At 37.3% G+C, this 61365-nt stretch overlaps 3 protein-coding genes across 3 annotated transcripts; 1 reads left to right on the top strand and 2 right to left on the bottom strand.

Annotated features, from left to right (window-relative positions):
• Positions 1–32265: 32265 nt before the first annotated feature.
• LOC114361402 (uncharacterized) lies at positions 32266–33195 on the bottom strand. Its single transcript, XM_028316402.1, has 2 exons — positions 32925–33195; positions 32266–32685 (listed from the first exon to the last, which is right to left on the bottom strand). The coding sequence occupies exons 1-2, from the start codon at positions 33085–33087 to the stop codon at positions 32282–32284; spliced, it is 567 nt and encodes a 188-aa protein (XP_028172203.1). The 5' UTR covers positions 33088–33195; the 3' UTR covers positions 32266–32281.
• Positions 33196–33759: 564 nt separating this feature from the next.
• Positions 33760–40955, top strand: LOC114361399 (Protein phosphatase PP2A regulatory subunit A). Its single transcript, XM_028316400.1, has 6 exons — positions 33760–34138; positions 34691–34925; positions 36011–36197; positions 37497–37651; positions 38241–38358; positions 39345–40955. Exons 1-6 carry the CDS (start codon positions 33913–33915, stop codon positions 40194–40196), a joined length of 1773 nt encoding a protein of 590 aa, XP_028172201.1. The 5' UTR covers positions 33760–33912; the 3' UTR covers positions 40197–40955.
• Positions 40956–43560: 2605 nt separating this feature from the next.
• Positions 43561–56035, bottom strand: Vha55 (V-type proton ATPase subunit Vha55). Its single transcript, XM_028316396.1, has 11 exons — positions 55859–56035; positions 54370–54488; positions 53237–53366; positions 52446–52577; positions 51004–51128; positions 48954–49184; positions 48241–48343; positions 47112–47266; positions 46120–46257; positions 44855–44983; positions 43561–44217 (listed from the first exon to the last, which is right to left on the bottom strand). The coding sequence occupies exons 1-11, from the start codon at positions 55941–55943 to the stop codon at positions 44080–44082; spliced, it is 1485 nt and encodes a 494-aa protein (XP_028172197.1). The 5' UTR covers positions 55944–56035; the 3' UTR covers positions 43561–44079.
• Between the last annotated feature and the right edge of the window lie 5330 nt (positions 56036–61365).

Genomic DNA, 61365 nt, shown 5'->3' with positions numbered 1-61365 from the left:
GGATGTCAAAAGTAATATGAAACAAAAAGTAATCATGGCACCACAGGCTGCAAAAGCGATCATACCAATTGCTTTTGCATGGATTTAACCGAAGTAAAAACTACAAAATGGAATTTCTCATAAGTACCAACCCTGGAAAGAGGTGCGATTGTAATATATAGCAATATCGGTATTTCTGCAACGAGCTGAAACGGCATCTAACTGTGCACTATAAATGCACTGCGAAGATACATGTGGCTATCTAAAACTGTTCAACTAAACAGATTTAAAGAAATATCTTACAAAAACAAGCCAATGTTTTAATCGTTCAATTAAGATGTGGAGCTTATTTTTTGCTTTTTCAACGTATTTTATTTGTTTAGTAATTATAAATGGGAGCAATTGATAATAAATCATCAATTTGCCATAGTCACGAACCACTAGTGTTTATAGACAATTCTTTTTCAATTGTATCAGCTGCTTTTTAGTGGTGATTCAGAGAGAGACTAGATACTGCGACCTATGTCATCTTAGATACTCTAAATTGGCACCTTTAAATTTGCTAGAACAGGTATTCCCAACTCTCGTTCCAATCGCTGCAACTCCTGTGTAGCCAGGATCTACAGCTTGACCGCCAATAAAAACCCAACCAGTGAAGGTCAAGTTTGTCCCGGGGGAAAGTTGTACTGTCATTGGACTCGCAACGAAATTAATCAGAAGAACGTAGGAGGAGTTCGAAGTTAAGGTTCGACTTCCCTCCGTTGCAAAGCGAATGACAGGTGACAAAAAAAGGTTTAGTAACCACGGACAATAAACATTAATTAAGGGGGCCTATCTTATGAGCAGGTATCAAGTCCTTGAGAGAATGTGCGTTTTTTTATGGGACAGGAGGCAAATGATCACCTGTTTTATCTTACTTTTACACCTTGTATAGGTCCACCACTCCAAGCTACAACTAACCTCATCAAACTATATTTCTTGAGTTTCTTGCGCTGCTTCTTCTCAGCACTGGCCCATTTATTGTCCTGAAGCAGTAGTAGGGTTAATACTGGGACGTGTTAAAGTGCTTTTTAAAAGCCTACACGCACAAATAGAGTTTTATATCACAAGTTCAAATCTTTTTTACGATTTTTGCTAGCAAACTTTAACGACCTTCCTGTTACACCCAAGTCTAGCAAGTTATCCATTACATTATGCAAGTGCTTACTTAATAGACCATTGTAGTCCGATGATTCATTAGAGGCATTGTAGACGCGTCCCACGGAACTGGTGTCTTTTTCTTGTTTGCTATTAACAGGCCACCGACACCGGTTCTGTAAAAAAATCATTAAGACGTTTGATTAGTTAAGACTGCTCGACAATGCTAGGAAAAATCTTTCCTAGGTACCTATTTGCATATCACTTGAATAAATTACAATCTAATGAAAACTTATTCAATGATTTACTTACATTGAATTTTGAAGATTTGGGTACATAAAACAAGTAGGTAATCATTAAGACGTTTAATAGTTGAGACTGCTCGACAATGCTAGGAACAATCTTTCCTAGGCATTTTTGCATAATATCTCTTGAATAAATTACAATCTAAAGAAAACTCATTCAATGATTTACATTGAATGTTGAAGATTTGGGTATAAAACAAGTAATTAATTGGTTTAAGCATCACATAAATACTTGAAAATTGGGAAAATTAACTATTGTATCAAAGTTTATGACATATTTAAGTAAAACAGAAAAAAAACATGTCACCCTTTTCTGTAGTTGCGGGTAGAGAAATGGTAAGCCTTACCACTCTACTACTAGTTCCATTCTACTCATTTCTTACAGTTATTTGATATGATAGATGTACCTAGTTTAAATAGACAGAGTACATGATTAATATTTGCAAGATTTTGCCCTATTTTATGACCGACAACTTAATCACTAGTGCTTTCAACATTTCCTCCAGCAAGTGACATTTAACTAAATTCTGTTGAGCCTATATTTTAACTGGCTAGCCTTGACTTCAACTGTGGTTTATTTTTGCGTGTACTGGTGCAGTTTACTGTGACTCCGTATTTGGTGAACATAAAATGTGCAATCATTGCAGGTATAGGTTTTGGTACCTGTGCAAAACTGGTGGACAAATACATTCATAGCACAGTAGTGCGTGCTCACTACTGTACCAAAATCTTATAGGTATGTACCTCGCACAGCTAAATAGCATGTTGGCATATCTTCAGTTTCACCATATAATAATCTTCATTCTTCTTCTAAACGTAGAACAGAATCCCTCTGCCGCTTAAACACCAGAAACTTGAATTAAACAGGTTTTCTCCATGACTCAGAGCGTTTTGTCTAATCATTCATTAATTTCGATTTATTTAGATTGTTAAAAACTTATTTTTGAGGCAGGCATTGGCACACAGCTGATGCTATGCGGTGTGATGAAATCTAGACATTACTTATCTATTTTACCATTGGAATTTTACAACCATAGATTAATTTTCTGGACAATGAGTTAGGGTAATTGCGCCGGTTTTCCGTCCAGCTCCTGTTTTCGTCCATTTGACCGACTTGCCGCAAACAAATACGGAAAATTAGAATACAAACCTAACTTTCCGTGCAAGTTTGGACTTGTTACAATCTATAATATCTAAGTAACAGTTCTGCCTGCATGAAAATGTAATTTGACAAGTAATAACTCCAAAAAAATCTACGGAAGTTGCTGCTGCACACAGGTGAATGGAAAACGTCGTCAAGTTAGAAAAAAAAGTGCAGGTCGGGAATTTTCATGGTATGTTTAATTACTGTTTTAGCTACTTTACGTAATGTTTTTGGTACGTATGTCTAATTATTAGCATAATAAACACTATTTTAAGGGTTTATTAAAGTTTTTGTATAGAAATCTTAGATAATTAAGTGGACTAATACTAGCATAACAATTTTGCAAGATTTTGGTTTTCGTCCACGTGGACGGAAACCCTGACACCTAGTTAATATTTTTAATAATCATTTTACTTCAATGGACCTACAAAATACAATGTTTTTTCTTCCAATATGATCTTTATTGCTATTACATTAAACATTTTAGTTTACGTCCACTTTTTAACAGTGATAAACCCATAAAAACCGTTAAAAAGATGTGGACGAAAACAAAAAACAGCTTTAAACGTTGTTGTGTTTTCGTCCATGACGTCATGAGCAAGCACTGGGGTGGACGAAAACCAAAATTAGCTATTCCTGTAGATTAGTTTTCGTCCATTTGTCCTTCGACCTATTGCAATGTTTTCCTAAATTTAGGTAAGAAAGTTATTTACATCTTTTTGATATCATTTGAAAGCTAACAAAATTACCTTTCAAATGATATACCACAATCCATAGTTACTGTATTGTAGAATTGGTTTTAAGTTAATAATTCAACAGCACCCTTTTTTCTACACAGTGGTCGAAAACTAGCGTAAACTAGGACGAAAACTGATATTTTTGGACGAAAACTAGTGAAATCGACTCTTTTGCATAAAATATTTTTTATAAAAAAACCCGTGGTATTTACTTATTGTCATATAATATTAACGTAAAGTAGACTATATAAGGACTAAAATGACATATGATACATATGAGTAAGGGTATTCTAAGATATTAATTTCGCATCACAAAGTTGGCAACTCCGATAATTGGACGAAAACTAGCGCACTTACCCTACCTGTTACCTGGGATGGAAAATTATCTGATTTTAATGCTAGGTATGTGTGGCATTACAGAGTACCTAACTATGCTTAAATGTTGCTATGTTTTCAATTAAAGCAGACCAATAATTCACAATTTGGTTTCATTTATTTACAAAAAATAGCGAGCTACAAATAAAACAGTTAACCACAGTCAATCTACAACGCAAAAATGCTAAGAATTCTGTACCATTCACGAACATGTCATGATGCAATACTTCGAATATGCAAATATTACTCTGACTCAAGCGATTAGCATGTCTGCGTGGGTGTCACCTCTTGCTTTAATTAAATCTAATAACAACCTTAATTCTTTAACCATAAGGCTGTTGTAACAGAGTTATCACAGATTATGCAAATTTCTTTGTATTTTTAAGAAATATGACCAGCAAAGGCAACAGGTTTCGTGCTTGTGAATGATACGTGTTAAGGTTAAAAAACGTTTTGTCAATTTATGTTAATTAGTTAGTAATTTTAAGGGTCAATTTTGTCTTCTTATATTGTGTGGGTTCATAAAAAATGGGGTCACACCACAACCCTGTGTGATAGGTCTGATTTTCTATACGCGTCTCACATGGGTCATGTTTATCAGATGATTGTTGTAGGTACTTAGATGTTTCTCAGAATTGGAAACTGAGATTTTACCAGTCTGTCGCTATTTAACAACAATATTAACAGCATTGTTGTATTTCGGCAGTTGGAGCCTGAAGTTAAGACGGGCAGTTCCTCTGTGGTTGAAAATTCTGGTTGAAGTACTCTTTGCTCTCTTTCTCCTTCTAGGCCTGATCAATTGTTTCCATATGAGATGCGAACCAAGTAGTCCAGTCATTTAAGCTTAAATTAGGTAAGAATCTCGGAATTAGAGATACCCAGCTGTAAGTCTGTAAATACTTGTATATTGACACCCTAAAAGTTGTCTCAAAACCTACATATGGTAGGGTGTAAGCAACTATTAAATTTTAAGGCCAAAGGTCACAAAAATCGGTTTTTTGCGCTTTTTTTGGAAATATCTCATTTCCTATGGGTTTTTTGCTATTTGTATTTATTATCAATATTGTAGAATACTAAATTCTCTACAAATTTTGTTTTAAAAATTTTTTATACGGTGAACCGTTTTCGAGATAGAGGGCGGAGAACGCGCGGTCACTGCATCACTTCAGGTCAACTTAAGCGGTTTAGGTTTTTCATACAAAAGGATTTTTCCGCTAATTCCCGTGGGAATTTCGGTAATTACTTGTTGTAAATAAGCTTTAAGTTTACTAAGGTACCTACATGCCAAATTTCAAGCGTCTAACTTCCGTTAAGCGTTTAGATTTTTCATACAAAAGGTTTTTCCCGCTAATTCCTGTTCCCGTGGGAATTCCTAAGTATACTATAACCTGCCCAGGTGTATGAAGAATAATTGTACCAAGTTTCGTTAAAATCCGTCGAGTAGTTTTTGTTTCTATAAGGAACATACAGACGGACAGACAGACAGACAAAAATTTTACTGATTGCATTTTTGGCATCAGTATCGATCACTAATCACCCCCTGATAGTTATTTTGAAAATATATTTCATGTATAGAATTCTGTCCGTCTGTATGTTCCTTATAGAAACAAAAACTACTCGACGGATTTTAACGAAACTTGGTACAATTATTCTTCATACACCTGGGCAGGTTATAGTATACTTAGGAATTCCCACGGGAACAGGAATTAGCGGGAAAATCCTTTTGTATGAAAAATCTAAACGCTTAACGGAAGTTAGACGCTTGAAATTTGGCATGTAGGTACCTTAGTAAACTCAAAGCTTAGTTACAACAAGGAATTCCCAAAATTCCCACAGGAATTAGCGGGAAAATCCTTTTGTATGAAAAATCTAAACCGCTTAAGTAGACCTGAAGTGATGCAGTGACCGCGCGCTCTCCGCCCTCTATCTCGAAAACGGTTCACCGTATAAAAAAAGTTTTTAAACAAAATTTGTAGAGAATTTAGTATTCTACAATATTGATAATAAATACAAATAGCAAAAAACCCATAGGAAATGAGATATTTCTAAAAAAAGCGCAAAAAACCGATTTTTGTGACCGTTGACCTTGAAATTTAAAAGTTGCTTACACCCTACCATATGTAGGTTTTGAGACAACTTTTAGGGTGTCAATATACACGTATTTACAGACTTACAGCTGGGTATCTCGAATTCCGAGGTGAACTTACTATAATGACTGGACTAAAGCGTTTTTCCGATGTGTCTTAAAAATACACTCAATTTAGTTATTTATTTTATTTTATTTTATTTTATTTGTTTAACAATGTTTCAACAGCATTAAATTGTTATATTCAGTAGGAATTTTAAAACCTAAGTAATTCTGTATTCCACTTTGAAATACAGACAATCTCGAATGGTGTTTCTTTTTGCATTATTTGAAATGCAATGCACATTTGCTTTACAAACCGAACAAAGCACCAGCATTCTCGTATCTTTTTACCACGATAAATAAAATGGTAAGAATACCACATAACTAAATAAAGAGTAAAAAACCTTTATAGACCTTATCTCCGCAGGCTTGCGCTCATAAAGACATGCAAATGCCCAGAGAGAAGCCTTAGGACGCGGCTACATTGACAATAAATGGTCATCATCATTTCAGCCACAGGACGTCCACTGCTGAACATTGGCCTCCCCCAATGATTTCGACATCGCCCGGTTGGTAGCGGACTGCATTCAGCGCCTTCCTGCTACTTCTATGAGGTCGTCGGTTAAGTACGAGTATCTAAAAGGCAGAAAACAAAGAGAAATTTCTTAGAGAGTTATATTAGCTAGAGGTATACCCATTAAGGGACGTGTTGACGAGAGAGAGGGAAGAATAAATTGTGTAAGTCGTTCCAAGTTACTATAAACATCAGATGCCTCTAGAAGTTTAGATAATGCAATAAATTAATTACTATTCATTAAAAACATCAATTTGATAAGGTGGCATATGATGTATAGGAACTCTACAGAAACATTAATGTAGACGCGCCCTTAGCATTTGCAATCGTGCGAAAGAAAACAATTACTATAAAAGTAATTCTTTTGGCATAATTAAGTCGGTTTAAATAGTAATAAACTGAATAAATGCTTGAATTGAAACGTTTTATTCGCGCTAATAGACTTCCACGGGTTGTAGAGATCCAAAGATTGGGTTTATTTTAAATCAACTTTGTAAAACTCTATCTGGGTCATTCCACAAAAATATGTCAACTCTTAGTCCGCGCCACATTTCACATGAAATATTTGTTAATATTTTATTCCAAAATTGTTAAATAACAGCTTGCAATGTGCTTTATTCATCACCCATTTATATTTTTTGAAACTATTTTTAAAACATCTTCAATTACTATTGAACGACCCAAAACGTCATTCCCTAGGCATGTCCGTACTCCAAAAGTTTGTGTTTTGGGACCCACATTTATAAAAACATCAACTTTATCCTTTGTTTTAATTAACGAATAATCTATTTAAATGTATATTACATCAAATTCTATTAATATTTTGCTGTTTTAATAAACAATAATTTAATTTTCTTTAGTTGAAAAAGAGTCTACAGCTTTTAGCGTCATTCCCTCGCCACGCACTGATTTTATAATTTTGCGCTTTAATATGTATTTAGAGTGCATGACATTTAGTTGAGTTTAAAGTACGATACGAAGTTATCCTCAGACCATACTGGCTTTGCGGTAGCCGTTTTTTGAATTAGTGTAAACGTGCCAGTTGTTGGGGAAACATGTGTTAATCCAGTCACTTCGTCAGTCCCTAGTTGAGTAGCTTTATTGATTACAATAGGAAATTGTATATAATTTAATAGTATTTACGTGTGGTTTTTTGGCTATTTTCGGCACATCGTATTAAGCATCTTATAATATAAAGTTAATCTGCATTTGTGTTAAGTTTTACTCCAAATCATCAGTCCCTAGAGCGTCAGGCCCTAGCTTTAAACGGCACTTGGGACTAAATTACTAGTTAGGGAATGATATTTTTTATATAGTAATAATAACAAAACAACTACATTATGTATATTAACTTCTCTGTAAATGTTAAGGTTATAAGTTTTATACTTTATTAGAAGTCATATAGGAGTAATGTAGTATGAAAAAATTGAAAATTATAATTTCTCCTAAAATAAAGCATAAAATGACTGGCCCTTTTAGACATAACATAATTAATTAATAACCTATAATTTACACTAATAAAGTATTCAAAAGCATCTTAAAAAAGTTACGGACAAAATGACGTCGAAAATATACAGATTTTTATGGAATGACCCATCTCTAAATGTTACAATAACAATAAGTACGCAACATCGCACGATTTGAAAAAAATATGGTAAAATGGTTAATATGTGAACCAGTAGGACGCTAATTTTGATAGGGAAAAGGTAGAGTTCTTTGTTGTTGAAATATCTACTATCAACGTCAACATTATACCTATTCCTTCATAGTCTCTATTGCACGCACGCACGACACTCTTTAATTTACTAGAGGCAAATGGATGATTTGGTTTACACTCCCCTCACTGGCCAGACGGGGTGGAGAGTCCTCAATTCAGACTTCAATAAATTACTTATAAATTCTCAACGAGTCAAAACGAGAAACTTTTTTCTAGGTCGACAATGACATTCTAGTCTAGGTCAATTACAGGATTTGGACTAAACAATATACGCGTCAGGTCAGACTGTCGTAAGGTCGAGAGTCCCTCGTTTTTCTTCTGTATTCTCATGCAAAACGCGTATTTACCCTGCCCCCGGTACAGTTCTATGAACCCTGGACATTTTGTCTTCGCCTCACGTCTCAGAGCCATATTATCACGCCTCGGCGGATGCCGGGTTAACTGTTTTGCTGACGTTTTTGTAAAATGAACTCTATTTATGTCGCAACTGGGTTGGTTATTGGGGTCATATTTGCTGTTTTTGGAGGGCTTGAGATATGGCAAGTGTTGTAGGGCAGGTGTAAGTTTGATGATTAGATAAAAGTCTCTTGTCTTCGTTAAACATGATCATAGTTAAATAATCTTTTTGGTTGAAGAAAAATACTCGTTTTGTATCGAAATCGCGGTTTTTATCAAATGTCGCATGGAATTTCGTGAGTTTCGTGACCATATTGTTAAAATTTAACATACCTAATGACAAAAATTCCTAATCAACCAACAGTCAGTAATGTTCAGTATTTTTAATCCACTTCATATCAACTCTCAAACAACCAATGAATGCGCTTCAAGTTAGGTAGGTCGTAAAATTATAAAATCTTTTTTAACCATCAATTAAGTAAACACAGACATCACGAGAGCTTGCTAACGGCATCTGCGACCATTAAAACTTAATCAACATAATCTATTCAGTTTCGCGTCATAAAGCTCGACCCACTGATTCTGACGTATTCGCTAATATGCGGCCATACAGTTACGTACAAAAAGGTAATAATATCCCATAGTAACCATTACCTAATGCAATTGCATCGACTATTAGAGTTTTTCACGCAACCAGAGCAAATCACTCGCAGGTTTCGCCGTTACGCTCGCACATCTGCGAAAATTGGCCTGTGGGAGAGAGACAGTCGTGGAACCAATCAGGCGGTTAATGACTGATAAACAATAGGGATGGGTTTACTGGAGCGCGGCAAAGATTAGCTCTAGGGCTTTTACAGTTACTTTTGTTCCTGTATAGGTATAGGCTAGATAGACTTTCTCGATCCGAAAGTTCTGGGTTTTACTCCTAAGTGGGGCACACAGGTTATCCCTTTGAGCTGGTCTGCCCGGATGGGCCATGTCTATTATCATTGGCTCCTAAATCAAACAATAGGTTTGGTGACATCAAGGTCACACGATAGGTGGACAAATAATGTATATTTTAAAAGATGTATCTCAAAGATATGCACATCAATGTGTAACCTACCTTAACACCGATCTTTCAGAACTTGTAATCTCAACAAAAATGTAGGTTGTCTGATGAGCTAAAGCAATCTTGGATTGCATACCAATAAAAACGACTTGTGACATAAATGAATCATTATTTAAAATCCAATTAATTATTATGATAACAGAGAAATGAGGTTCAACTTAACACCTGTTTAAATTTTTTATCAACCTCGTTATTGCTTTGTAGAGTAAGTAATGATTTAATTTCGTTTTCTCCCAAATTGACTTATTACGCCTGTGAAAGTCTATAATAACAAAAAAGAGCCAGAAGAAACTTTTTAATAAATCAATCATTGATTGATTGATGATATAGACAAAAAAATCTAATTCAAAGAATTGTTAATAACTCGTGAATGATATGTTTACAAGTTTACAATACTAATTAATTTGACAAGCTATTTGATTTGAAACTTGGGTTAAACCTCTCGTAGAAAATCAGAAGAGTTAATTAAAAACATGTCAACCGAATTGAAAACCTCCTTCCTTTTTGAAGTCGGTTAAAAAGAATAGCATGCTAGACACAATAGAAATGTCTCCAATCTCCCAAAAATTTTCTTTAGAAAAAGATATTTTTCAGCAACATTGCATCTGTTACAATAGAAGTTTATGGCATCACTCGGCTTCTATGGAATCGTGAAATCTGAGAGCCTCTGGTATTGTCTAAATAATGCAGTGACTATTAAAAATATTGAGAGCAAATTGCGTAGTACCGGGCTGGCAACTGCTCTATGCTGCTTGCTTCTGGATACAATAATATAGGAATAGATACTTTACTTCACAAACAAGGAAACGCAGTAAATATATACATTATACAGCAGCAAAGCTGAGTTCAGTGAACTGAGATAAGGACTTTCCCTGCGGAAAGCGAACAGATCGATTTGTCAGGGTGACGTCACGCTGTGCGTGCACAGACTTTGGAGACAAAGCTACGTGTTTGTAGTAAACTTAAGTGTAAAGTGAAAAGTGCTTAACTTTTTTGAGATCAGACATACTTTTAGGCGACTTTCTGACTCTGACATAGGAAGCTTTATCGCTCTTCTACTGAAAATATTTTCTTGGAAAAAGGTTGACTCAACTTTCAGTATCAGTCATATGTGCATCTTTTTCTTAAAGTCAAATGAAGCTTGCTATGTCTTTATCCTATTTCATTGTGTCCTACTTAAATAGGAGTCTGATTCTTAAGAATCTAACTCGGCCTGTGTGCTGAAAGTACACAAATCACTAAATTCACGTAAACCCCAAGCTAAGCTTAAAAATTCATACTTGTGGAGGAGCTCAGATTCACCATAAGAATCCACGGTGGGATATGACTTAACTACAGACCTTCGTATCAGCAGTTTGACATTGATATCTTTGGGCTATTGTCGCTTTGTGTTTATTATGTAGGTAATTCAATTTTTATTAGGGTTCCGTAGCCAAAATGGCAAAAACGGAACCCTTATAGTTTCGTCATGTCCGTCTGTCCGTCTGTCCGTCTGTCCGTCTGTCCGTCTGTCCGTCTGTCCGTCTGTCCGTCTGTCACAGCCGATTTACTCGGAAACTATGCGTCCTAGTGACACGACAACTATGAACCAAAAAAAGCTTATTCAATTTGCTACAGGTGAGACCGTCAAGTTTTTCTATATCTTGTATAGTTTTTGCGGCATCTGCTCTAGAAGGTCTGTAAAATTGGAAATTTTATTGTTGTCTTACATGTTCCTTTGCGCATTTCATGAAAAGTTACTTCGGTGCACATCATTTAGACCGCGTGAGCTAGAATTATTTCAACACCCTGAACTGATTGAACCTGTACCTAAAAATGAGACGCACCTTCAAGTAATTTATGACGGTGACGTGGGATTAGTGGGGCACTGGAGTTGTATTTATTACATTAATGGAATACTGCGTGTGTACGATAGTCTTGTTGGTGTTCTAGGAAAATCGCAAAAAATATATGTAAAAGCCTTGTTTCCGTATCTATCGGAGTCATGTATTCAGTTTCCAAGTGTTCAGCGACAACCGAATACTATTGATTGTGGTTTGTTTGCCATTGCTTTTGCCACCTCTTTAGCTCGGAATATTTATAAATACATATATAAAATTAATATTCATACATAAAAGTACAAGGCAAAATATCGGGAGAGTTTAGGCTCCATTCACCAGGTGTATAAATTGACATAATAAGTTTATTATATTTGCTGCTACGGAACCCTTTGTGCGCGAGCCCGACTCGCACTTGGCCGGTTTTTTTTGTGTAATTTAGGATTTCAGTTAAAATAAATGGTTTAATTTCTGTGACTAGACTGCGTGGCGTCTTTCAAGTCAACAGGAAAATTTATGTAGAGCTCAATTATTCATTAATAAATAAATTATCTTAATAATTATCATAACCAGTATTAAATTTGCCATTATTGTGTTTATTTTTAGACAGATTTTTATTTCATTGTAAAATACCAACATATTTATTATTCACTGTTAATTTTTTACTAAAGTTTTAATTAAAAAAATAGATAAATGAAAAATGTGGAGGACATCGCGTCCGTAACATTTCTTCTAATAGAAAACGATTCGTATATTTTCACAAACATTTTCTATTCTTCTTGGCGAGTTAATTGATTAATTAGTTATTTAATATACGTTACTTAACTGTATTTAATGTACACAATAAAAAAATAAATTAATAAAATTCTGGTCACTCGTATAGCAGCTGTCTAAATTGATCTGCCAATATTATTTTATTTTAAAATCCAAACGAGTTTGAAAAGTTCCGGAGACTTAGGGAAAACTGCGGATGTGATCGTATTTTTTTTCATCATCGTATTCTGTCATACGACGTCCACTGCTGAATATAGGCCTCACAGTGATTTCCATAATGATCAGTTGGTAGCGTAGCGGCCTGCCTAACTACCTTTATACGAGGTCGTCGGTCCACATATTTTTTCTATGGGATTTTAAACCATCACTATAGCCAGTAGGATACTGTTTTTAGATATTGACTCCACAATCTTCGGAAGTAGGCGGTTTAGCAAGACAATCAAATCAGTCGTCAAGGCCCACTCAACGATGTGACAAATCGTTCGCCTTGCCCTTGCATTGTGTGCCTGACAAGTAATAATTGCGCATAAATTGATTACTGAATACTAGAAGCACTCATTAATAAGCTGTTAGTTAAGATTTAAAATTAATTTTACGCGTTTTTCCCTTACAAAATTTACGTACAACGTTGCGTTTTTCCCTTAAAACGTAGGCAGCAAAACTTTTTGATAGGAATTCTATAGGCGTTTGAAATTGCTGATGTGGTAATGGTGCATAAATTAACCACACCACGAACATAGTAATTAGTTTTACGGATGATCATAATGATAACGGTGATGATGATCTACACGCACCTTTGTTTGGATGTTTTCCATTAGATACAGCGGAAAAGATGGACGCAAATTGTTTGACCCAATAAACTCGTACCTCTACATAATGTTTTAACGAATAATTTTCTTACGCGTCTATTTCAAGTTACGTTATTTGTATAAGTGCGTTCGGTTACAACATCTGTTACTGGACTATACCTACTTGAAGCAATAATTAACAATTATACCTACACTATTTTAATTAGTACCTATAGAGATAGAGGACAGATAACCTTATAAAGGTAGCAGGAAACTTAAATGCAGGCCACTTCTAAACGGTCAATTTGGACATCCTGTGACTGAAATGACGATGACCTAGTATAGTTGACTCAGTTTCTTCCGCCACTTCTTCCCAGCACCAGCCCATATGTTGTCCCGAAGTGGTGGTTATTGTTTATAATTTGTGCTTACTGTGTTCAATAAATTCTATTTCTTTCTTCTTTCAATATCTTCTAGACAACCTTCTCAAGCTTACCTACACTTTAATTAATAACCTTCGTTACATAAGTTCGCAATTGCATGTCAAGACACAACCTACTTGATCCGCACCGAAGACTGACTTTGACCCAGTTCGGACGAGAAAATTGCTGCCAAATAAGTATTATGACTTACAACCATTACGTATGTTCTATTAGTTATCTGATTATGATCTCAATCTCCGGTCGGTAAGGAACAGATAAGACGAAAGATTTTAAATAATGTAGAGCACTTTTGTTTGCGAGGTTAACGTTCTTTATTAGGGTTGATAGGTTAGTTTTTTTTGTGTGTTAATAATACGCAGACGTAACAGTCCTTCAATTTTAATATTAATGAGATTGGGCAATCATTTATATAATATTTTAGAGAATTTTACAGTCTCAGGTTAGCTATTGTAGAGACTGCCCTTCGAATATTTCTGATAGATAGTTTTGCATATTTTAAGACGTGCAATCGAGCGTATTCTTATTTTTAAGATTGATTTAACTATTGTTTAAAAATAATATCTCTGTAATAATCATGATATAATAATGAAAGAAATAATGTATTTACTTTAAATCAGTGAAGCACGTAGTTACACGGTTAAATAACTACCTATAAAAATAGTTTAACGTGTTTCGTTTCACCCTTCACACGCACCTTCAGAAGCCATTTACATACAAAACTTACAGCAAAACGCAGATGAGAGCATAATTCCATACATACAAACAAACAATAAGTTTTCCATCGTTTACGTTCTCACAATCTGTTGAAGAAACGCGCGGAACGTTTGACTTTGTAAGCGTTTTATTCATTAGTTCTTGTTAATTTAATAAGTTTCATTCGTAAAACTTGACAGCCCTTATGTTAGCACAAAATACGTTATATTTTTTAATCAAGAACTAGACGCATGAGAAAATAGAGTTTTTATTTAGTACTGTACATTTTGCAAGTCCTTCATGGTAGCAAATCACTAGACGTAAGTTAACAACATTAACTTAATGTCCAACAAGATTTTTCTACAAAACAGTGTGGGTTTTATTGTCAAACGCTATAACCTGTTTTTTAAACGTTTTATCATTATTCGAAAATTATAGATGTTCCTAGTAAGAGAGCTTGTATTTCAATTCCGATTGTTTAGTTTTCAGCAGTTGATATCAAATACATAGGTAAGGTAGGTCTTTTATTAACGAAGAATAGTAGGAAGTTTCATGACGTACCTAGTTAGTAGTTTTAACTCTACAATTTGAACTGGAAAGGAGCTCTGGTCATTAGATTCAGCGTTGGGTAACTACAGAATGTTTTGAAAAAACTAGACATTTAAAATTAGTCTTTCCTTGCCTTTTTCTAATCTAGTATTAAATTTTAAACTTTCGCGTTGCATAACTAATTGAATTAATTTAAACAGGTTTTCACACGATACGCGGATACGAAATTAATTTGAATGTTCCTATCCGCGTATCGCTAAAATCTGTTTAAATTAATTTAATCAAGTTCTTATTAATTAGTTACGCTAATACCAGGCAATCGACCTGTCATGACCGTGAGAACTGTCAAGGAAGACCTGCCATTTTATTATTGTCCTGATGCGCGTACGCATGTAGGAATGCGGCCATTGCGCAAAGTAACGGTTCGGTTAATAACTGTTTAGCGTTCTTTGGTTTGTTATAGAGGTGGTTGTGGTTCGAATCCTGCTGAGAACAAATGAATGGGAAGTCTTTAACTTTTACAAGTTGATATCTAAACAGACAAGCTGTTCAGAAAAAAAAATACTTATTAGTTGAGTGGATAAAATGTGTAAAGTGTAAATGCCGAAAACGTTTTATATCGGTCTTTTTAAAAACGATAATGAGTGTTATTTTGTCGACTAAGGCTGAGTTGTAACATCTTAACTTTAACAAACGTCATAAACCTGTCAAACTCCATACAAAATGCACCAGTTAATTACGGTTAAAGTACGTTGGTGCCACTTAAAATTTTTACGGGGCTTGCAGCTCTCTTTTGATTGCTTTCAAATACTTACTTCAAAATGAGTTAATGTATTTGTTTACTTTTTGAAATACATTACGGCATTTAACTTGTAAAATACCTACTCTCGTAATTTTAACGAACTAGTTCCATACATAATGTAATTAAGACATTGTATGCGCCTATTATTAAATTATGAACTTACGTAAAAGCAAATTACTTTATTAAGGAGGATTCAGCAAGTTCAGTAAGGCATTATGGCATGTCTTATAACTCTGGTAAGGAGTTTTCTTTCTTAAGGGTAGTTTTAAGTAAGAGTATGGCAAATTGCGACCTCATATCCTATAAGTAAAAATACTAAACTAAGTTAAGTAGGCATGTTCAATATTCCAAATTGTGGTCTACTGCCACGGTTACCTCTACTAGCTGAATTAGATTTTATTTCGTTGAAATTAGAGATTTTGTTAAAATGCAGAACAAGGCAGGTAGTTAGTTATTTGATCTAGGCAGGGCCTACAGAGCATGGAATCGCCGCGCTGCCCGCTACTGCCGGCGCGGCGCGCTGCGATTCCGTGCTCTGTGGCAGGGCCAGATTGTCAGTTGTTACAATACTTACAATGAGAAAGATAAGTAGTATCTACTGAAACATGAAAGGGGCCTACTTTCATTAGCTCAGTTGGACATTTCGTGCATTACATAGTAAACTTGAGCAATTAAAAGATAAAACGTTGTAGTCGCTGCAAAATTAATAGCGTGTACGAAATAAATATACTTTGAATTATGTATTTCGAAATTATACAGAATTACAATGGAGTACAATCTCGTAGAGAGCAAATTGATTTGGTTCGTAAATAAGATTTTTTTTTATTTGGCTACTTGACTTTTAAGATGTTCGTGAGTAATTAATTAAAAATCGTAATTAATTTGAGTTTTTCTTCATTCCAGACTCCCACACCAAGCTGTAAGCAAACTACACGAGAAAAGAAAACCATCATCTCAATTCATAACTTTGAGAAGATGTAGTATTTCAAACACTTCCAAACTCCTTAGAGCTCGGCCTTTTTATTTCTAAAAACAACTGGCTGAAAACAGAAGCGAAATAAAAAGAAAAATGGCAAGACTGCAGTTTTGTGATGAGTGAAATTAAGCTTTAAGGAGTAGAGTATAGGAATGAAAGTCGTGTAATTAGTAAGGATGTCTGGCAACAATGACTTGAATGAGGTGGAGTCGCCCAAGGCTCGCATGAAGCCGGCTGTAAGCAGGATATTTTGCTGCAGCGTCACAGCCGCTTCAGGGTTCATCGCAGCGTATGCTTTGGTGAGTAAACAAGGGTTAACGAAAATGCAGTTGAATTAGAACTTGGTAGAGTTGTTTATCACTTGGTGTTGTTACTTTAATAAGATAAAAGGTAGAGTTCGAGAATAATGTAGTGGATAACTTTTTGAATTAAAACAAGCGGATAGGATTAGGTAGAGTCAACAGTGTGTTTTCATTATTACATTTAAGTACCTATATTTTAAATTATACTCGTTATTATTATGTAAAATAAACTAACTCTGTTTGTCTGATCGTTGTTACACGCCTCATTAACGTTGACTAAATAGTGTATGAACAAAATTGTTACTTTAGTAAAACAAACAAATTATTACCGCAAATGGCGTAATTCAAAATGAAAGTATCAGAACTTGTGTTTCTTTAATGAAAAGACCGATAGTTAGCGAGATAAGCATTTATTATTCGGGTTCTTACACAGACACATCTTGTTCGTACATAGCCGGAAGAGGGAAGAGCGTTCTACCGGAAACAGTTAACTTTTTAATATTTAATACACTTCCAAAGATAATATAATCCTAACACTCCCTCTCAATTACAAGTTAGGCNTAATCGCCTTAAGGAACGAGGCTTAAGGTTTTTGGAGGGTACCTAATTAGGTAAATATTGTAACATTTTATAGTGTTTCATTGACTTATTAATGACCACTTTATTATTCCTAAGACATAAACACGTCACAAGCTCTCTATATTACGGTTTTTCTTTAAAAAGCATAAAAAAGTGCGTTTTCGACACACCAGTCGTTAATTTAAGACAGTCACGTGATATATTACCCCCAACCATTTGTCAGCCATATTGACGCTCCACTGACATTTACGGTTTTCCCGCCAAATTTATAGGCAGTAGGTATATGTTTTTTGTCCGCCCTACGCGTGACGAAGGAAAACGTCTGTGGAGCTTCATTCTTTTGTTTTATTTTTTATTGCAGCATGCAAGCTTGAGTTCGGCATATAAAAGAAGTTTTTTTTTCTTTTATAGTTTTACGGCCTGATACTTATCGAATTTGGCCAAAACAGAGAACAATAATAATATTTTTTGCTGAGTGTGTAGTATTAACTTAATTTTAAGCTGCATGTGTCAAACAAGGCTGTATGTTTCTTTAATAAAGATAAATAAATAAATAATAAATTAGCACCAGAAACAATAAAACCTCAATTCAATGATAAGGAAATTTCCTATATCCTAAATCCATTTCTCGGTTCCGCCTCCTCAGATCCATATCAATCATTTCAAGGTCAACGCCCTTTTTATTCAGCGAGTGCCATTTGATCTGGAACGTAAATTCTCTAGTTTATTGGCTGCTCAAAATAGAAATATTTGATATTTTGATCCAGTTTATTTATCGGCCACCTGGCATTTGCTAGTAGTTCGAGTGCCGATCTACTGTGTTAGAGATCGCGGGTTCAATCCCCGTACAATACAAAATTTCATCTTCATGTGCATAACATATCTGCTGTGTGTTTTGGTATAGCATAGGAATAGGTGTAAAATGACCAAGGATATTTATCATCATCATCATCATCATCATCATCATCATCATTTAATGTAATAAATGTGTCTTTCTTTCTTTCATTTCAGCCTCAGGACGTCCACTGCTGAGCATAGGCCACCCCCAATGATTTCCAGATAGAAGCGGCCTACACCTAGCGTGCGCCGTCCACATGATGGACAGATGACCTCATAAAACTAGCAGGACGGATATAGAAAAACTTATGTACGAAAATCAAAGTTCGTCTTTTGAGATATTAAACACAAATAAAAGTACATAATTAAATACAGCAAACTTAAATTTTACATACGTCCGTTGCCGTAATAAAATAACTGCAAAACTTAGCGATTGCATGTCCATCTCAGAAAATAAGTTTCCCTAACGGAAATTATATTTCCAAGTTAAGGCGGGATGTAGATGGCGCTAGCTTCTCATTTCCTATCGCACACTTCGTTTGAATTTGGAAGCCTTCCTTTTTCTTTTTTATCTAGATAAAAAATTTGAATGGTTTTCAAATAATGCAGAATCTGTGGAAAAAAAGTTTATACTAAGTCCCGGAAAAAACAATAGAGAAAATATGAACTGACTGAAAAAACTGAAAGTCGTATTTTTTTATTTATTAACTAGCTGACTCGGCTAACTTCGTGCCGCCTATATTAAGAAAACACGTAGGATTCTAATGGTGAAAGAATTTTTCAAATTGGTCCAGTAGTTTCAGAGCCTATTCAATACAAACAAACAAAGCTTTTCTCTTTTTGGGTCATTCCACAAAAATATGTCAACTCTTAGTCCGCGCCACATTTCACATGAAATATTTGTTAATATTTTATTCCAAAATTGTTAAATATCAGCTCGCAATGTGCTTTATTCATCACCCATTTATATTTTTTGAAACTGTTTTTAAAACATCTTAAATTCCTTTTGAATGACCCAAAACGTCATTCCCTAGGCATGTCCGTACTCCAAAAGTTTGTGATTTGGGACCCACATTTATAAAAACATCAACTTTATCCTTTGTTTTAATTAATGAATAAAATCTATTTAAATGTATATTACACCAAATTCTATTAATATTTTGCGGTTTCAATAAACAATAATTTGATTTTATTTAGTTGAAAAAGAGTCTACAGCTTTTAGCGTCATTCTCTCGCCACGGACTGATTTTATAATTTTGCGCTTTAATAATGTATTTAGAGTGAATGACATTTAGTTGATTTTAAAGTACGATACGAAGTTATCCTCATACCATACTGGCTTTGCGGTAGCCGTTTTTTGAATTAGTGCAAACGTGCCAGTTGTTGCGGAAAAATGTGTTAATCCAGTCACTTCGTCAGTCCCTAGTTGAGTAGCTTTATTGATTACAATATGAAATTGTATATGGGTCATTCCATAAAAATCTGTATATTTTCGACGTCATTTTGTCCGTAACTTTTTTAAGATGCTTTTGAATACTTTATTAGTGTAAATTATTGTTTATTAATTAATTATGTTATGTCTAAAAGGGCCAGTCACTTTATGCTTTATTTTAGGAGAAATTATAATTTTCAATTTTTTCATACTACATTACTCCTATATGACTTCTAATAAAGTATAAAACTTATAACCTTAACATTTATAGATAAGTTAATATACATAATGTAGTTGTTTTGTTATTATCACTATATAAAAAACATCATTCCCTAACTAGTAATTTAGTCCCAAGTGCCGTTTAAAGCTAGGGCCTGACGCTCTAGGGACTGACGATTTGGAGTAAAACTTAACACAAATGCAGATTAACTTTATATTATAAGATGCTTAATACGATGTGCCGAAAATAGCCAAAAAACCACACGTAAATACTATTAAATTATATACAATTTCCTATTATAATCAATAAAGCTACTCAACTAGGGACTGACGAAGTGACTGGATTAACACATGTTTCGGTAACAACTGGCACGTTTGCACTAATTCAAAAAACGGCTACCGCAAAGCCAGTATGGTCTGAGGATAACTTCGTATCGTACTTTAAACTCAACTAAATGTCATTCACTCTAAATACATATTAAAGCGCAAAATTATAAAATCAGTGCGTGGCGAGGGAATGACGCTAAAAACTGTAGACTCTTTTTCAACTAAAGAAAATCAAATTATTGTTTATTGAAACCGCAAAATATTAATAGAATTTGGTGTAATATACATTTAAATAGATTATTCGTTAATTAAAACAAAGGATAAAGTTGATGTTTTTATAAATGTGGGTCCCAAAACACAAACTTTTGGAGTACGGACATGCCTAGGGAATGACGTTTTGGGTCATTCAAAAGGAATTTAAGATGTTTTAAAAATAGTTTCAAAAAATATAAATGGGTGATGAATAAAGCACATTGCGAGCTGTTATTTAACAATTTTGGAATAAAATATTAACAAATATTTCATGTGAAATGTGGCGCGGACTAAGAGTTGACATATTTTTGTGGAATGACCCATATAATTTAATTAGTATTTACGTGTGGTTTTTTGGCTATTTTCGGCACATCGTATTAAGCATCTTATAATATAAAGTTAATCTGCATTTGTGTTAAGTTTTACTCCAAATAGTCAATCCCTAGAGCGTCAGGCCCTAGCTTTAAACGGCACTTGGGACTAAATTACTAGTTAGAGAATGATGTTTTTTATATAGTGATAATAACAAAACAACTACATTATGTATTTTAACTTATCTATAAATGTTAAGGTTATAAGTTTTATACTTTATTAGAAGTCATATAGGAGTAATGCAGTATGAAAAAATTGAACATTATAATTTCTCCTAAAATAAAGCATAAAGTGACTGGCCCTTTTAGACATAACATAATTAATTAATAAACTATAATTTACACTAATAAAGTATTCAAAAGCATCTTAAAAAAGTTACGGACAAAATGACGTCGAAAATATACAGATTTTTATGGAATGACCCTTTTATTATTATTAGTGTAGATTTATGAAATATCTTTTTTATTTTCGTAATTCTAATAGGAATACATGAAGAATGCTAATAAATAACTAGTTTCCCTCCTATGGAAGTGCTTAATACATATTAAAGCGCAAAATTATAAAATCAGTGCGTGGCGAGGGAATGACGCTAAAAACTGTAGACTCTTTTTCAACTAAAGAAAATCAAATTATTGTTTATTGAAACCGCAAAATATTAATAGAATTTGGTGTAATATACATTCAAATAGATTATTCGTTAATTAAAACAAAGGATAAAGTTGATGTTTTTATAAATGTGGGTCCCAAAACACAAACTTTTGGAGTACGGACATGCCTAGGGAATGACGTTTTGGGTCATTCAAAAGGAATTTAAGATGTTTTAAAAATAGTTTCAAAAAATATAAATGGGTGATGAATAAAGCACATTGCGAGCTGTTATTTAACAATTTTGGAATAAAATATTAACAAATATTTCATGTGAAATGTGGCGCGGACTAAGAGTTGACATATTTTTGTGGAATGACCCATATAATTTAATTAGTATTTACGTGTGGTTTTTTGGCTATTTTCGGCACATCGTATTAAGCATCTTATAATATAAAGTTAATCTGCATTTGTGTTAAGTTTTACTCCAAATAGTCAATCCCTAGAGCGTCAGGCCCTAGCTTTAAACGGCACTTGGGACTAAATTACTAGTTAGAGAATGATGTTTTTTATATAGTGATAATAACAAAACAACTACATTATGTATTTTAACTTATCTATAAATGTTAAGGTTATAAGTTTTATACTTTATTAGAAGTCATATAGGAGTAATGCAGTATGAAAAAATTGAACATTATAATTTCTCCTAAAATAAAGCATAAAGTGACTGGCCCTTTTAGACATAACATAATTAATTAATAAACTATAATTTACACTAATAAAGTATTCAAAAGCATCTTAAAAAAGTTACGGACAAAATGACGTCGAAAATATACAGATTTTTATGGAATGACCCTTTTATTATTATTAGTGTAGATTTATGAAATATCTTTTTTATTTTCGTAATTCTAATAGGAATACATGAAGAATGCTAATAAATAACTAGTTTCCCTCCTATGGAAGTGCTTAACAAAAATATCACGAAGTGTAATCTTAAGAAAATGGGACGCCATTATGGGCTAGCGTTCGCCATGAAAAGGCAATCCATCTTCATTTTGACTGTAAACTTTCCCAATAAATAATTAGAACGCCATTACGGAAATGGAAAGATGGGGCAAAAGTTTTTTATGTCAAAGTAATTAGTGAGGAACGAACAAAGAAATGTTAACTCGCATTTATAATGTTAATGATAATATTCGTTCTTTCGTTTCAGCCGAAAGACGTCCACTGCTGGACAAAGGCCTCCCCCAAGGATTTCCACAAAGACCGGTCCTGCGCCGCTCGCATCCAGGCGCCTCCCGCGACCTTCACCAGATCGTCGGTCCACCGGTCGTCGGTAATGATAGTATAGGTTTTCTTATTGTTCTACTGCCCTATCTACACTGATCTATAATTTATCATTTCAGCCACAGGACGTCCACTGCGGAACATAGGTCTCACCCAATGACTTCCATAGCGGCATGCATCCAGCGCCTTCCTGCTACCTTTATGAGGTCGTCAGTCCACCTCATAAGGCCCATAGGGTATACCAATAATCTATACTAATATTATAAAGCTGAAGTGTTTATTTGTTGTTGACTCAGGAACTACTGGTCCGATTTGAAAAAAAAGTGTGTGTGTGTGTGTGTGTGGAAGGCTATACAACACAACATCACCCTACAGCTAATAGGGGATTAGGGGCAGAGCAGTTAAGAAAAATGTTTCAAAAACGAGAAACATTATTCAAACTATTTCCACGCGTACGAAGTCGCGGACACAGCTAGTGTATTATACGTTTTCTTATTGTTCTACTGCCCTATTCCCAATAAAAGTTTATGCAAAATATAAACAACGCAAGCCAAACAGACTATGAGAGAAATCGTTTTTAACATCGCAATATCAACAATAGCAAAGTTTATAAAGTTTTGCTCGGATTCCCAGGAACTCCTTTCATAGCTTCGCTTCATATTTCCTTATATCAATAAGGTGGAACGCAAACGAAGGCTCTTTTATGGTGAACAGGAACTTATTAGCGATTTTAATACTCTACCTTTTGCCTGCGCGGAGTTCACTGTTACAGAAAGGCTTTTTCACTATTTGAAATAGGTATTCCCTGTATAATTTAAAATTTCTGTGTCACTTCTTAAAAGAAATAGCGTATTATTCCTTTTCTGCTTAGGAAAAACGTTTTCCTATGCAAATTGGTTTAGTGTAACGAATGATACACCTTTTAGTATTAATCAATCTGTTTCTGCCAACAACCTGTCGAATAATGATTTGTAAACAACGTATTTTTATCGCTAATTGGGAACTTGAATCCAAGTGTTTTCTTCAAGGTAACCTGCGAAAATACAATCTTGTCTAAGGGTGAACCTAGATTCGGTCTGGTTCCCACTCACAAGTGGCTAAACAAACAAAGCTATTTACGTTTGCGTAGACCTTTATATTCTCCAATAAAGGATCCGCTGGAGGGATGGTCAGCAAAACAAAGAAAAAACACGGCCATAAAGCCATCGGTTCAATAGGGCGCGAGCGTCAACGGAAAACGCTGTAGCGGCGAGCGCTATTATGTGCTGAGGTCATAGATTGCTAAAGATACAGCATGTTGGATGCGGTATACCTACCTAGGTGCTGATTTTATTCAAATACGGATAAAATGGTACTTTACACTACCAACCTAATGAGATGCGTCAACGACGCGATTCTTATAAGTAGCGTATTATAATAAATACTTTGACTTTGACTTTTATATTAGCGCATTGGAGCATCTCTACTATCGCCGTGGCGTGGATGTCGTAAGAGTCGAATAAGGGAGAAATATGCGAACATCAGGCTACCCCTTCCCGTCAGATCAGCATGTGGCTGTCCTCATTTTGGCTCTGGTAAATTGGAGAGTCATATTCTTGCAGTGGACACTTGACCTGATGATGATGATGAATTTTACTTAAGTTGCCACACAGTTTCGCCATCGTGCGAGCATGTAGCTATGCCGCCTCCACAGCGTAGAACTCCTTGCAAGCGTGGTTGTTAGCGCCAATGGCGCTCTGTGGCAGTGGCAGCTACGTATCGGCCGCACACAGTGTTATTTAGCGTCCACATATAGCCATGGGTATTGGAACAACAAGTGATCATAAATCAGAACTGTGGTTAAAAATAACCTGTGTTATGGAACGGACTTAGTGAAGAAATTAATAATGGCATCAACAACAATCAACATGAAAAACATAAACAACAAAAAGAAATACACTAATAAACTATCGACATAGGAAAAATTTCAAGTCAATTAATCGTCATATGCCGCTATATCACATTGTCTCTCAAACTTTATTTATTCACAAAATGTTCTTTCTGAATAGAATCTCCAGGGGATAACTCTAGACCCGTTTATATCGTCGAATAGTACCTACTCTACGTCTCTCTTCAGTTGAGAACTTTGAAGTTGAAATCCTTAAAAATCAAGTTCAAGAAATTCAGGTTTACATGATCAAATCGCCAATATCGTTCTTGTTGTACCATTGCCCTTAGAATAAGTACAGCAACGCGAAAGTTCTGTCACGTTCAGTCGAAACTAAATATCAAGGACAGTCAGACAAGTTCAGCAGCTGTTTCCTTCGCTGTAACTTTCTTCTGGCCCTTCAACAAATATAACTATACACAATGCCTAAGTGCACTTACAGGATATTTTTTGCTTACAAAAGTACATCGCATGCAAAATAGCATTATTAAACAGCAATATAATCATCACGTTCCAAAAGCGCAGGGTGGAACGTCCACGCACGAGGTGGACCAACCGATCAGTATGGAAATCATTGGGGGAGGCCTATGTTTAGCAATGAACATCTTGTAACTGAAATTATGATCTACAAAGTTAGTAGCTGACTCTAAAATTTTTTTATAATAATAAATAATAATAAATCTTTGGACACTTTTCACACAACGCCAGCTAGCCCCAAAGTAAGCAACTTAATGCTTGTGTTATGGGTGCTAGCTTAACGGATATACTACTTATATACTTTTTTTTTTTAAATACATACATATTATACATAGTAACACCCAGACCCGTCACAGAAATTAAAATTCATCATTTCAACTTCTGCTCGGCCGGGAATCGAACCCGGGACCTCTCGGCATAGTAGTCCGTTCTGAACCACTACACCAAACGGCCGACTTACTTGTTTACTAATGAGGGCTATCGTTTTTATACTTAACAGTTGGCACCCCTGGCGATTGACAGGACCTTAGTTATAGGACGATAGTCCTCCTACCACTTTAGCGTTCACAAGTTGGCGCCACTGTCTTCGCTACTAGCAAGTGACAGGACCTTACTCTACAGTGGCGCTAACTGGTGAGCGCTAAAACGATAGCCCTCATTACATCGAGATGTATGTAATCTTACTGCCTATTTGGGCTTGATAGGGTGGTGTGATCAGTTAGTTACATGTCACTGGAGATCAACTGAAGCAAACTTTAACTGTAATCTTCCAAACATCAGCCAGGGCCATGACCTTTTCAAATATTAAGCTGAGTTCACATGACACTTTGTGACTACTATAAAGCACGTATGAGACTATCATAGATACAATCACCATAAATACCATCGTATACAAAATGTCATTTTATTAAGATTTTTAAAAAAAACAGGTTTTCAGGAACGATGAGATTTTCACATTTATTTTAGCTTTTAGAACTCTTTTTTCAAGCGTTTAATAAGTGAATCAAATAGCACAATAGAACAGTTTTGACTGGAGAAATCAGTCAATATTGGTTTTAACTAAGAGGATCAGTCAAAACTAGTTACTTTTGCTTGATTTTCACAGTCAAAAGTGGTTTTGACCGGTTATGAATTAAAGGCGCTTTCAGTTTAGACGTTTCGTGCTACACGTTTGCTGCACGCCTGCCATGTGTTTGCAAGAGCGTTTCACCAAGAAGAATCCCACCCTCGTAACACTGTATCCCATCCACCGCACCACACTTCATGTGCCCTTAGCCTTACGTCAGCAGGATCAAACCGTATTGATGTGCAGCCAAGCAGCTGATCGAGTTATCGTCAGTTTTATTATCGTCTCTAGAGAAATATGCCTTCAAACGCTCTCATTCGTCTCTGAAGTTGTGTTTATGTTTACGTAAATTCGTATTACATAACAAATATTAACAATGTTATTTATTGAACCATGTTCATGATAAAAGCTGTATTATTTATAGAGTTTAAACTGATTGTAAAAGCCATATTTCTCTTATTTGATAAATTCTTGTCATCTTAGTACCTACTTGGAATTCAGTTGTCTAAATACTAAGCCTATTCGTAAAGACAGACTTCACGAAACAATTTGTAACTATAATACGAATAATTTCGTGTTAAAGCAAAGAGTAGGTACCTACTCTTAAAGCCCCTCTACCATATTTAATTTGTATTTTATACCCAGTTAGAAGAATGAAGAAGAAAGTTATTTACTTTCACCTTTCGTCGGTCTTCTCCTACCTGCTGCAACAGAATTGCCCATTTTAACTTGCAGCATTTTTTGAATATATCTCCTTTGGATTTCAAAAAGATTTGCAAAAGAAGAAACCGCTGTACAACATTTCCAATATGGAACAGATTTCTTTACAATCCTGCATGATAAGGCAGTTGACACATTCAAGGATTATTTAGATTTTTTAGGCTTTGTGTAGAGCACCAAATCCTGCGCGGCACAGATCCTACTGCCATACAGAAAATGGAATATATTCCGACTAGCTCCTCCAAAATCAAATGATACTACCGTCAAATACCTCAGCAGTATACAGGCGCCCCTAACATGTTATAGACTGCCAATGTTATAAATGGTACGCGATGGAACAAGTGCTCATGCACAACGCATTCAGTAATGAAACTGTAAAAAAGTTTTCAGTTTCACATTTTTATTGAGCTTATAATTTATGTTTATATTTTTTATATGTCCGGTCGCGATATTAGAGATTTTTTTAAAGCTATTTAAGTAAAATTAATTTGTGATCGTACAAACAAACATAACAGTGTCATTGGTTGCCGTATACAAGCACAAATTCAATTTAAACATAATCAAAGATTTGGGTGTATTATAAATGGCGCCCAACGTAGTGTGAATTTTACCGCTCTAGGTTTTGAAATCCAATTACAAGGAAATAAATTAAATTCTCAAGTAGACACTTATGCTCTTCAATAAGGCACAAAGCACAATCAATCCTCCCTTTTAATAATTCCTTGATGCTCTCAATCTTTTTAATCGTTTGGATAATCTTGTAAGAGCCAAAGCACATGATGCGTTGCCGGAGCGGTGTCGCTGCGCGTCTTACATAGAAATATCTGTGGCGGGCATACGAGCCGTGCGGCGCGCACGCACACACTGAAAAAATTCGGCGCACCTCACCGCTAATCACAGCTAAATTTTGTCAGTGTGTGCGTGCGCGCCGCATACGTATTGGCGCGCTCACATACAAACCGCGCTCGGTGCGTTTCTATGAAGATGACCTACTCATTTGTATTTACTCTGGTCGTGTGCTTTGGCTCTAAGGCTGACGAGGAAAAAAGCTTCTTTACCCAACCTAATTGAATAAAATGTAAATTTTGAACCCAATGCGACGGGAAGAGTAATGCTTGAGGAGCTGGGTAGTGACGTACATTAATTTCCACGATAAATATTTACACCATTGTTTATTAACTTAAAAAACAGCCAAGTGTGAGTTATCCTTGCGAGCAAATCGCTCTGTACATTTCCGTCGTAACGCGTGGTTTTTAGGAGTACCTATAAACGTATGTTATTATTAGTTTAGTCTAAGAAAAAAGATTATTTCTGTAAATAGAAAGTAAAATTAACGACTTTCGCTTTGTTTCTGTGCCCATTTTATGCAACTTTATATTTACATAGATGTCTTGAAAATTAATTAAATTGGTTCTATAATCGCCAAACTGTCTTTTCAAAATTAGTGTTGAATCCTAAAAGATAATCATTTTAGGTATAAATTTAATTTTTGTCACATAAAACACTGTTAAATAATATTTTCACTATTGATTTGGTCCTCCAAATACCATTAGTCTAAAATGGATGCCGAACCACGACCTCTGCAGTAAAATTTTATATTTATTTAGGTAAGTAATTCAATGTCACGTATCTATGAGTAAACACATACATAGAGTGTCCCTACAAATCCTTCCTGTATTTAATTTTGGATCAGCTCTACCTATTTTTGCATTCGGTCTGCCGTTTCCGGTGGTCTTTAGTTTAATCCCAGACACGGAGGGCAAAATTAATATTCTATTGATAGTTAATTTGAAATGCCCACTTTGTTTTGTGAACACACACAGGCATCTCAAACTCTGGGAGGGGGAAAATAAAATTTTTCCGGGTTAGGAAAAATCTTCCTCAAGTTCTTCTGAACAGTTTCGTTGCGGGTCCAACGACAGTTTAACTTTCCCCGGAACAAACTGACCTTCACTGGTTGGGTTTTTATTGGCGGTCAAGCTGTAGACTATCCTAGTTACACAGAGGTTTCAGCCACGTTTCAGCAGTGAGAACGAGAGGTGGATATAGTCTCGCTATTTATTAATGACAAGAGATTTCTTGTAATTTAACCAATTGAGTCCCAGACGGCATTAATTAATGTCATAACAATTGATTATCTATTGTGTCTAGATTCGCGGACCTTGAAGGATTAAGTAAGTAAAAAATTAAAGGGCAATATTTTGGTTGTATTTTAGGCTACAAGTTAATCTAGCACTACTCCGATGGCTCAACGACCCAAAGTGTGTCTTCATGCCCTCTGATAAAAGTGATGTCACCATTTTCCTCCGTCTTGTGTGGTTTCACTCCAATCTCCTACTTAAAACTCACATCCTACATTAATATACTAGCGGATCCCGTTTTACCACCTTAGGGGTGGAGTTTCGTAAAATCCGTTCTTAGCGGATGTCTACACTCTATAAAGAATCTACCTGCCAAATTTCAAGTTTGTAGGTGATAGTTTCTGAGATTTTGTGATTAATCAGTGTACGTCGATAGTTTATCGACATCTAGCATCTCTACAAATAATCCGCTTTTCATTACAATGAACAATGCAATTAGTGGCGACTCTAGGTAGCTATTAAGGACGCTGGACCCCGCAATACTACTTAATAAGGTTCTTTTAATTAATTCATTATTGACAGACGCTGTTGCGGAGCGGAGAGTGAAAAATTATCAAGGTAATAAACCTAATTTCTGAAATGTAAAAAGATCGGACTGAACTGTTTTTTGTTTTTAAAGAGAAAACACTTCGTGAAAGATGCCATTTTGGAATTTTGAATTGGTAGAGAAACTTTTACAAAGCTAAATAAAGATGCCACGAGACTAACGCCCGTATTCACAAACGATGCTTGCTTATATGAAGCAGCAAATCGAACGCACAGCGTTGAATAGAGCTCTGTGATTGGTTCGTGTGTCCCCCTGTGCGTTCACGCGCAATGTGAAACCTCATAGTAGTATTTGTGACTACGGGCGTTAGTACTCAAACATTTTTATTCACAAATTCGCTAGGTACCTACTAATAACGATTACATGTATGTAGTATGACCTACTCCGAGTAGGTCTAAGTATTACAACTTACATACGAGTAGGCTACTCGTATGTAAGTTGTAATACTTAGGTGTTTGTACCTATACCTTAGTCTCTTTTTAAGCAGATCTACAACTCGTAACATCAAAGTAAACATACGAGTACCTACAGACAGATGAGACCCATTTGAACTGTCATAGCCAAAGCTTCGCACGTACTTGGCTGACCGCGTCGATACAGCCTTCGTGCCTCCATGACCATCAGGGCGATTACGACTAGACGGCAAAGAGTAGGCAGGTGCAGAAGGTGGGAATGACACAGAAATGGTAAAGGTAAGACTGTCAGGTTTTAGGGTTAGTCTTCCCTTTCGAAGTTTGAATAGTTACTAACCTAATCATGTAGAGTTGTACAATGTACTACATAATAAAAAAGTGAAAATCAAAGGAGTTGAGGAGTAAGCATGGCAGGGCTACTACTATTATGAAACATGTTGTGCCCTGTTTCCTCCTTACACTCATCATTCCGTCGTTTTCAAAGATAACAAACAACACTGGTTTCAATCTTAAACCGATATACTTAGTACTAAATTAAGTATGTAACTATAGAGAATTGCTCCAACCATGCAATGTCCTTTCCTTGCCGATCAAGCCAATGGTGGTTCTTAAAATTTGACACCAGAGTTGTAGTTCTTAAAACAAAGAAGAGAGTGAGAGTGTTCCTCCAATGTGGGCATTTTCTTGCCGTGAACATTTTCATTCATAAATTCATTTGACTTAACCCCTCCGGCAGGGCCACTTCCCATTTCTGCCTAAAGTTCAAACCTCACGCTGGCGTCACCATAACACTTTAATGGCAGCCGCGCCATTAACCAACTAGTGCGATTAATCCCCGAATTCAGGCTTAAAGCACAAACTAGAATCCTGTGGGTAGTTGTAGATAAGGCAAACTTTTCCATAAATTGGTACACAAACAAGTATAGTCTCTTGATTGCTGTCAGTATGATTCATATCAGCTGACCTTAATTTAGATTGCTTTCCTAGATAAATAAAATAAAAACAATAAGTTTCACAACTTCAACTAAAACGTAAGTCTTAGGTACGACGATAACGACGAATATATGAAACTACAATGGATTTATTTAGTTAGCAGGCAAGTACTACGCCTGTATTCACAAACATTACTATGAGGTCTCACAGTGCTCGTGGACGCACAGGATGACACACGAACCAATCACAGAGCTCTATTCAACGCTGTGCGTTCGATTGGCTGCTTCACCTTCGCCCGATGCTTGCTTTGAAACTGGCAGCAAATTAGAAAACTAATGGAAAAACGAAAAAAGGACTAATGGGAATAGAATTCGTAATAAGATGAAAGAAGGACCTATTTGGTAGCTAAGGTACCTACTTCATCAGATGTTTTAGCAATGCAGTCTCTATTACAAATTGAAGAGGGCTACATCGAGGTGTCCGATTTCAGCTTCGCGCCAAAATGGAGTCTGCCAGGTGACAGATGTTGGTGGATGTTTCTTCCCACGGTTATTTTATTTTCTGCTGGGACTATTCTGCAGACTGACTTTTATACTGATTCAATTGGATAAGTAGTTGCTAGGTGAAAATATAAAGTTATGGAAAAATATTGACTTTGGTCTCCAGCCAGTAGGACACAGTAGATAGACGTAGGCAAAATGGTGCCTACAAAATTTTAATAGCAGTCTAAAGTCTTCATGATTGTAACTTTTCGGTCCAAAAATTACTCTGCCTAATACTTACCTAAGTAGTTCTTAGAAAAAAAACGTCTACGCCACCACGGTTGTTTGAAAAAAATTAAAATAAATCCTTTAAATTCCAGAATTACATAAATCACAATTCTCGAAGCTGTAAGCAACATTTCAAACGTAAGAGAATCCATCTGCTTCACACACGACCCTCTAACAATAAAAGATAAGTACACACTTATGTCCTCAAAAACAAAGGCTTTCGCTAAGAGCGGGTGTAACCAACCGTTTGCGTGGAACGTCTCGGTGGATACTTAATCCGTCAACATAACGTAAGTAATAGGTAGGTACTGTAATGGCTCGACGGGGGTTGACTCCCGCTGGCAATCTCCTTTACTCATGGTACCTCCTGGAAAACCTACCTCTAGTTTTGGAAAATATTGTAAGCTGTTATAGTTTTATGGAACAAGGACTTTTACAAAGTTAAATTGCACGTTAAGTTCGCATCTAAAACAATGAAATACTAAAAATAATTTATTCTGAACTTTTGCTGTAAGTACCCTAACTCAAGATTATACCTTTATTACTACTTACAAGAAATATTATCTTTAAGACTGTTTTATTATGATTTATTTGGCAGCAAATATTACAAGACTGAAATGAAACAAAAAAAATCCATGTAATCAATTTATTCAACGAGCCGGGGGCGCATCATAATGTATGTGGAACACTCTGTACGCGCAATACTCCATGAGCGCCAATCCCAGCGGGTACATGACCTTTGGCCCCATCTGCGGGGCGAGGATATACGCGAATACTGCTGCCCCAGCCGTGTACCAGCCCCACTCTCTGTTATTCTGCATGGAATAGTGGCAGAGAGATATTATATTGCAGGCAATGACCAGATTCCCCAGCTGAACATTGTCCTCACCAGACAACGCCAGGGCAAAGGGCACAATCCCAGACAGCAAGTGGATTGTACTCAAAGCGTTGTTCCCTCGGTATAGGTCAGCCATGAGGCATGGTAGAGCGAGATATCTCGAAGCTTTGTAGCTGACCGCGTAGGCTGGCTTGAAATCGTTGTTGAAGACCCCGCCTGCGAAAATAAAATAGCAATTTTACAGATGTGAGATTTGCAGAGATAATTACGTAAGGCGCTATAAAAAAGCAGCAAGAAAACATTTCCGTTAACATTTAAAAGTCCGGTATTTCTGTTGTGGGAAGGTTATGGACTTTTTAGATTATTTTTCTCTCAGTCTGTATACCAATGCTGCAGCAAAATACGTCAAATATTCAAGTGAAACAATGACCTAAGTGCTAACAATGTCAACTAACTTTGATAGTGAAGGAATCCGAGAACCCCATGTATGAAGAAGTTGGCGTGCATGCCCGGGTGTGTAAAACTCTTCCCTGACATGCGGCTAATCCCCCTCCCGGCAACGCAGCACAGCACAATATGTGCGAGAGATGTGTTAAGACTGTCATCCTCTGCACCCATAACACTTCGCCCCGAGTTTTATAACGCCCTCCAAACTACGTGGAATGGCATAAAAAAATAAGATTTTCCAAAAAATTGCACAGCAAAAATATTTCAAATCATTGATTGACACCGATTGATTGTCAATTTTATTGTTTTCAAAATTAGTCAATGATCGCACAAGCAGTTTCTATTTAAATAATTACTCCCTTACTAATAAAACTTACACGCTCGTTGAACAGTGTTTTAAAGTGACGTTTAGTATGGAAATGTCATTTTAAAACAGTGTTCAACAACTGTGTAACTTTTTATTAGTAATGGGGTTAATAACGACCACAGTTTGGTCATAACCACACTAGTTTTACTGGACTATACTCACATCGCGTAATTTTGCTGAGAAAAAGGCAACTCTGACAAGCTAGAGTGTAGAACTAATTGATATAAATTTAAACATCGTCATACATTTCTTAATCACCATTTTATACAGTTTCTTTCATTGTTTTTGTTATAAAAGTTGTCCAAATCTGTGATTAGACAAGTTGCTAATGTGATTAGTTTTCGGCGAATTCAAAAAACGCGCTATTTTCTTTGTCAGGTATTTTTGTGATATGTCGTGTTAATAACCGTTGCATTACATTGTCGATTGTTCGATTATTGATTGTCTTGCCTAGACCATAGACAATAACGCATTATTTGACAAGCAGCTGCCATATTGCTTGCTGTTCGGGATTTTGTGGAATACGTTTTACAACAAATCTAAAAAAACTGAAACCGAATTCCTTCCAGGGAAAATTGTGTCGTACTTAACATTCGAAATAAATAAGTATCACTTTTAAAACATACAAAATGGCTGCGAGCGACTCTGGGACGGATGAGTCACTTTATCCTATTGCTGTGCTGATAGACGAGTTGAAAAATGAGGATGTACAGCTCAGATTGAATTCTATCAAGAAGCTGTCGACAATTGCGTTGGCTTTGGGCGTGGACAGGACCCGATCGGAGCTGATTCCGTTCCTGACCGAGACCATTTACGATGAGGATGAAGTCCTGCTTGCTCTCGCTGAGCAACTTGGTAAGTTAATATTTTTGTGTCTTTACATCGTTTTACGTCTTACAAGAACGCATTAGGACCATAAATGTACTTTACGCATCGTTTATAACAAGTATTCAATGAGTTTTGCATTGTATTCTTTCGGTATAACCCTATCTTTCACATAATGAGACAAGTACCTCCTATATTTCCTTGTTACAAAAACCGCACAGTTTTGGCATGTAATTTGTTTTTATTACGCACATATTTTGAAGAGGATATAAATACAATGTTTATGAAAATAGCCTTATGTAAGGACATAGTCAATGTCAAACGAATTGCAACATACTGCGGGCTATACATTATTACATTTGCACTATCTATTATTATTTAGTTAACACACTTGACCGTGTTATGGCTTCCTATCTTGAGACTGTATCAAGTAAATTAGATTATTGTTTACCATTTTAGACTACTAGCTTCATAAAATTCTATTTTTCCGCTTAAACTTGTATTGTAACAAATTCTCAGCTCAAATTTCATAAATATGAAATACAAATTAAATGTAACGTAATCCTTTTCTTCAAAAACCAGGTAACTTCATCCACCTCGTTGGTGGTGGTGAGTTTGCTCACTGCCTGTTACCGCCCCTGGAATCGCTTGCCACCGTTGAGGAGACAGTCGTCCGGGATAAAGCCGTGGCCTCACTCCGTGCTGTCGCTGCGCACCACACACCGCAGGCTCTCGAGCAGCACTTCGTTCCTTTAGTGCAGCGTCTGGCCGGTGGTGACTGGTTCACATCCCGGGCTTCTGCTTGTGGATTGTTCAGGTAACTGTTATTCATGTATTGTTTCAACACTATGGTGTAGTTAAAATAAAAGATAGAAACAACTTTCTTGAGTTAGCTTTAGAAACTGATTTTTTTTAATATAGTATGACAAAATAGACTCAATTAGAGGCTGAAGAGGTCTTAGTTACTTTAAAATTGCTTCACTTATCAAGTCAAGATGTGTTTACTCAAATCACTAGATACCTGCACACTTACTGAAGTGTGACTGGTTAACACTGGTTATTTTATGGGTTCTATTGATATGGACTATTCCTTTATTTAGGTAACTTTAAATGTTGCAAATGAATATACAGTACAGATTGATCCAAAGCACTCAAATTTGTTAATCATAATCTAATTACAAAGAACTGTAGGGTACTGGCAAAAATGTCAGTGTCTTGGACAATTTCAGTTAACTTGTTTAAAGAGAAAGTACCCTTGGATACTAGACAATATTAGGGATTAAATAATTTCATCTTAATGACGTAATTTGCTACACTTTTGTAACAAAAACATTCTTCTAAATCTGACAAGATTGTACTAACATAACCGCTTTATAAGCTTGAACATCATTCTTTTGTCTCCAGCGTATGCTACACTCCTGTCTCAGCACCAGTCAAAGCAGAAATCCATCAGCATTTCAACTCGTTGTGTAGTTTAACAGAGAAAGTGTCCTTGGACATCATAATAATAATATACGCTTGAACATCAATCTTTTCTCTTAAATAGAAAGACACGGGTCTTAACGCGACATTTATTAATGAATTACATTAATAATCACGGCTTGACGTTTCGGCTGCTACGCTTCAGCCGTGATCACAAGCAGACTGGCGGCTCGGGTTTATTCCAATATGATCACCCTAATGATCAAAGTGGACATGAGAGAAAGAGTCACATGGGTCAGCAAAGAAAACAGTGTCGCCTGAAGTCCAATTTGATCACCTGGGTGATCAAATCCATCCATCAAATTTGATCATAAAGTGGAATAAACCGCGGATCACGGCGTCGGCCGTTCGGGCATCTTTCTATTTAAATCGAAATAGAACGCGAAAGTTTAAAATCTTATATCATTCTTTTGTCTCCAGCGTATGCTACACTCGCGTCTCAGCACCAGTCAAAGCGGAACTCCGTCAGCACTTCCACTCGCTGTGCCAAGATGACACGCCGATGGTGCGGCGCGCGGCCGCGTACAAACTCGGCGAGTTCGCGCGAGTCGTCGAGGTCGAATACGTCAAGAGCGACCTTATTCCCATGTTCGTGCGTCTAGCTAAGGTCAGTGGGTGTTCTTATTCGTTCGTTTCAGACAAAAGACGTCCACTGCTGGACAAAGGCCTCCCCCAAGGATTTCCATAAAGGCCAGTCCTGCGCCGCTCGCATCCAGGCACCTCCACCTTCGCCAGATAGTCGGTCCATCTGTTTTTATTACCTTGTCAATTAGTGGTAGATAACTAGGTTTGGTAATAATATCGGGTGTTAATTCTGTCAACACTAAGTGCGAAAAAAGGAACATACCAAGAGTTACTGGTCTCAATCGATAGGAAATATACGGAGTCAGCAAATATTAATTATAGTTATAAAGGAATGAGGAGGACAAAATTCTGTGAGTGACCAGTTTCCAGTTACCCAACCCCTCCCTCGTAAAAGACCAGTAAGGCAACATAGGCGTGTCACTATGACTCGCTGTGGCAAGATGACAAGCCCATGGTGGATCGCGTGGCCCCTTCAGACTGCATTCCGAGTATACTGTGGCGATTCTCTGCCTCCATGTATGTATCCTTTGCAGCATAGAGAGGGTAGACCGAATCTTCCATTTATCTCTGGTAATTTAGAGAGGGTGTTCAATGCGTGCTTCAGTAATAACAGAGTAAATACAAATGAGTAGGTCATCTTCATAGTAACGCACGGGCGCGGTTTGTATGTGAGCGCGCCAACACGTATGCGGCGCGCACGCACACACTAACAAAATTTAGCGGGGAGCCAGTCGTGGTTGCGCCGTGCGTTTCTATGAAGATGACCTATTCATTTGTATTTCGTTCGTTTCAGCCAAATGACGTCCACTGCTGGACAAAGGCCTCCCCCAAGGTTTTCCACAATGAACGGTCCTGCGCTGCCCGCATCCAGGCTCTTCCCGCGACCTTTACCAGATCGTCGGTCCACCTAGTAGGAGGCCTGCCCACGCTACGTCTTCCAGCCCGTGGTCGCCACTCGAGAACTTTCCTGCCCCAACGGCCATCGTCTCTACGAGCTATGTGCCCCGCCCACTGCCACTTGATTTTAGCAATTCTGCGAGCTATGTCGGTTACTTTGGTTCTCCTGCGGATCTCCTCATTTCTGATTCGATCACGCAGGGAGACTCCGAGCATAGCCCGCTCCATCGCCCTTTGGGTGACCTTGAGCCTTCTTATGAGGCCCATAGTAAGCGACCACGTCTCAGATCCGTATACCATCACTGGCAACACGCATTGGTCAAATACTTTCGACTTGAGACACTACATTTGTATTTACTCTGGTAATAACCTATTGCAGCAAATAATGTATTGCGGCAAATAATAATGATGGTGCATTTTGCAGGACGAGCAAGACTCAGTCCGCCTGCTAGCAGCAGAAGCCAGCGCGGCCGTGGCAGCGCTCCTGCCGCCTGAAGACATGGAGCAGCTGGTCATGCCGACCGTGCGCAGCCTGGCCGGAGACACCTCCTGGCGCGTGCGGTACATGGTAGCGGACAAGTGAGTGTCCACACTGCACTACAGTAGCTCGGGCCGCCTGCTGGCAGCGGAGTGTCTACACTACAGTAGCGCGAGCGCGGCGGTGAAATAAAATCAATGTAAAAAAACTAGTTGAAAAATATCATTTACAGGATTGTCCTTGGCTGGCCCCTTTTTTCCATTGCCCTAATATTAAGGGGAACCTGTACAAAAGAAAACCTGTTTTTCCTGTGAAACTAACACAATCTGTACATAATTGCTATAAACTTCTATCATTTTTTTAAAGGCCCCTGACACTTAATGACCCGGGTCGATAGAAGACGGCCATGGCACTTTAATACCTACCTTAAATAGGGAAACCGTAGGGTTAAGCTGTCGTAGGGACAACTTTTTTCTGAAACATATGAGACTTGAGCTGTCATGTAATAAAATTTTCGTATTAGCATGTACTATCATATAAGGTTGGTATTAAAGTGCTACAGTTCTGGGGACGGTGTTGTGTCCCATTGTTCTTTTTATACTTCTTATCAGTGCCAGTGCAACTAGGTAGGTATTAAAAGAGTTAAAGATAACACTGACAATACATATATCTAACTCTCTTTTCCATCAGGTTCGTCGAGCTGCAACAAGCCGTGGGCCCTGAACTGGCCCGCGCAGAATTAGCGCAAATCTTCCAAGCGCTCCTCAAGGACACAGAAGCAGAGGTGCGCGCCGCCGCCGCTGGAAAGGTAAACAATAATAAACTACTCCACGAAATCCTGCGAGCTATGTCGGTTACTTTGGTTCTCCTGCGGATCTCCTCATTTCTGATTCGATCACGCAGGGAAACTCCGAGCATAGCCCGCTCCATCGCCCTTTGGGTGACCTTGAGCCTTCTTATGAGGCCCATAGTAAGCGACCACGTCTCAGATCCGTATACCATCACTGGCAACACGCATTGTTGCACACAAAGTAACCGACATAGCTCGCAGGATTGCTAAAATCAAGTGGCAGTGGGCGGGGCACATAGCTCGTAGAGACGATGGCCGTTGGGGCAGGAAAGTTCTCGAGTGGCGACCACGGGCTGGAAGACGTAGCGTGGGCAGGCCTCCTACTAGGTGGACCGACGATCTGGTAAAGGTCGCGGGAAGAGCCTGGATGCGGGCAGCGCAGGACCGTTCATTGTGGAAAACCTTGGGGGAGGCCTTTGTCCAGCAGTGGACGTCATTTGGCTGAAACGAACGAACGAACGAACCACGAAATCTAAATTTCAGCCGAATGACATCCACTGCTCAGAAAAACTTCCCCCAAAGTTTTCCCGCGACCTTCACCAGATCGGCCCGAGGTTGCCACTCGAGAACTTTTCTGCCCCAGACCCAGTGGCCGTCAGTTTCACAAGCTATGTACTATGTGTCATTTAGCTGAAACGAAATCTAAATGCTCGGTTTTGTCGGGCTTGTTCTAATTGTAAGTCCGTCAGGCTAGCTACCAACATCTTACCTTAGTCTGTCGCCATATCAACAGTGGCAGTAATGGCATTGTGGTGTGGTGTTCAGCTGCTTTTAAAATAGTCACCTCCTCAGTTTGAGAATTCCAGATGAAGTTCGCTTCCACTTCGGCCTGATCACCACTTGCCATCAGGTGAGATGCAGGTCGAGAGCTTCCTTGTTATGATAAAACAAACCGATAAGAATGTCTATATTCTTATAAATAAATTATCTTTTTTCATTCCCAGGTCAAGGACTTCTGCATGAACTTAGACAAGGCTCACCAGGAGCATATCATCATGAGCATGATCCTGCCGCAGATCAAAGACCTGGTGTGTGACCCCAACCAGCACGTCAAGTCCGCTCTCGCTTCCGTCATCATGGGACTCAGTCCCATCGTCGGCCGCCAGAACACCGTAGACCACCTCCTGCCTCTATTCCTTACACAGCTGAAAGACGAGTGCCCTGAAGTCCGTCTGAACATCATTTCGAACCTGGAATGCGTCAATGAGGTCATCGGAATCCAACAACTCGTCCAATCTCTTCTACCGGCTATCGTGGAATTGGCCGAAGACACAAAATGGCGCGTGCGACTTGCCATCATCGAACACATGCCGCTTCTAGCCGGTCAACTCGGCCAGGAGTTCTTCGATGAGAAACTGACTGGACTATGCATGTCCTGGCTCATTGATCATGTTTACGCTATCCGTGAAGCGGCTACTCTTAATCTGAAGAAGTTAGTCGAGCAGTACGGGTCTCAGTGGGCAGAAACAAACGTCATCCCCAAAGTCCTTGCCATGTCGCGCGAACAGAACTACTTGCACCGAATGACCTATCTCTTCTGCATCAATGTTCTCTCTGAAGTATGCGGCAAAGATGTCACCACCCGAGTCTTGCTGCCAACTGTCTTGTCTATGGCCGACGATAATGTTGCCAACGTCAGATTCAACGTCGCCAAGACCCTCCAAAAGATGGCGCCTTTCTTGGATCCTGCTGTTATCCAACCCCAAGTGAAACCGGTTCTGGAGAAACTGAACGTAGACCCTGATGTAGACGTCAAATACTTTGCATCGGAAGCGATCGCCGGAATCGCCGGCTAAATTAAATTGAATACTTAATAAAGCTGTATACACAAACCGAACAGACTCGCCGTTTGATTTGTGTATGTAGCCTAATAATCACCGTAATTTGCCCAGCCTTGCGTCGTAACTCACTTCGCGAATGAACTAGCTCGATAGTTCACTCGCGAATGACGAACTAATGTTCGCGGCTACCTAGTTCACTCAGTCTTGTCTAAACTGGTTATACGCCAATCTTTCACTATTTATTTATTAGTAATGAGAATAATTAGTGTATTTACCAGTTTATGGCACTTATAAAAGTCTACTTAGTTTTATACCCATCGATTTTGACCAGATAAGATTTTATAGCACTAAAACTAATTAATAAATAAATAAACTCAATACGTACGTAACTGTAACTGCATTTAATCGATGTATTTTAGTTTTAGTTCTCTAAATATCCTCTGATCAAAATATATGAGTCGGGCTTTCCCCTTATGTTGCATTCAGCCAAAAGAAAATGAGGAAAAACATAACCCTCTGGCGCAGTCGGGTCAAAACAGGTCAAATGATTCTGATATAACATCGACTCAATCCATCTCTTTCACTTTTACTAGTATTCAAATGCGAGTGAGGGATATGAATATAGTCGAGTAAATCCGAATCGTTTTTCAAAAATAAGCATTTTATTCTTAAATCACATGATTGTCACATGGTCCACGCAGTTCTTGGGACCTTAGCGTAAAATATAGTTTTAACTTTGTGAAATATTGGCGGCCATTTTTGTTGTACTGTTTTCAAAACTAAGATCTTTTTGCCAGGAAAAAAGGACGAATGTCAAAATTTTAAAGTAAAAATCTTAAGTTAGGCTGGGTTAAACCATCTTACTTTAACTTCAACAAACGTCAAAAAAAATCTGTCAAACCATACAAAAATCACCGGTTACCGTTATTGTTACTGTTAAAGTTAGGTGGTGGAACTTAGCCAAGTATTTGATCTTATTTTTAAAAAGTGGGTGCAAATGATACCTTCTAAATATGCTGTCCCTTTTCTTAGAGATGAGATTCTTATTTTTGAAGACGGTACAGCAGAATTAGCACAATAAAAAGCATTTTTTATTAAGACGGAGATCATTATTTACAATGCACAGTGGTAGATTTCTTCGCAGATCTCTGTCAAGTGAATGTTACTAGTATTAAGGCCAGTTTTGTTATTTTCAAATAAAATGCGTTTATTTGAAAATTATAAAATCTTAAATCGTATAATTCCACGAATGAAATAATTAGATTACGTTAATTTTGTTACTAACCCACAAAATAGATTCTCGTAGCCTCAGTTTGTATGGAAGACTTTAAATCTAAATGTATAAGTTATATAATCCAATTGTTTGTTTTATTTTAGTGTAATTTTTCCGACTATTCCATTCAATCTTATAAAATCCAGTCTAAAAAATTCAGGTCTAATTGGGTATTTAAAAAGACATCATTCTGGTCTTTAAAAACTTAATTCATTTTAAATTACCTGTAAATTAAGATTTTTGGTTGCATTGTAATTGAAAAAAGTAGTTTGAGTTGACAAAATAGTGATGTCACAGGCTTTGCCATACAAAATCTATGGAAGTCTCGTTTTGACCGTTTTAAATTGGTGGTGTCAATTGGCAAACCCTATTGCACAGTAGGTATTATGAATAGTGAACGGATTTCGTATTTTTGTGGTGTTATAAAAATAAAAATATTGTAGGGTACGCTAGCAAATGCATAGTTCAATCCTTTCATCTCCCATCCTTTTCTAACATGTGCACCTTTGCTATAGCCGTCTTCGTCTACCTCCGCGGTCTACGAAAGTTGCAACCCATACGGCGGATATCATTCTCTTTCAATTTTGCGCCTACGCTGAGACAGACTCATCCTTATTATTTTGTGCCTAACCTATTTTATCGATTTTGTGCAAGGCAGCTGTGGAACATTGATTGTCAAGTGCTCGGATAAACTAATTTGTAACTGACAAGAACTAAGTGCCCGACGGAGATAATTATTGTTGGTAAGTGCACGTTTTCTTTCCAAATTTCATGTCGACATCTTAATTTTCTTCGTCCTAATTCGGATTGCAAGCTCTCACAACTTTATATTCTCATCTGCTCCCTTTCAATTTTGCCACCCTGGTGGTCAATGGCAACTATTTCGTTTCTGACAACTGCCCTCTTCGTAGATATAAGAACGTCTGCGTTATGTGCGTGTGGAGTTTGTTCAATTTTTTTGAAAATGTGTATTTAGTGAAGTTCGCAAAGATCTTTCAAGGCAAAGCTTACAATAAATGTAGCAGAAATAAAACAAGCCTTAACTTTCTATACTTTATTTCCATCGAAAACAACAGATTCCTAATTCATTTTAGTTAGAATTAGAAGTCTAGCTTTGGAGCGAACGTGGGTAACAGTAATTTTGGAATGTAACGGGCGTTACTTACTGGCTGAAATATCCATTATATTTACATAGATATTCATCTTTCAACTGCTCTACTTCAAGCGAGTAATATCACATTAAACTCTTAAATTTTCGATTACACAGATTTGAACACATCACAACATTTTGTGCACAAAATAATATAATATATTGCAAATATAATTGTATAAATTTTCAACGAGTCCAAAGCACCAAAAAAGAAAACTGCATCTATTCAAAAATATAATATCTCAATAATTTATCATTTCGGCATATCACACTATGGGAAATTATATACACGAGACGTTAACTTACACAGAAAACTTTAGAGACACGATTTAGTTTTATTTTTTTGTAAATTGATCGTAATACAGTAAATACACATTAACTATTAACAACTTACTATTATAATAAACAATATTTTATCTTACAAGGTACCGCGGGATAGTAATCAGCACATCTCAAACTTTTTGCAGCTTCGAAAGTGAGCTAGGTAATATGACACTAAATCAATTTGTAACATATTCATAAGAGTCTTAACTCTGATATGCAAAAACAAATAATATTGCGAATGCATATCAAAATCATTAATAAAACTTGTCATAACACAAATACTGCTAAAGTACGAATAACGTTACACATGATTACATTTCGATGACGCCAACTAATACATCAGCAGCGCCTACTAGTTGCAAAAGGGACTCTTAGCTGGTAAATATTGTCTTACAGTCCCATAAAACTACAAACAAAAGCCCTAATATGTATGACCAATACCCCAAAGGCAGTGACGTAGCGTGCCTGAATCAAAATTGACATTTATTTTTCTTAGGGCTGATTTTTCAATCGTCGGATAACTTTTATCTGAAGAATAAAGTTGTCATTTTGACATACTTTCCATACTGAAGCTGTCAATGTACCAAACTTATTCTTCAGTTAAAAGTTATCCAACGATTGAAAAATCGGCCCTTACACACGTATCATTGATACAGCTGCCAAGTTGGTAGTGGGACAACTTACAGAAAAATTACAGCAGCTACGCTCCTGCCAAAAGGGCAATAGTTTTGGGGCTAAACCTTGGCCTGCCCCAAGGGTTGATAGTGGGGCCACTTGACAAGTTTGGCCTGCCCCAAGGGTTGATAGTGGGGCCACTTGACAAGTGTGGCCTGCCCCAAGGGTTGATAGTGGGGCCACTTGACAAGTTTGGCCTGCCCCAAGGATTGATAGTGGGGCCACTTGACAAGTTTGGCCTGCCCCAAGGGTTGATGGTGGGGCCACTTGACAAGTTAGGAATACCCCAAGGGTCTACTTGTCAACTGGGGCTACTTGACAAGTTTGGCATGCCCCAAGGGTTGATACTGGGGATACTTGACAAGTTGGGCCTGCCCCAAGGGTTGATAGTGGGGCCACTTGACAAGTTAGGCATACCCCAAGGGTCGATGGTGGGGCTCGCCAAAAGTTTGAGAAGGCATGGGCCGCGTGGTGGTTTAGTGGCGCGAGTCTCGGGGATAGAACTCGGCGAGGATGGAAGCAGGGATACGCTTGAGCATCTCCTTGGGGAAGATACGGAGCAGTTGCCAGCCGATGTCGAGCGATTCGAAAACTGTGCGGTTCTCGTAGTTACCCTGGAAAGAAAGTGCAATGAATAATCATGCTTATTGCCCCGGAATATAGTTTACTTTGGAATTAATGTGTCAATTTTTGTTATTGTTGTGACTGGGGTAGCTTTTGTACTGTTAAAATGGGACCAAATTGCTGGAGAATCGACAAGTTGTACAATTAGATTTGTGACCTATCTCAATTAATACTTATAATTCAATGAATTTGTAGGGAATGTAGTTAGCCAAATTAATTCATTACTATAAAAAAGAAAACATTTTTGTATCGATTCACGAAAAATCCCGAGTGTAAAAGCCCGGTTTCTGTAATAACATTTTTGAGAGCTTGAGCACGCTCGCTCATACTCTACTTATGCACGAATTATTCATAATTGTTGTGTTTGGTCAGTTAGAGGTAAGATAGCCAGTTCCTCTGTGCCCGCTTCCACCTTCGGCCTTATCACTTATCATCAGGTGAGATAAAGGCCAAGAGCTTCCTCGTTGTTAATAAAAAGAATTGAGAAGAAGATGAGCATGCTCAAATATCTCAATTCAGACATCGTGCAACGTCTGAATATGAAACGAGAATCCTAAAAAACCTGCTTATCATGCATTTGTTCCAAAACAGCACCTACCACCAACAGCATAATTAAAATCCACGTACCTGCGTGATGAAGTTCTTCTCGAACTTGGTGAGGAACTCCAGGTACAGCAGGTCGTCGGGCGTCAGGGCTTCTTCGCCCACGACGGCCTTCATGGCCTGCACGTCCTTACCGATAGCGTAGCACGCGTACTGAGGATAGAGAGTGGATTAGAATCGGTCCAGCCACTTGGAAAATGGTGACAGACAGATGACAGATGGGTGCTATGGTATCTAAAACTAGTACTAAACAAAAGACAGACCTCTACACTAGTCATTGCCTGTCCTGTGGAGAAAGCAACGATTTACAGGTAGTATTAGTACGGCTAAACAGAAGTTCTACCTTCTTTTCTTATGTATTTTTTGTGTCAAATATTTTTTATATTCTATTATGATGATAATCGAATTCAAGGTATAATTGATTAAGCCTGCAAATTGTTTTGATTCGTCAAGCGGTTTTTACCGACCTTTTTTTATATTTGTCAAATATGAATTATTATTTTTCATCAAAGCATGTAAATTAGACCTATTAACCCTTCGCTAAATATGCTTGGGTTACGAGTAGGCCTGAGTTCGAACCAGGACTGCCCTTGAATCTCGAGTCAGCCAGTCCAACATCTTCGCCATTCGGCTATTGTCGCTTCAATCACTATTGGCAGAAATAAACCTCGCAGAGGTTTGGTTGCCAAACAATAAAATAAAATACATAGCACGGATTAGAAAGCTGAAGTGGCAATGGTCAGGGCGCATAGTACGCAAAACTGACGGTCGATGGGGCAACAAGGTTCAAGGCAAAGACGACCTCATAAAGGTATCATGAAGGTGTTGGATGCAGGCCGCTAACAACCGGGCAATATGGAAATAGGGATGTTTCCTGGGTAAAAAAGCAAGAGTTTTAATTAGTCCGTCAGTTAGCCTATCAAAAACTACTCGACACGTATTTTTCACTTTTTAAAACTAATGAAAATGTAAAGAGATAAAGCGTGCCAAAGTTTATTTATTTATTTATTGATAAAGGTACACCAACAGCAATACACACAAAGTTCTAAAGAAAAGGCCCGTGACGTCAGTGAGTGCGTAAAAGTGCAGCACTTTGTGACGGCGCGCGTAACTTCAACGCACTATAACTTTGTAATTATTTGTTTGATTGTCAATTCAAAATATACGTGTCCAATATTTTTTTATATTGAAATTGACGGACTAAAAAAATTTTTTAGGAAACTAGCCTATGTTCAGCTGTGGACGTCCTATGGCTGAAATGATGAAAATACAATAAAAAGTTGGCTTACCAGCTGGTTGGAGACGTCGGAGTGGTCCTTGCGGGTCATGCCTTCTCCGATGGCGGACTTCATGAGACGCGAGAGCGACGGCAGCACATTGACTGGTGGGTAGATCTGACGGTTATGCAGCTGACGGTCCACGTAGATCTGAGGGAAGAAGTTTTCGTTAGGATAATTTATAACAGGGATGTTATGGATAACCGTAACCGAAACATTCGGATATCCGAAATAAAAAAATCCGTAACCGAAACCGGTACTATAATATTATACCTATATCCGTAACCGTATCCATAACCGAAAATACATAATAATATCCATAACATCCTTACTTTACATATAATACGAATTAAAAAACTATTTGTTGAAATGCTCGCATCACTGAGTAATAGAGACATAAGTAAAACTTTTTAACATATTTGGATAACATATTATTTACTCTCTACCGCTCCACATTAGTCAAGATTTCTAAGCGTAACAATGATGCTCTTCTAAGGGCCCTCGTCCACGGCGACTTTTTGTCGCACACAGCATCGCTACTAACGCGCGTTAGTCGCATTTGCAACGCACTACAGAAGTGATGCCAACGCGGTACTAACGCGGCGCGACTACTACAGCAGCGCGACTGCATCGCTACAAAAAGTCGCCGTGGGCGAAGGCCCTAACACACAGTAAACAAAACACGTGACCAACTTGTTTATCTCTGACTCTTAGCACTCATATTAGCTTCAAATTTAAATTGATCACATCTAGTTCGTAACTTACGAACCACAAAGATAGAACAGTGGAAGTCCCTCACTTTGGCGCTTTTTACATTCAACAGTACAGCGACTAACTGATAACATACTGTTCCTTTTTATCAATTTAGGCCTCAACTTATAGTTCACCTTGCTTGACGAAAAAGGCTTGAGAAGATCTGTTCACGTTTCTTGCGATTTTACTCTAGTTTAATAACTCACAGCACGGCCGATTTTTCCACTTAGCGAACAAACACAATGACTCACCTGTCCCTCAGTGATGTACCCGGTCAAATCGGGAATAGGGTGGGTAATATCGTCGTTAGGCATGGTCAGGATGGGGATCTGAGTGATGGAGCCGTTACGGCCCTCCACACGCCCGGCGCGCTCGTAGATTGTGGCCAAATCCGTGTACATGTAACCTGGAAGGAGACATCATCATTACAAATCGTATGCCCATTTTCACCATCAATCCCTAATTTTTAAGTGACCCCTATGTTACACATAACAGGAATTTTGTTTTCATAGGGGTCACTTATTGATTGATTGATTGTGAAAACGGGCATTGGGCATTTGAAAACCAAAACAATTTTAGGAAACACTTTTAAAATGTTGTCCAAATCTTTCTTGGCAATGACTTTAGTTTCAATATTTACTTTAAACTTTTGTAGCTTTTACCAATCGAAAGTATCGCGTAAAATTATATTTCTTCTACCAATTCTTCTAAGTAACAATATGTTTTTTGATTTGCCTTCGTAAGTTACTATTACTGAACAATATCATAAAAAGTATGTCAATAGATTGCTCAATTATTTAACCTTCACTATGACAAGACGCGAAAGTTGGTGATGATTAGATTTTTGTTGCTTTTCGAAACAAAATCACTGGATGGATTTTAAGAAAACTACAATGTTGCAGTTCAAAATAGCACACAGACTCATTTGTTAGTTCAAGTTACTTTTTTCATCCACATCTATGTGGATAAACACTACGTCAAGTATAATCTGAATGTATGCTCTAGTGTGGCACCTTAATTTCAAACTCCTATGTTCTTCTGCTTAATTTCGTTGCGGATCCAATGACAGTTGAACTTTCTCCCGGGACAAACTTGACCTTCACTGGTTCACACTTCACTTCACGGGTTTTTGTGGCGGTCAAGCTGTAGATCCCGGCTACACAGGAGTTGCAGTGGTGGGAACGAGAGGTGGGAATAGTCCCGTTTATTATATTATAATAATATGTTCAACGTGTGTACATGCATTTTCTAAGCGGCTGGACCGATTCTAATTTCTAACAAACTTGACCTTGCTTGGGTTTTTACGGCGGTCAAGCTGTAGATCCTGGCTACCCAGGAGTTGCAGCGGTGGGAATAGTCCCGTATTCAGTGGGAACAAACCTGGGAAACCACGTCGCCCGGGCACCTCCTCGCGAGCGGCCGACACCTCACGCAATGCCTCGGCGTACGACGACATGTCCGTCAAGATTACCAGCACGTGTTTCTGTGGACATACAAACACATTTTATTGTAATACTATGCTACCATGGATAACTCAGTTTGCATGTGTTATTATGTTGTTTAAATGTGGTGGTATGGAGCACAACTTTTTACATTTTTAATAGAAAGAAAAATAAGTTGGAAATAGCACACGTGACATTAACGGAACAGTTTGCCCTCAGTGGCGATAGAACACAAGTTCATCAACAAAAAGGTGTTTAAGTATAAAAAGTAGCGCTATTTTAGGTGAACTCAAATTGGACTTTGCAAGAAGAATCTAATTAGAACTGATATGGCGTCATATCACATCAATGGTACTTTAGGCCCGATTTCCACCAAGGCAGAGCGGAGAAGTGAATTGAATAACCAATCAGATTTCATTATTTCCACTTCTCGTCTACGCTCCGCGCCGCGCCACCGCGCCGCTGTCAAATTCTATAGAAAATTTCGTCCACCTGAAATTCTCTGCTTCGATGGAAACCGGGTCACCTTTCTTCTTTTTATTTGAAACTGTCCTCTCCCCCCGCGCTTTAAAGTATATATTTCTAAGGCAGATGGAAATTCACGCTGGCGAAAACGCAACCTAAAGCTAAATAAATATGTTAAAAACTCACCTCGCACTGGTAAGCCAAGAACTCGGCAGCGGTCAGAGCCAGACGGGGCGTGATGATTCTCTCAATAGTGGGATCGTTGGCCAAGTTCAAGAACAGACACACGTTCTCCATAGAGCCGTTCTCTTCGAAGTCCTGCTTGAAGAACCGGGCGGTTTCCATGTTGACACCCATAGCGGCAAACACGATGGCGAAGTTGTCCTCGTGGTCGTCTAGCACTGATTTGCCGGGGACCTGGTGAAATATGAAATTTATGAGTTTTAAGGCGTAAGCCATAGGGTTTATATTATCAAAGCCAGTTTGAAGTTGTCCTCATAGTTGCCTAGCACTGATTTGTCGGAGACCTAGTGGTAATGGTATGGAATTATGAGTCTTATGGCGTTAACAACAAAGTCAATATGGATGTTTCCTGGGTAAAAAAGCGCGATTTAGCTTATCAAAAACTACTCAACACCTATTTTTCACTTTTTAAAACTAATGAAAATGTAAAGAGATAACGTACCAAAGTTCTAAAGAAAAGGCCCGTGACGTCAGTGAGTGCGTAAAATTGCAGCACTTTGTGACGTCGCGCGGAACTTCAACGCACTATAACTTTGTAATTATTTGTTTGATTGACAATTAAAAATATACGTGTGCAAATACTAAAATTGACAAACTAAAAAAATTTTTTTAGGAAACTAGCCTATTACACTGGTCAACAAAAAAAATTTTTTTTTTTGCGCATGTATTTTACTTATTATATTCTGATTATATAAGCAAATTTATATAAAAAAGTGCGATTACAAATCGAAAATATTTGCTTTTTAAAGAGTTATAGCGATTTGAATTTTCCATCTTCATAGTAAAATGTCTCTAAAGATGCACGTCACATTCTCATTGGGATATATTTATAGATAATTATGGGGGCTTATTCGCAAGAACAAGGGGCACGCTTTCATCAAAATATAGTGGGATTTGAGAGACGACGTTACCAAGGCCAGTAAACTGAAAGCATGATAGGGTTAGATTTTTATGAGAAAAATCTTGGAACATGACATTAAATTAGAACTTTTCATTTTTAATAAATATTTGGACTCTATTTTAAATTTTCTCTTGTGAGAATGAATCTTAAATGGATGCTTGGTATGTTTTAATAATTAGAAAGAATTAAAGAAAGATAGAAAAAAAATATTTGGCAACAAATTAAATCATCTCTATGTTCATGTTTCATACATTCCTTGATATGATTTTTTCTATTTTTTACACATAAAAGCAAATTCAGAACAATTTTTTGTTGTTATTCTTATTTCTAGGTATTAAAGCAATAAAAATAAGCTATGCATAACCCGTGCGCAAAAATGCTGTAGACAGTTGTTATTTATGCATCAGTATATAACATGTTTGTAACTTTAATGCTTCGAATGTGGTTTTTAAAAAGACTGGTTTTCAGAAATGTCCCAACAATGTTGTAGTACTTGAAGGCTCTTCAATGTCTCTAAATGTTAGTCCTTGAAGACTTCCTTTTTTTTAACTACGCGTATTTTATACGGAAAACGGTGCATACGTGAATTTTTCGCAATCTGAAGTCCGAAAGCATACGATGAACCATTCGAAAGCAATTAGAGATGCATATTCTTCACTTTTGTTCGATGGCGCAGTTACACTATGCGCGAAATTGATAAGTGTAAACACGCCCGAGTTCGTTTCCCGTTGCCTATACTTCCGTGCGCGTGTTCGTCATGAGGATTCTATAGCTAGGCCCTAGTCAGTATTTCGTTGAAGTATGTGACCGACATACCTCGCAGAATTGCTAAAATCAAGTGGCAGTGGGCGGGGCACATAGCTCGTAGAGACAATGGCCGTTGGGACAGGAAAGTTCTCGAGTGGCGACCACGGGCTGGAAGACGTAGCGTGGGCAGGCCTCCTACTAGATGGACCGACGATCTGGTGAAGGTCGCGGGAAGAGTCTGGATGCGGGCAGCGCAGGACCGTTCATTGTGGAAAACCATTGTGTGCCTTTGTCCAGCAGTGGACGTCATTTGGCTGAAACGAACGAACGAACGATGAAACTTACCTTGACAAGACCGGCCTGTCTACAGATTTGGGCGGCGATTTCGTTGTGCGGCAGACCGGCGGCGGAGAAGATGGGAATCTTCTGCCCACGGGCGATGGAGTTCATCACGTCGATAGCAGAGATACCTGGACAGAAGTTAGAATGAAAGAAAGAAAGAAAAATATACTTACGAGCAAAAGTATGGAATCACCATCTTGTGTTTTGTTCCCAACGATCTGAAGAACTGAATGACTATTTATGTATCTATGGTATCAAGTTAAAGTTTGTAATGTAGCTTTTAAACTGGTACCATTTTTAATTTAATCTTCATAGTCGTTTAGCTACAAAGATTACTCAAAACGAATGGGGTGATTCCATACTTTTGCTCGCGAGTGTAGTTTATTTGGTTACAATTTAAATAATATACATAATTTATTGAACCAAAATGGCTCCTACTCAGCTTGTACAAGGATAAGTTTCCTCCAAAGCGGAGAGGAGACGAGAGGAGAATAAGGCCCGGTTTCTTCCTAAGCAAAGGTGAGATGTATATTGTATAATCAGAAGGCCTAGTATGCGCGAAACGATGAACTTTTATCGAGGCATTTTATTGATTTTACACTATAAGCCCATTTGTCGTCTAAAGTCATCGAAAAGATTTTGTTTTCCACGGTGCGCATTGATACCAGTTGGTCTAGGAATTTAAGAAATAAATTTTATAAAATCCGATTTGTATTAAAATTAAAATAATTAAAATGAAGATATAAATTTTCTGACTTCACCATACCATTTATATGTCCATGTTAACATGGGCTAGTGTCGGCTCATATACCCATTTACCTAACACCCTGTACTTTATCGACGGCAAAATGTATGGGTAAAATCGATAAAATGGCGTGATAACCGCTTATATCGGCGCGCATCATAGACCTACTGGCAGATTTTTTTATTTCCACATAAACTCTCCTCTCGGCTTTGGTAGAAATAACCTACCAACTTAGCAGCACATCTCTCGTCTCTTGTAGCAACCTGGATTTACTACAGTATAGAATATTTAAGCCTGCCTGATAGTGTGTCGGAATCAAAATTAATCTATGCTGTACTCCGACATTAGCGTATTTTTTTTTTTACAATTGGATTTGACTATAACACCAATCTTATTGATCGCGTTTTTAGTGTGTATTTATTTATTGGGTTAATATAATAAATTCAGGACCAATACCCGCGGGATATTATGTAAGAAAGTAAGGTTATCCTCAAGAAGTTCAAAGTTAGAGCGCTTTCACATTTTGGCGATTTAGCAGCGCGACAAACGCGCGACGGACGCGCTACCAAAAATTTCATACTATGTGACAGCGGATGCATGCCTTCACATTATAAAAACGCCGCTGCGGCGCTGCAGTCGCGCTACTAACGCTCTTAAGGTTACTACTTCGAAAGTTCCTAAAAATATTTTCGATACATACCAGTCTGGATCATCTCCTCTGGGTAGATACGGGACCAGGGGTTGATGGGCTGACCCTGAATGTCTAGGTAGTCCTCAGCCAGGATCGGGGGGCCTTTGTCGATGGGCTTGCCGGAGCCGTTGAATACACGACCTAAACACGTAGATAATAAGAGTTAAAATGCTGGATGCAGGCAGCTATCAACCGAGCGATATGGAAATCATTGGGGGAGGCCTATGTTCAGCAGTGGACGTCCTGTGGCTGAAATGATGGTGATGATGAAGAATTAAAATGTAACTGGACTGGAATAGAACATTACTTGAAACTTGTAAAAACCGTATGGCGTGTTTTCATTAGATAGTGCTGCTGCAAGCTAAGACTTTCATAAATCTTCCACCATCCCCAAAGTAAGCACTTGGGCAAAAAGGGATAGACCAGTATTGTTGTACTATCGACAGGACATCAATTTTATCAATCGATAATTTAAATGGGGAAAAATTCAAACTGTTTATTGCATGTCACATTACAGTTTGAAAATTACAAAATAGCCAATTAATCGATACTTTTGTTTACCAAGGCATTTCGATCGATCGATTTATAATCGATTTTATTTTTGCAAAATAATCGATTTAATCGCTACTATTAATAATAATATGCATTTGATAAATCGCTTGTTCGGCAGCCCGATGATGATAATGACGCTTATTCTGAAGAAGATCCAGTGCGGCGAAATCTGTTCCGTAAATAAGAAAACCCTTGTAAAATAAGAAAATAGTGACAAGAAACCTTGTAAAAACTAAAAAATCACATACCCAACATGTCCTCGGACACAGGTGTGCGCAGGATGTCTCCGGTGAACTCGCAGAGTGTGTTCTTGGCGTCGATGCCCGACGTGCCCTCGAACACCTGGACCACGGCCTTGGAGCCGCTGACTTCCAGCACCTGTCACGGATAAGTGTTGAGACTTAACACTAGAGTACACGCGCGGACTACTATAGTAGACCAGGGTAACACTTTTCGCTATAACTTTTTGAAAACCTGCGCCAGAGAGCTGGCATTCCAGGAAAGCCTCTTTGACTAAATTGTCAATAAGCCAGTATAACTTGGGTCACTAGGCGTCTACGCACTTTTCTAAAACTGGCCGTCAAAACTGCGGGTCTACTCAAAAGCCCGAAATCAATCACGAAAAAAATTATGGAAGACTTGCAAAAAATGGATTTACCCCATGTACCAGGCAGTAGAAAGTCTTTTCTTTTTGCTAACATGGATCTCAGAGTGCAATTTTGGTCCAAAAAATTTACAACTTTTTAATCTGTTTATAATGTTTTATCCCAAATAGTTATACAAAGAAACTTTCATTACAAAAGAACTGTAATGAACACTTTTATCATTTACATTATAATTATAATTCATAAATTGTTTACAAACTGATTTACAGTGATTTTAAATTGGCTTACTTAGAGTAGGCCGCGCGTGTATTGGTGTAAAAAAAGGGGCGCGTGTACTGCAGTGTTAATGCTACTTGGCTCAGGCGTAGCTTCATAAACGCGTATTCCTCATTTCACACTTGCTTGCAGCTTACATACAAGGTGAAAAAGATCAGCCCCTAGAGCTAGACTATAAGCAAATCTGTTCTGCGATGCTGTCATGCAGAGTGGATTCCCATTAAAAGCATCAACTCATCTGTTCTGAATATGTTAAGTAACATGATATTGAAAAACTGGTTACTGATCCTAAAAGTGCTTCATCTCTATCGAACGGTATAAATAAATAGGTCCCTATTTCAGAAACCAGGATAAAAACTATCCTATATCCTTTCCCAGGACTCAAACATCCTCTATATCAAATTTCATCAAAATTGGTACAGTGGTTTAGGCATGAAAGCATGACAGACAGAGTTACTTTCACGTTTATAATATTAGTAGGGATTAGAGTTGTAACTAACCTGACCCGATCGGAGGGTTCCATCGGCAAGCCTCAGCTGGACGATCTCTGAGAACTTGGGGAACTTCACCTCGTCGAGGATGACCAGCGGCCCGTTCACACCCGACACCGTCTTGTAAGCTGATTATGAAAAAACAGTTTCGTTAAACCTTCGAATTTTGGAAAATAAGAAAGATGAATAGAATAAAACAATCTTCTTTGTATTTGTATAATAAAGAAGGAATTGGAGAATTTAATATTATAGAAACCATTTTTGTATTAAATACATACATCTGTGGCCAGTGCCTCTGTATACATTACAAGTCTATGGTTATTAGTTTTTTTTTATTAACATGAAAATTAAATAATTAGTATTTTTTTCAATTTTACTATGAAACATTAATTTGTAGTTATTTCACTAGCAATGAGAATTCACTAGTTGCTTTTTCTATCCAAAATTAAAGCTTTGATCATTAATTAATTGTCAATTTATTTGCAGTTTACAATTTCTCACATGACAACTATTGCAAAGAAGACAAAGAAAAAATTATTATTTAAAAAGAAGCATCAAAATGGGCAACTAAAATTATATCTATTATTTGATTTTAAAACCAAAGGAAACAACACAATTAGTCTCAATTACCACAGAATATCTTGTTAGATAATAAAATATTATTGATAGACAAATGTTCATAAACAAAGATGAAGCATAGTCAAATTATATAATTTAATATTATAATGATACAAAATTACAACTTAGAATTTTTGTCACATGACAACATGAAAACAGCTGATTTGTGACATCACAGTTAAACAATCAAATGATTGAAATGGCTTATCTTTTACAAAGATTAACTTTTCCCATTGGCTTATGTGACTGTGACATCATGGGAGGAATTTAGGCTCCATTGAATGAAAAAATATAACTTAGCATTATGATGATCTGTCTGTCTGTCTCTAAAAGGACATTATTATGTAATAATACTTGTATGAAGGATGAGCATTTATACCAATGTCCATGTATAAAAGAAACCTATTTAAATTAATGGGAGTATCATGGAAAAATTCGGAACATGAACGCAATACGGCTAGGCCATTATCACATAGGTGCACACCTATCTATAGTTCATAGAGCTAAACCTTGTAGAAATTAGTTCAAACGGTAAAAATAGGGACAAATTAGGCGTAATTGAAATTTTATTACTGGAGAATCTACAGGAGTGCCTCAAGAATGGAAATATCTCAATATTATGGGGTGAATTAGTTTTGATATCTAGTTTTTTTGGAACATCGGTAGATAGGACGTGAACGATTATCGAATGGGACCATCATGAATCCAACTGATACTCATGAAATAGCAAATTTGTATGCTTGAGAATCAGAAATTTATGCAAGCGGAAAGAAAAACAAACAGGAGTAAGGAGTAACATGAAAACCGCAGCAAAATCGATACTCATTGACAAGCGTATGACGTTACATCTCGTAGAACAATAATTTCAGGCTGTACTTACTCAGACGGGGCTGGGATATGAAGTCCCTAGACACTGCAAGGACATGCTCCTTGTTAGCCTGTGTAGCTGAGAGGGTTTTTGCCATTTTACAGTTTTCACTTTTTGGCAGCCCGTTCAATAAAATACCAAACTGCGCTGCCCTCCTCGCCCGAAAACTGACGAATGGATGTATTGTCTATGCTCCTTCACGTGCCGTCACGTGACCTATCACAAGGCAAATGTTGCCAATTTCTAATAAATTTCCTTAGATATTGAAGAAAAATGTTTATGAATTGATTTTGAATGTTATTCATTCTAAAAATTTCAAAGAATGATAGTTTCACATCCTAATTCCTAAATAATATTCACATCCTAATATAATACAAGAAGGCTATTGACATTCGCATTCTGATATAGCCGCAGAATCGCTAAAATCAAGTAGTAGTGGGCGGGTGGGGCCGGGGCACATAGCGCTCGCAGAGCTAATGGCCGCTGGGGCAGAAAAGTTCTCGAGTAGTTTACTTCTAACAATAAGGTATAGCTGAGGCAGATGCACTCTGCCTAGGCTACAAGACATTGCTAGGAAGATCATTTCGATGTACACGCAATACCTACCTGTTATTTAGTTTTTCTGAGTTAAACTTACGTACCTACATATCTATTCGCCGTTCCCATGGGCGGGCCAGCTGCTGCAGGAAAGGACAGCTGCTCCTTCCTGGAAATCTATTTAATCTTAGCCTAGAAGCTGGGTATGACTCCCCCGCCCCCCTCCTCTCCCCAGGTCATAAGCTGGGCATGACTTCCCCCTCGGCCAGAAGTTGGGTATGATTTACCCCCTTACCCCCCCATGCCAGAAACTGGGTATGACTTGAACTTAATATCTTCGTAAGTAATGGTCCGATTTGGATAATTCAAAAAGATATATCTTTCTTATGTCTTAAAGATTAACGTAGATACTAGTTTTATTGAATTTTCTACAACAGTACTGATCCTCATTGTGGAAATCCTTGGGGGAGGCCTATGTCCAGCAGTTGTTGTTATTTGGCTGAAACGAACTATTGACATTCGTATTCGTTAACCGCCTCTGTGGTCTAGTGGTAAGGCCACCTGCTTTAGACGCAGAGGTCCCGGATTCGATTCCCAGTGGGGGCAGATTTTTCCGTTTGGTTTTGTTGGTGGTAGGGCTTGTTCTAAGTCCGCCTGGCTAGCTACCACCATCTTACCTAAGTCTGTCGCCATAACATGTGTTCAGGCAGTTAAGAGATAAGATAGCCAGTTCCTCCGTGGTTGAGGATTCCGGGTGAAGCTCGCTTCCACCTTCGACCTGATCGTCACTTACCATCAGGTGATACAGGTCAAGAGCTTCCTCGTAAAGTAAAAAAATAAAGTAAAAAAAACTTGCATGAAGCTAAATATAGGAAAAAGAGGTGTATAATTAATTATACAATTGCTGCATTCAGCGAATAAACAAAGTTATAGCAATAAATAAAATAGGTATTGTAAATATAGCCTGACCAGGAACATAAAAACCCTGGCATAAAGGCGCGTCAATTGCATTTGATAGTGCAACACTGAGTACAGTCGTACATGTGTTAAATTAATAGGCTAAATTTATGTATCGGGATTCAGGATTACGGGCTAATTTGATATTTTCATAAATTAACGAATAAATATCAACTCAAAAGGTAACCTGGTTTAAATAAATTAAATGAAACCATCAATCGAGCTAGTAGGATTTATTTTATTATTCATCAATAATCAAATTCAGAACTTGAATATTCAACTGCAATGTCTGCTCATGAACGCTTCAAACTCGGTACTTCTTTCCCAATTCCATAAAATTCAAAACTTAGAAAGTGACAAAAAACTTTAAAATAGGTAGTTGAAACAGACTTCAGCTAATTTTCATAGTGGACTGTACTATACGATAAACATGTCAGTCAATTTGACAACCTTTGTCGGAAACATTATTCAATGAAAATATTGTCCGAACCCTTAGTATTTCTCTTCGACAAATACATTAACACATTGTGAACCACTTTTCTTTCACGACTATAAAAATATTTTAGCAATTTAATTCACAAAATCAATTGCACACATTTAAAATAAAGTTTGTTTACACTTTGACAACAATAGACTGACATGCAAGGTGACATGTCAATGAAGTTTTCAGTTATTGTTGCCATTAAAAGAAATTAGTACCATTAGTTTTCCACAACATGGCGAGGGTTTTTATGTTCCTGGTCAGGCTATACTGCACTATTGCAAATGCCCTGATCACGGAGTGCATGGATGCAACAGTACTGAAATATCAAAGGCTTGTAAATAACGTAAATGCAGCAATCCCGTTTAAAATATCATTCAAACCTTTATATAGATTAAAGAAATTCTGTTTTTAAATAAAAATAACCATTGAGCATTGAACAAGTTAAAGATTGGAAGGTTTGCATTGAATACTCCAAAATACCGATTTCAATGGAATTTTACATAAAGTAGCAACATTTTTAATCATTCATCCTTCCTTTGTTGCCAGGCTTGTCAAATTGATTGTCTATGCCCTTAAAATAACGATATTCAATGTGATTATACCGATATTTTACTGTTACAAATAACGCTATTCCGTTATGGGTCAAAGAAATGTCACATCGACAGTAACTGTCAAAAGACAATTATAGTGATGTCCATAAAATAACTCATTACTTACTGAAAGTACTAGCAAGTACTACAATGTGGAATAGCAAGCTATTTCAGTACTAATATTTTTTTATTACCAGATGGTGAACAAGAAAACTCTATAGTATCATAAAATAAATTATGATTCAATACTCAGGGAATCAATAAATAAATAAAATAATAATCACAGTTTTGGGGAATAGTCAAAATGTTTAATAAAGTATGCCACAAACTCTTATAGTCCAGAAATCCAGATAAAGAATTACCTTAAAAAAAGGAAAATTGAAAATAAATAAAACAAAAGTGCACGAACTATACCTACCTAGCTCGCACCTATTGTATACTTTGTTTTGTAAATGTATATTTTTCTCTCATGAGGCTGACAAAGGTGACTGAAACTGAAACTGACTCAACATAAAAATAGAATTTGAATAATAAGTCATGCATGATCGAAATAAAGTTCGAGTTTAAATGAGCGTCATGCCGTCGTCCATAATTAATTAATCTTTACCGGAAACAGTTTCTAGGTAAAATATTTTATGCTAAGCTAGGATAGGCGCAATGGTAAGAGCGATAGGTATGTAAATAACCTTATCGTCTAAAATCGAAAAAATGCTTAAATTATGTTGTTATATAATATTTAAAACTATCATGTTGCATTTTCACTATAAAATTATCACTTCACGGGATTTATTGCAACAATAATTCTATATTTTAACGGTAAATAAGATATTTACCCTCCCGACGTTTCGGCTCGGTTGCAGTTTGCACGAGTCATGGTCGCGGGCAGACTGAAGAGAAGCGGCGTCGTCTGCTCCGGCGCGATGAGTTTTCTTCACCCACCCGCATTTGCACAATATTTTCGTCAGTGGTACAGTCAGCCCGACAAACTACACTAACAGTGTCCGGGTTTCTCTGAGACGGCCTAGAAGAACGCGATTTGCGATGTGGAATCCGGTGATAACGAAGACCATGACTCGTGCAACCGAGCCAAAACGTCGGGAGGGTAAATATCTTATTTACCGTTAAAATAGATATTGTTGCAATAAATCCCGTGAAGTGATAATTTTATGTTGTTATAATTTGGCACGTAGACTTTGCCCTGCAAAATTAATCTTTCTATTTTTAAAACTCAAAAATAAATTGTTTATTTATTTATTTATTTATTAATGCAAAACACTTGTAAGCTTACAGAGCAGGTCCAAAGCGCTTACAAGCTTAAAAATAAAATAAACATATCATACACTTGTTACTGGACTAAAAAAGCGGAATCAAAATACAGTGGTATTATTTTGATTCCACTTCGCCTTAATTTGTCATAAGTATTTAAATGTGTATCTTTCATGAAAGTTTTTTGTTTTTCCTAATACATACTAAAAATAGCTTCGGTTGTAATACTTGTAATCAATGATGATATTTATAAATCACTATTATAAAAAATCACACAACAAGCCGATACTCACTCAATACTATTGAAAAATCATTAGGGAGCATAGCTTGGTTAGTAGCATCACTAGTTCGGTTTCGAAGCCGGCGCGAAGTGGGCGGGTTGTTTATCGTATTTTTATTCCTAAAAATCTTAGATTAAAAATAAAACAAATCAAATATTCCAAATCACTATCGCGCCCGGTTTTATGGACTAACTGGGTGTGTTCGATAAGTGGTCGTATTTTGTAATTTGTTCGGAATTCGGTTTTGCCGACAATCGTTACCAAAATGTCTGTGATGGGCAAAGTCGTCCCTCATGTTTCTAGCCGTAATTTTAGTAGAATAAGTGCCGCGCTGTGCTCTGCGAAAGCGAATAGAACGTACTTTACGTACACCCAGGAGTTGTCGCAGCCCCTCGACAGGAAGCCTGAGTTCGTGACTGCTAAGGAAGCCTTTGAGAAATGTTTGAAATCTGGTGAGTACCTACCTTGCAACACGTCACGTAGGTAATATTTACAATTACATTTCTTGCCTACGCTCAATAAACTGTAACATACCAAATTCCATGGCCTTTAGTACACGTTTCAAATCATAGCCTGTGTTTAGTCTTCCTATTTTATTCGTAACTGTAATCTCATTTGCATAAATAATTTAAGTGTAAACTAGTTTTAAATTTGAGTATTCACATTACGTATTCACGAGGTAGTGTTTGAAATGCGCCACTGTAAAATTGATAGGATGCTACGGGCTATTATAAATGATTACATTGGCAATCATAGTCATTATATGCACATGGCCCTAATTCTGTACACAATAGGGTTCAGAATGTGAACCACACATGTTCTTTGTTGGACATAAAGGTACAATATCCGTACCGCGCGGGAATAACTTGACATGTCATTTTTGCGTACTTTTCAGGGGAGCGATTTTAAAGTTTAGAGTTCTCTGGTAAATCGGAATTAATGATAATTGATATTTTTATGATTGAAATAAGCTAATTTCATGCGTATCTTTCGATTGGCGTAAGAATTTGATTAAATTATCTTCTTAATCTATTAAAAAAAAGACTTGTCAAGTTGTGTACCGACGACTTGTCAAGTTATTCACCAAAGAAAAACAAACATTTATGGTGTAAAAATTGGATTTAAGTTAATTATTTTGAATGAAGTTTAAGTAAAAAAACAAAACAATAAAAAAAACACATTTTTATCACTTTTGCAATGAAATAGTAACAAATTTATTAGAAAAATCAAATATAATCGCAGATTATGATTGCTTTTGATCAGATAATTGTACGTTTACTTAAAATTAAAAAAAAAGACAAATAAAAGAACAAAAGCCATGCTTCATAACAAGCACAATTAATTTTAATTATTTTAGGCTTACCATTAGGCTTAAAATAATAAAAATTAACTGGATATATTTTT

This window comes from Ostrinia furnacalis, unplaced genomic scaffold (genome assembly GCF_004193835.3).
Source record: "Ostrinia furnacalis isolate ACB-3 unplaced genomic scaffold, ASM419383v2 OfSCF5688, whole genome shotgun sequence".
Classification (NCBI taxonomy): domain Eukaryota; kingdom Metazoa; phylum Arthropoda; class Insecta; order Lepidoptera; family Crambidae; genus Ostrinia; species Ostrinia furnacalis.
This window is presented reverse-complemented; position numbering and strand designations above follow the sequence as displayed.

Coding starts and splice junctions, on each gene's coding strand:
- Vha55 (XM_028316396.1), bottom strand. CDS start 55,943: ATGGCAAAAACCCTCTCAGCTACACAGGCTAACAAGGAGCATGTCCTT. Junction 44,984..46,119: donor CCGACGTCTCCAACCAGCTG/GTAAGCCAACTT, acceptor CTCTATCCTCAG/TACGCGTGCTACGCTATCGG. Junction 44,218..44,854: donor AGAAGAACTTCATCACGCAG/GTACGTGGATTT, acceptor CTTTCTTTCCAG/GGTAACTACGAGAACCGCAC.
- LOC114361402 (XM_028316402.1), bottom strand. CDS start 33,087: ATGGGTGCAGAGGATGACAGTCTTAACACATCTCTCGCACATATTGTG. Junction 32,686..32,924: donor CGGATTCCTTCACTATCAAA/GTTAGTTGACAT, acceptor TTATTTTCGCAG/GCGGGGTCTTCAACAACGAT.
- LOC114361399 (XM_028316400.1), top strand. CDS start 33,913: ATGGCTGCGAGCGACTCTGGGACGGATGAGTCACTTTATCCTATTGCT. Junction 34,139..34,690: donor TGCTCTCGCTGAGCAACTTG/GTAAGTTAATAT, acceptor TTCAAAAACCAG/GTAACTTCATCCACCTCGTT. Junction 37,652..38,240: donor CGGTACATGGTAGCGGACAA/GTGAGTGTCCAC, acceptor CTTTTCCATCAG/GTTCGTCGAGCTGCAACAAG.